The sequence below is a fragment of the Camellia sinensis genome, chromosome 4 (assembly GCF_055761805.1).
Source record: "Camellia sinensis isolate YWXY chromosome 4, ASM5576180v1, whole genome shotgun sequence".
NCBI classification, from domain to species: domain Eukaryota; kingdom Viridiplantae; phylum Streptophyta; class Magnoliopsida; order Ericales; family Theaceae; genus Camellia; species Camellia sinensis.
In genome coordinates, this window is record NC_138964.1 from 53,933,794 (window position 1) to 54,005,882 (window position 72,089).

At 35.7% G+C, this 72,089-nt stretch overlaps 1 protein-coding gene and 2 pseudogenes across 1 annotated transcript in view; 2 read left to right on the forward strand and 1 right to left on the reverse strand.

Annotated features, from left to right (window-relative positions):
* Positions 1-16,674: 16,674 nt before the first annotated feature.
* On the reverse strand, positions 16,675-19,731 carry LOC114295095 (BTB/POZ domain-containing protein At2g24240 pseudogene; annotated as a pseudogene).
* Positions 19,732-26,686: 6,955 nt separating this feature from the next.
* On the forward strand, positions 26,687-38,455 carry LOC114310723 (kinesin-like protein KIN-7G; annotated as a pseudogene).
* Positions 38,456-68,441: 29,986 nt separating this feature from the next.
* The window catches only part of LOC114314716 (uncharacterized), a 4,846-nt gene continuing 1,198 nt past the window's right edge, over positions 68,442-72,089 (forward strand). The window contains exons 1-3 of the mRNA XM_082923281.1: positions 68,442-68,585; positions 68,637-69,843; positions 70,142-71,252. Of these exons, the coding sequence (XP_082779407.1) occupies positions 68,442-68,585; positions 68,637-69,843; positions 70,142-71,252 (2,462 nt within the window). The remainder of the gene's footprint in view (positions 68,586-68,636; positions 69,844-70,141; positions 71,253-72,089) is intronic.

A 72,089-nucleotide genomic window follows, 5' to 3' on the forward strand; every position in this document is an offset into this window, starting at 1 on the left:
ATGTGAATATGAAACTTTCAAATGTGAATATTACAATATTAAACTAAAAATAAAAATAAGCAAAATTAAAGACAACAACAGGTCTTAATAAGGATAAGCCTTGTAGTTGTTGAATCGGCCCCGATTATGAAAATGATGTGAAAGAATGGAACGGTACTGTTGCCTTGTAGTTGTGGACCCAATACTTTGCTTATGAGTATTGTAATAATAGTTACGAGCCCAAGGAACACAATGGTGCCTTTTAAACAATGGTTCTTTGGATGTTATCCTTGGTAACATCCTTGGATAGCCTCCTCCTTGAATTTTGTTTTCAGAAAATTTAGAACAAGTACCCACAGAAAAATTCTGAGCAAAATTCTGGAAATTTTGGCTTTTGAACGACTTAAAACGGCCTTGAAATGAGCGAGAACGAGCCGAAAAACCCCTTGAACCAATCTGCCGGTTCAATGTTGTGGCTGAACCGGCTTGAACCGCTGGTCAACGCACCGGTCAACGCGCGGAGCAGGACGCGGGTCCGGGCGCGGTGCACGGGGCGCTGGGGCGGCACGCGAAGGTTGACGCGCGCTGGGCTGCAGCGTTGGGCTACTTGGCTGGGCTGCGCACTGGGCTGGCTAGGTCGCGGACCTGGGCTGGTCTGTGCACTGGGCTGGCTGTGATTCTGGGCCGCTGGGCTGCTGGGCTGTGGTTGGACTTTTGGGCTGAAGAAATTCTTCTTAATTTTTAGGCCCAATGGTACAGACATCCTAGCTGTTATCTTTATTTTTGGGCCCCTTCTAGTTGGTTTTATTTTTGGCCCAAAGTTTTGAATTTCCATAATAGAATTTGCAACGGAATTAATGCACAGGTTGTCTTCTCCGATAACGGGAGTCGGCGACCACACACTGAAACTCGAATTTTGGGGATCAAATTTTTTCCATTTTTCACAGCGAATTACACCGTTGTGATCAAAATTCTGTGAAGAACAAGATGGAGCAAATTTGGAGACCCAATTTGATCCGAAAAATATTTTATAAAATTTCTTCCAACGGTGCAATTCGGCTTCACTTTCGGCAAGGTTCGGAACAACAGCACCACCAACAGTTATTTTCTTCGGATAGTATTCTGGGAATACGACACGTTGGTGATAATTATATAAACAAACGGAATTCACCAATGCCGAAGATTGTTGATCAATAATTTTCTGAATTTTAGGCAAAAAAAAGTTCGGAAACTTGTCTTTTTTCCGGACTAAAATTCGACATCTGCGATAATGTATATCCTTGCTTTGATACCACTGAAAGATAAACTAACAATGGCAATTGATCGAAATACCCATGAGGGTGTTTATCACGCGAGAATGTCAATTTATCCGAAAGTTATTAAAATGGTAAACTTCTAATTCATAGATCACTATTTCATTCCAAACCTGCTGTCACTATTTATATACAAATAGGTGACTTTTGAGAATAGGTATAATACACCAACAGTCACCAAGCTTCACAGAGTTGTGTCTATTGATGTTTGAAATTCAAGCTACTAACTAACTAACAGATAGATTAAACATTCCTGCGGGAAGGTTCTTTACATTGCAAGAGAGAGAAGATTGAGTGAAGTGAGTCACACCAAATTTATGGTGTGGTCACTCTTTATTCCATCAGGTTAAGGATCTACTTGCACAGTTGCATTTATTGTCATGCATTTTTCTTCTTTATTTTGCTTCTTTTTTTTTTCTTTTTTTTTTTTTGTAGTACAAGGCACTCTCATTCTCTTTTGGACCTTATTTTCTTTTGACCCCTAGCTTTTACAAAGTTGATTCCTTTTCTTATTCCCCAGAGAGAGAGAGAGAGAGAGAGAGAGAGAGAGAGAGTGGTTCAACTGCTTGGGTGGTGAACAGATTTTGAGGTAGCTCACTTGGAAAAAAGTTGGTAGGGTTTGCTTTGCTTTCATTCCAGTTTGATGTGTCAGTTTGTGAACTATATGCAAGATCATATATACATTGAATCTTTCTCTTAAGCGTTTTGGGGGCACCAAATCTGCATATGATCACAACCATATCAACAAATCATGACTACTTTCTTTTTAATTTCTTTACCATTCAGGCGATCCTTTGTTCAAGGGTCCCTTTGCTTTTATCAATTTTTTATGACACAAAACTAAGAGGACTATCACTTAGGGTTGGCCTAGTCGAAAAAACGCTCCCTTATTAGCTGTGATGCTCATAGTGGAGATTGACCACATCACTAAGGGTTGACCTAATAGATGAAGTGCTCTCTTATCAAGTGTGCTCTCTTATCAAGTGTGATGTCCAAATTTGAGTCTTACTATTACGTAAATTACTTAGTGCACGAGACTTATACTATAATGAGATTTGAGAAATATAATATGTACACAATGGTACTTCTAATTTTGGAGAAACTGTGTTATTTCTGGGACTCAAACCCACGTTATGAGTGACGTTAACAACAAGTCTTATTGTTGGGTCAAGTTGTCCTTTTGTTATATTTAAAAATTAAAAATTAAAAATTAAAACTAATAGGGCTCCCTCTATCCTTGTGCAATTTTGAAATATTCATCAAACTGCAGAAGATTAAATTATGTTTGAACTCCTACAAAAGGAACAAATCCCAATTTAATTAGAGCCCCACGAAGAAATATAAAACTCATTTTGCATTGACTCTCTCAAAGGCCAGTAGTTTTTCAACTAAATAATAGAAAAACAAGCCAACTCTAGTGAATTTTTAAAAATTTCTATCATTAATGTTGATAATAAATTATGCTAAAATATGATTGGCTTAGTTCAAGTCAAAAGATTTGTTAGCATTGCACCTATATACAAGTCAACAGCATGAATATTTTAATCAAAAAAAATAACTCTGGAAGGAGAAATCATTGTCTCATAGCAAATGGTTCCAAACAATGTATCTTACATTTTGTATATATATATAAATTCATAAGCTGAGAGTTCTGACACCAGATCAATCTCTGCAGAAAACAATATTAAAATCCAACATTTACCGATAATGTCGAGAGAAAGTTTTGTTAATTCAACAAATAATCCACGCTCAACGTGCAAAATTCAGAAGTTGTGCCCGAATCACAACACAAAGCTTGCTACAATGCATCTTTTTTTTTTTTTTTTTGAAGCATGCAATTAATTTGAACCAGAAAGGAGAAGAACAGCAAATAAGAAAGAATTAATGGACAACATGAGACCCATCAACGAATCAAGCATAATCAGGCAATGTAATTTTGCTCGAAGGCAAGTTCGTTGTAAGGCGATGTAATTTGCTCCTTGTAAGCGTGGCATATCGTCAATATGGTCTTCATTAGACGCCAATTCCAAGTAGGCTCGTTCAGATGCCGTTGGTGACTAGATAAACCTAATAGATGAAAAGAACAAGTTTGTCAGCATCATTAGGGAACTTATGGACACCATTGTAATCATTTATTTTTTGTGCATGCGCGCATTTGTGTATGGAGAAGGGAGTGCTTCATGATTCATTCAAAGGATGGAATGTGCTTTTTAATGTTAACAGAAATAAAAAGGAGCAAGTTCAAACATGAAATAAAGAAATGGAAATGTAACATAATATTCAGGCATAGAGCTGTATTTTGAGAAAGAATTTCAAGAGATTCATTCGTGTCGAAATATCAAACAAATAAAAAATTTGACGAATTTAAAATTGACACAAATGCGTATAGAAGCATTCAAAATAGACAAGGAAGTAGATTTTTACCCACCCAAAAGTGAAAACCCAACCATGGCATTATCCAGAACTAGATTCATCATATGATCCCCATCTGATAGACAATCAATAGCGATCCAATGGTGATGAATGCAAAAACACAAGCCAAGATTATCTTCATCCTCTTAACTTCATTTGGCCTGAACTTTGTTTTTGTATTGAAGTGCCATGTCAGCTTATTAACATGCTTAGTAATGTTAATGTAAACATATCATGAAATTGGATTGCTTAAAAAAATCAATAATAATACACTAGGAGACAAGTTGCAATTCTAGTAATATCATAATGCTTCATTCATTTGCTTTGACAGTGAGCTATAGACATCCAAGGCCGAAATGGGACATAGCCACATATAATGGCCTTCTGTAAAACTGGAGATGAATCAAACTCCTCTGTCCATACAAGTTGCCAAGCTGTAACTTCAAACAACATAGAATGATAAGGGATACAAATGTGAATTTACAAAATGTAGAAGTGAAGATGAATAAAGGATACATGCATAAATGTGCACATGGACTGTATGGATTATACACATTGATGTGCAAGTAAATGTATGGTTCCAAACACAATCATTTCAGGGAAAGAGAATAACAACCAACGCCTTTGCTTAGCTACTATAACTTCTTGATTAAATCCTGCTTTCATCCACATTTTCAAGAATGATTTGTGTGCACAATCATGGCCTATAACAACGAACTTAACAATGGAGAGAAGAAAAAAAAAATTAGAGATTTGGCTGGATGTACAGAAGGACATATTACTCATGGAAAGCAATGCGGTGACAATTGCAGTTCCCGTCCATGCCCAAGCTAGAGGTAGTAGAAACCATGGGGCTTTGGAGATCATGGAAAGCCCCAAGACATTAAGAAGTGGCAGATATTAAAAAAGACTTCCATGCTTTGACATCATCAATCTCAAACACTTTAAACAAATTTTAAGCAGAAAAAAGACTTTAGAAAGCCACAAAAACTAAATACTGATCAACTTTGCGTTTGAAAACTAGCATGTACATGAGACAGGGGTATCTTTTGTAATTTATTTTGGACATGTTCCAAAACTTCTCTCCCAAAATGATGGAAAGAACAAAGAACTGAATGAAGGAAAAAACAAATGAGCAATTAAAAGTTTGTTATAGAAACCAACTCTCAGTTTCAACATTCAAGATTTGATTTGGTTTGCTAATAATTAAAGTGAACGAGTCTTTTTAATTTATATGAATTAGAAAACAAAATATTTTGCTAAGGAATGAAATTGACTTAGGGGAAGGATCAAGATTGAATTTTAGCCAAATCAATTTGTGGGAAAGGAAATATAAGCTTTATATTGACTTCATTTTTAAAAATCAATGAAGATTTTACAACGTGACATTATCAACGTGGTGCTCCCGATAAATAAGAAATCCTAAAACACGCTAAGGTGGGTCATTCTTTGTCTCCCAACTACCTAATCAAGGAGATGTAGATCTTTCATGGATATTTATAGAAATTTTATAATTTTATTTATTTATTTTAATTTATAGTTTGATAGGAATTTTAGTATATTTAGTTTCTTACTCTAGGGATTCTAATTACAAAATAATTTTATGATTTAGTTTCCCACTGTGAATTAGTGTTTCTAGCCTATAAATATTAGGTCTTTGCATTGTAATCGTTAACTTTGAATTATTGATATTGAGTATTAAGTTGTGGCTGTTTTTGTTTGGAAATATAGCGATCCCGGGTTTACCCTTGTTGTACAGTGATCCGGACATGTGTCCGTGGATGTTGGTAGTTGATTATTATCTTGTTTACATCCCTTTTTACTTCATAATTGAGTTATAGGATGTGTTGGGCAGGTTTGTTACAGGTTGGTTGAGTTTAGAAACCAAAACTAGTTGCCCAGATTTTTGGCCTGTCCGCTCGAGCGGGGGTTTTGGCGCTCGAGCGTAGATTACACCAATCCAGTATTTTCCTGTGCAGCGTTGTACGCTCGAGCGTGGGATTGGCCGCTCGAGCGGGGTTATGTGAGTTCCGCTCGAGCGGGGAGTTGGAAGCTCGAGCGGAGGCCTGGTTCTGTATAAGTGCTGGGAGAGTGCATCCGGCGCTCGAGCGGAAGTTTGGCCGCTCGAGCGAGAGTCTGTGAGTGACGCTCGAGCGGGGTGTTTTACGCTCGAGCGATGCGACTGGGTTTAGTCCCGAATTGTGACTTTTCAAATCACTTTTTCACTTTCTCTTCTCTCTCTTACTTTTCTAAAATCACCATTGTTGAGCCTCTCACTCTAGACTCTACCTTCTCTCTAGGTTTTGATCTAGTAGGAGTGATTTGCTCACCTTTGGCCTTTACAAAAAAGTTGTTGATCGTCGAGGGCTTCTTTTTAATCTGAAAATTTCGAGATTTGGAGCACGTTGGGTTTTGCCTTCTTCTCCCTTGGAGCTCCGAATTTGAGGTAGGGATATCCTACTCCTCTCTATGGATTTTGTCTTTAAATTTTGGTATTTTGAGATGTTGGGGTTGGTTTGGTAATTTTGTGAAAGTTTGGGGCTTTGTGTTATTTTACAAAAGTCGGGGTTTTATTTATAATAAACCTAGGTGTATGTTTGGTATAGAGAAATGGAATAAATGTTGAATCATTGATGAAAATGGGACCTAAGGATTGAAATGGTAATTATGAAAAATGACCTAATTACATTGTTGATTAATTGAGATAATTAATTGTGAGAAATGAGGAAATGAAATGGAATTGTTGAGATTGGGAATGTATGGGGTTAAAGGGTGTAGTTGAATTGTTTATCACACACCGAATTGAAATGTTGATTGAATATCCATTTGTGCATTTATTTTCTGTTTAGAAATAATTGTTTTGGGCTATCGGTGGAGGATAGTCGTGATTGTTGTGGACAATGCATGATGATTAGGCAAACGGAAACTAATCAATGGAATGTGTCATGGAATTTGACGGTTGATAGAATACATTAATTATATGTATTGAGTGATTGTATATAGAACCAATGTGTTTGTATACGTTATGTGTAGAGGAGGAGATGAGGGATGTACTCCGCGGTTTAGGGGAAGATAGGGGATGTACCTCTAAACCAGATAGTGTTGGGAGAAGATAGGGGATGAACTCCGTAGATACAGCTCATATGCTTGTCTAGAGAAGTGAAGATAGAGCTTATATGCTTATCTTTGTGAAGTGTGGATATAGTTTATATGCTTATCTGTGGATATTGTTGTTATACATATCTGTTGTAGAATGTGGATATAGCTTATATGCTTATCTGAGAATGTGGATATTGTTGTTATACATATCTGTTGAGAATGTGGGTAGTGCTTATATGCCTATCCGTTGAAAAAGGGAAAATGAAAGGTAACTTGGACTCATAAGTTGTATGACATAAATATGTGATTTATGTGAATGTATCAGTGTTGGCCATCTATCAATTGCTAATATTTTAGTCATTGTTCATGGTTGGTTTAGTGTATTTCTACTGGGCTGTGGCCCACCCTATATGGGAATATCATTTTCAGGTACAGGTAGCATGCCACCTCCAAGGACATAGCTTGGGAGGCAAGAGGCGGACATATTTTTTTGTCGTTTTCTTTTGATGTATTACATGTAATTCCAAGCCAAGGGCTTAATGTGTAAATGAGTTAGTACTCTTTTGTTGTAACCAAGTGTTAACTTGGAAAACTGTAAGCCCATAGGGCATTTGCTTTTGTTGTTAACATGTAATACTTTTGTAATGAAACTCTGATAAATAAAAGAATGTGGTTATTTCATATGTCAATGGATGTCTTATTTGATGGGTTCAATGTTGTTATTTTGAGGGCGTTACAGGAAAAGTCTGGGAACCCACACATATCCATCTAGAATTTTCTGATGAAGATTAAATTTGTGTAGTGTAGTGTCTATATGTAAAATAAATATGAACCACAAGATAATAATTATAGATAATTTTTGAATAGTTAAGTTTGGGTTTGTAATATGGTTTTGTTAAGGATGTAGCCTTGTTCTTCTTTTTCCTCTGCTTCTCTCTCTTCTCTTTCTTAAGGTGTTCTACATGACAAGGTAGGCCAACATTGTCCCATTCGTTAGGTTTTCTGTAATGTCATTGGTTAGGAGCACAATGTGGACAATACCACATGATTCTTTAGGTTTATTGAATAATTACACCTATTATTTTGGCACTATTTTAAGATTTGTTTAAAATGCAACAGTTTGCTCTCTTTAGTGTGATTCAATGAATTCTTCATCCGGATGTTGATAATTATCTTTCGTTTGTTTTGATCATGTTCAATATTTTAGTTCCAATGTGTTTCTATAACTATTATCAGTTTTGCTTAACCTACTTATTTAGCAGCCCAACATCATTCATTTGATTTTAATATCTTGCAAAATATTTAACTAGAAATCTTAGCCTCTATTTTTCCCTCGAAATCGACATCAACTGGAACAAAATTGTCCATTTACCCATCATGCCATTTTTATTTTAAAATTGTCCAACTCATTTGTAATTTTTCCACAAAAAAAAAAAAAAAAAAGGACACCACCAATTGATTTTTCTTGAATAAAAGCTTACTAAACTGTCCATTTTTACCCATCATGCCATTTTTGTCCAAAACCTTGTCCACCAAATACCATATCTCCCTTATCATCCTTTAATTGAAGTTGAAAATACACCTACAGTTGTCTTAATCAATAAGCTCTGGGAACCCACACATATCCATCAAGAATTTTTTGATGAAGATTAAATTTGTGTAGTGTAGTGTCTATATGTAAAATAAATTTGAACCACAAGATAATAATTATAGATAATTTTTGAATAGTTAAGTTTGGGTTTGTAATATGGTTTTGTTAAGGATGTAGCCTTGTTCTTCTTTTTCCTTTGCTTCTCTCTCTTCTCTTTTCTTAAGGTGTTCTACATGACAAGGTAGGCCAACATTGTCCCATTCGTTAGGTTTTCCGTAATGTCATTAGTTAGGAGCACAATGTGGACAATACCACATGATTCTTTAGGTTTATTGAATAATTACACCTATTATTTTGGCACTATTTTAAGATTTGTTTAAAATGCAACAGTTTGCTCTCTTTAGTGTGATTCAATGAATTCTTCATCCGGATGTTGATAATTATCTTTCGTTTGTTTTGATCATGTTCAATATTTTAGTTGCAATGTGTTTCTGTAACTATTATCAGTTTTGCTTAACCTACTTATTTAGCAGTCCAACATCATTCATTTGATTTTAATATCTTGCAAAATATTTAACTAGAAATCTTAGCCTCTATTTTTCCCTCGAAATTGACATCAACTGGAATAAAATTGTCCATTTACCCATCATGCCATTTTTATTTTAAAATTGTCCAACTCATTTGTAATTTTTCCACAAAAAAAAAAAAAAAAAAAAAAGGACACCACCAATTGATTTTTCTTGAATAACAGCTTACTAAACTGTCCATTTTTACCCATCATGCCATTTTTGTCCAAAACCTTGTCCACCAAATACCATATCTCCCTTATCATCCTTTAATTGAAATTGAAAATACATCTACAGTTGTCTTAATCAATAAGCTTGTAAGTTGCCAATTAATTTCAATACATCATAGGCCTCTGCAGTAAGCTGCAGCATGTCACCCCACATTCAATCCCATTGTGAACTATCTCAATAAAATTGCAGATCCACCTTTCCCAATGTAACAAAAAAGGTCACTGTAGTACAACCAATTTGAAACAACTGATACCATAACATAACTACTTTTTTTCTTCAAATTTAAAAACAATCTGATACATGCTAACTAATTGAATACAAAAGCAACTTGAGTAATTTGTTTGAGCAAAAATAGTTCAAATTTCTCCCACTTGCATATAGGTCTTATTCCATGTAAGGATGGCTATTTCCCCCCACCCCCACATCCCTTGCCTACCTTGCCCCAATGAAGAAGTAGGGCAGGGGACAAGTTTTGCTTCCCCACCTTGTTCTAACCCATCCTTGCCTTGTTTATATTTACTAAATAAATATATTTATATGTATCTAATATATATATATATAAATGGGCAAATTACAAATATATATATATATATATATATACATATTTAAACCCCACTGATGTTGTCACGTCCTCAAAATAAGCCCATTATATATTTATCATTGACATGCAACATTTAAAGAAAACAATTCATTATCTCATTTATCAGAGTATTACTAAATAAAAGCATTACATGTAACATGAAATTAAATGCCCTACGGGCTTACATCTTTCCAAGCCAACACTTGGACACAAAAATATGAGTTCTAACTCAAATACAAGTAAAGCCCTAGGCTTGAATGTTTACATGTACTATCAAATAAAAACAACTAACTGAAGATAGTCTTCAAAATCCAAAAGTCAAATCCTTCCAAGCTAAGTCCTTGGAGGTAGCTTATCACCTGAACCTGAAAATGATGTTCCCATATAGGGTGAGCCACAGCCCAGTAGAAATATACTAAACCAAATATAAGCATTGAATAAAGCAATAGCATTCAATAGATGGTTAACCAAGATAATCAATTTTATCATTATACAGTCTCATGACACTAATGTCTAAGACACATTTCACTTTCCATTATTATCAACATGGCTCAGAACCTGGCCAAACTTACAACAGTGAACTATATATCATATTCACATTACTTTCAATATCAACAAAATAAATGAGACCCAGGCTCATATCAAAACACTTCATACTTCTCGTTTGATACACATTTTAGTGCTGTATCAATAACATGTAAAAACACTTCAATATCAATAAGCACACATAATAGTGATGCTAATGGAGTCCATCCCCTATCTCCTCCCAAACAAAATCCGGTTTAGAGGTCCATCCCCTATCTTCCCCTAAACCGTGGAGTACATCCCCTATCTCCTCCCAAACAAAAATGCTTATACAATGTATTAAACACTTGTCATATACAACACACAATCAATACATGTATTTTCTGTATTAATTCAACAGTCTAAATCACTGACTTAACCAATGCGATTAGTTTCAGTTTTCCCTAATCCACATGCAATGTCTACAACAATCACGACTATCCTCCACCGATAGCCCAAAACAGTTATTTCTAAACAGGAAATAAATGTATCAACTAACATAATTCCAACATTTTCATAGGTGAGTGATTAAACTACCAACTACACCACTTAATCAATAAATTCATCAATTCCATGAATTCAACTAAATTCCCCAATTTTCCCTAAATTAATTATATAAATTAATTTATTACAACAACTAGGGTTTTTCCCAAAATTACCAAACAACCCCCAACATATCAAAATACCAAAACTTAGAACAAAACCTATAATATGGAGTAGGAAATCCCTACCTCGAAGTGAGGAACTCAAATGGAGATGATGACCAAAGACCAACGTGCTCCAAATCCCAAGTTTCTCAGATTAAAACGAAGCCCTCAACCCACTCTAACTTTTTAATAAAGGACCAAGTTTAGATACTCACCCTAGGTAGATCAATTCTTAGAGAGAAGACAAGTTTAGAGAGAGAGAGAGAAAAAAAAAACTCTCAAGGGGCGGTTTTTAAAAGTTAAGAAAGAAAAAGTAGGTTAAAAAGTGATCCAAAAAGTGAAATCTCGGACTGATGTAGTCGACTCCTCGCTCGAGCGTCCAAACTCCCGCTCGAGCGTCGAATACGCACTCCCAGTACTTTTGCAGAACCAGGTCCTCACTCGAGCGTCTAACTCCCCGTTCGAGCGGCACTCACACAATTCCGCTCGAGTGTCCAATCCCACGCTCGAGCGTCCAATACTGCACAGGAAATACTGGATGGGTGATAATCCCGCTCGAGCACCAAAACCCTCGCTCGAGCGGACAAGCAACAAAAGAATCCCCGCTCGAGCGTCAAACTCCCCGCTCGAGCGGACAGGTCAAAATCTGGGCAACTAGTTTTGGCATCTAAACTCAACCGACCTGTAACAGACCCGCCCAACACATCCTATAACTCAAAATACAAAGAGATTAAAGGACAACAACAACCAATATATAATGACAGGATCCACGAAACCTAAGTCCGGATACAATAATCTAAAGGGAAAAGACCGGGGTCGCTATAGATTTTACTTCTATGTCACAATTTAGCCTCTCGATCCATTTCCGTTTGATTGAACTAACAAAAATCTGGGCAAAATTTTTAAATTCAAACCCACATGTTCAAACCCTTGTATCTCTCTCGTCATAACTCCATTTCACTTCATTTTTGCGTCGTTAGATTTACCTCATGGCCTAGTTTTGATTCCACTTGTTCCATCTCTTTTTGCATGTCATCGGAGCTCCGAAAGTTGGCCAAAAATAAGATTTTTCTCTTCTTTTTTTTAATATTCACACCTTTGTATCTTCCTCGTCATAACTCCATTTCGTCTCATTTTTGCGTTGTCGGATTCACCTCATGGCCTAGTTTTCATTCCAATTGTTCCACCTCTTTTTGCAAGTCGTTGGAGCTCCAAAAGTTGGCCACAAATATGATTTTTCTAATTTTTTTTTTTTAGATTCAAACTCACATGTTCAAGCCCTTATATCCCCCTCGTCAAAACTCTGTTTTGCCTTATTGTCACTTCGTTAGATTCACCTTATGGTCTAGTTTTTATTCCACCCCTCATACGCCTTGTTCCATCTCTTTTTACGTGTCATTGAAGCTCCGAAAGTTAGCCAAAAATAAGATTTTTCTTTCTTTTTTCCGATTTCAAACTTACATGTTCATGCCCTTATATCTTCCTCGTTGTAACTCCGTTTTGCCTCATTTTCAAGTCATTGGATTTACCTCATGACCTAGTTTTCGTTTCACCCCTCATACGCCTTATCCTACCTCTTTTTACGTGTCGTCTTAGCTTTGAAAATTGGCCAAAAATAAGATTTTTCTCTTCTTTTTTTTTGTCGCCAAATTTCGGAGCTCCGATGGCATACAAAAAGAGATAGAACAAGGGTATGAATGATGGAATGAAAACTAGGCCAGGAGATAAGTCCAACGATGCAAAAATGAGACGAAACAGAGCTACAACAAGGGAGATACAAGAATTTGAACATGTGGGTTTGAATGGGAAAAAAAATGGAGAGAAAATCTTTTTTTTTGCCAACTTTTTGAGCTCTGACGACACGCAAAAAGAGGTGGAATAAGGCGTATGAGGGGTCCAATGATGCGAAAATGAGGTGAAACAAAGTTTTAATGAGGGAGATACAAAGGCTTGAACATGTGGGCTTGAATCTAAAATTTTGTTTAGATTTCCGTTAGTTCAATCAGACGGAGATGGACGGAGGAGGGGCTAAATTGTGACATAGAAATAACATCAGGGTTTTAATTGTTACAATTGAAATCCTCAAATTTAAATTGAAAAACATGTAAAATCTTGAGATTTTTTTTTTTTTTTTGTAATTTTCCCTATATATATATTACTTAATTTTTTATAATATGATAAAATCAAAACTTAAAATATTTTACCTAGTATTCAATTTTACTCATTTATTTTTCATCTTACATATTAAGTTTTATTATTTATAAATCACTATCCATAACATATTATATTATCTATCATTTTTATTAATATTTTAATTTTTAAATTATAAAATTAAGAGTTAATACCTAAAAGTCCTATTTACAAATGTTATGGTAATTCAAGTCCTATTTAAGATTTTTTGAACCAATAAGTCATTTTTAATAAAATTGAGAATAAAATTTTAAAACTAAAAACATTATCAATTTTGCATAGTAATGTTCTAGATAATTGTTTCACTAATTGATGAAAAAAACAGAGTATGATATTAAACGTTTTTGCCCTTCTATTTATTGGTTTGATTCAACAATCTAATAAAACTGACAACATTAATAGTTTTTTTTTCAGTTTTAAAACAGAGAACATTATCATTTTTTTTTAAAAGTTTTGCACATCAATGTTCCATCATCGTGCTCCTTTATAGACAACAAATTTCAAATTTTGCACAAAAATAAAATCTATTTTTTTTAATTTTTTTTTTTAAAAAACATTAGTTTTTTTTTTTTTTTTTTACACACAATATTTTTTTTTTTTTTTTAGTTTTTTTTGTTTGAAAGTTGATGTTTTAAAGTTTTGAAAATCAAAATAAATGTTAAATCTTCATATTCCTTTATAGATAATCATAAAAATTTAAAAATTGAATGGGATTTGATGATCCAAAAAATCTTAGTTAGGACTCAATAAAGTATAAGTCCATAAATTAGAACATGTAACACCCTCAAAATAATAACATTAATCCCAACAAAAAAGACATGCATTGATATGTAAAGGTTCCACATTCTTCCATTTAACAGAATTCCATTACATAAGTATTACATGTTAACAACAAAAGCAAATGCCCTAAGGGCTTACAGCTTTCCAAGTTAACACTTGGTTACAACAAAAGAGTACTAACTCATACACATTAAGCCATTGGCCTGAATTTACATGTAATACATCAAAAAGTAAAACGACAAATGTATGTCCGCCTCTAGCCTCCCAAGCTATGTCCTTGGAGGTGGCATGCTACCTGTACCTGAAAATGATATTCCCATAAAGGGTGAGCCACAGCCTAGTAGAAATATACTAAATCAACCATGAACAATGACTAAAAGATTAGCAATTGATAGATGGCCAACACTGATACATTCACATAAATCACATATTTATGTCATACGACTTATGAGTCCAAGTTACCTTTCATTTTCCCTTTTTCAACAGATAGGCATATAAACTCTATCCACATTCTCAACAGATATGTATAACAACAATATCCACATTCACAGATAAGCATATAAGCTATATCCACATTCTACAACAGATATGTATAACCACAATATCCACAGATAAGCATATAAGCTATATCCACACTTCACAAAGATAAGCATATGAGCTCTATCTTCACTTTACTAGACAAGAATATGAGCTGTATCTACGGAGTTCATCCCCTATCTTCTCCCAACACTATCCGGTTTAGAGGTACATCCCCCATCTTCCCCTAAACCGCGGAGTACATCCCCCATCTCCTCCTCTACACATAACGTATACAAACACATTGGTTCTATATACAATCTCAATACATACAATTAATGTATTCTATCAACCGTCAATTCCATGACACATTCCATTGATTAGTTTCCGTTTGCCTAATCATCATGTATTGTCTACAACAATCACGACTATCCTCCACCGATAGCCCAAAGCAGTTATTTCTAAACAGAAAATAAATGCACAATGGATATTCAATCACATTTCATTTCGGTGAGTGACAAATAGTTCACCTACACCCTTTAACCCCATATATTCCCAATCTCAACAATTCCATTACATGTTCTCATTTCTCGCAATTAATTATCTCAATTAATCAAACAATGTAATTAGGTCACTTCCCATAATTAACATTTCAACCCTTAGGTTCCATTTTCACCAATGATTCAACTTCTATTCCATTTCTCTATGTCAAACATGCATCTAGGTTTATTATGAATAAAACCTTCAACTTTTGTAAAATTGCACAAAAGCCCCAAACTTTCACAAAATTACCCAACCAACCCCAACATCTCAAAATGCCAAAATTTAAAGACAAAACCCATAAAGAGGAGTAGGATATCCCTACCTCGAAGTTTGAGCCAAAAAGGAGATGAAGACTCGAAGATCAACGTGCTCCAAATCCAAACTTTTTCAGATTAAATCAACGCTCTCAACGCCCTCTATCTTTTTAACAAAGGCTCTAGGCTAGATTCACACTCTAGGGAGATCAATTCTTAGAGAGAATGTAAGTTTAGAGAGAGAGTGTCTCGGATCAAGGGTTTGAAAGAAAAAAAAAGTGAAAAAGTGATGTTCAAAAACGCTACTGTCCGCTGATATAAAACACTCTCGCTCGAGCGAAGCCTTTGTCGCTCGAGCGACCAGACACAGAAAACTCTCGCTCGAGCAAAGAAGTTCTCGCTCGAGCCAAAAACTCAAAAGTGCGCTTGAGCGAAATAATGCTCGCTCGAGCCAACAATTCAAACCCTCAGGTCTGCAACCAGCACGCTCGAGCGACGGACTTCTCGCTCGAGCGAAGAACAAACCAGACCGCTCGAGCCAAGAAAAGCTCGCTCGAGCCAAGAAATGCAACTCTCAGGTCCAGAACCAGACGCAATCGCTCGCTCGAGCGAATCCACTCTGGCTCGATCCATCAGACACGAACTCAACGCTCGCTCGAGCGACCAACTCCTAGCTCGAGCGAAGGTCCAAAAATCTGGGCAGCAACACTAGGCTCCCAAACACAACCAACCTGTAACAAACCTGCCCAACACATCCTATAACTCAAATATGAAGCAAAGAGGATGCAAACAAGATAATAAACAACTACCAACATCCACGGACACATGTCCAGATCACTGTACAACAAGGGTAAACCCGGGATCGCTATAGAACATGTGTAAATATTCCTAAAATTAACTTGCCTCCGCCCTGCCCCCGCCATCAGCCAGATTTCCATTTCAACATGTTGAGCATGATCCATGTTTGTTGGGCTTCTTTTTTTGAGAATTTCTTTATATTAATTATGCACTGTTTTTAATATTCAAACACACAAATGAGTCAAAAAATAAATAAATAAATAATAATTCTACACAAAAACACCTTTTAACCTGTTGCACGCATCATATGCAACTTCAGCTTCTACAAATTTTAAAAAACAAACTGAAAACGAGTTAGATCAAAATGAAAGACACCCAGTTGCAAACTAGAACACCACTGAGGTATGTTTGAGAACCTACTTAAATTAGTCAAAATAAGTTACTAACAAAAGTTTACAAAAAAAAAAAAAAAAAAAACATAAAGGTTCCTTCCCATTCTCTTTTGGTAAAAAAAATCAAAAATCATTCCTAAACATTTCAATTTTTTTTCACCTCATATTATAGCGAGAAAACTAAAAGCATCACTTCCCAAACAAAGCCTAAGCAAACAACTAGCAGATTGACTTTTGTGGCTTTTCCCATATATCAAACATATTCTGCTCATAGTGAAGAGCAAAAAGCCTATCACCACCAACTGAAAAATCACAGATTGAACCTCCATTGTCACGCCTCAAGTTCCGTGACAACGCCGCACACTCATTTAAGTGAGCAAGCAGGGCTAAGAGTCCAATCACATAACCCACAATGTATAATACTCAAATTAAATCCTTAATTATCATAATACTAAAATCCATAAAAATAAATAATTCTTATCATATGAAATTGTCCACCAAGTCCACTAATATAATCCACTAACAAAATAATAATCCAAGTACTTAAATCATAGTCCTACTCTCAGCACCCCCACAAGTAAAAACCCCGCGTAGCTCTACTCGTCAAAATCTAAAAAAAAATAAAATAAAATAAGGGTAAGCTAGACAATACAGTAAATAACCAACCATCACTGCTAGCTGGATCAAGTATACAAAAAATAAATAAATAAATCGATAACCAATAAATATAATTTTTTCTACAGTTCAATAAATGAACAATTATTTGTAAGATGGTTTCATAGCAAAAAATAAACAATGTACAATACATTTTAAATGAAAAGCCAACAAGATAATTCAAAGTAATTCGTTGTTCAAATCGATGGTTCGATATTCAGATGGTTCAATGGTTTGATTCACAAAACCCAAGTCTTGGTGACTACGGTCACTTAGCCCGTGACAAGGCCCAGAACTACACATAGGCCGGTAGTAAAGCCCTAAAAGAAACTAGTTTCTGTGCCAATAAATAACCCCCATTGGCTAGGGTCCAAATCATAGTCAGACTAGAGTGATGTTCAGAATTCAAACAATACATAACTTTTAAATAAAAATTCGATATTTTCATAATAAACATTTGGTACAATTTTTAGAATAGTTTCACAAAAGATTCAAATAATTTTCATAATAATATTCGATGTTATTTTATACGTGACCCATATTTTATTTTAAGAGAACATGAAGGCTATAAATAAATACTTATAATTTTAAACGATTCAGAAGGAATAAAAATGAACCAACAGTGATAGAGGGTTACTTACCTCAAACGCTTGGAAATAATATTCCAACACAAACTCCAAACACCCAGCTCCACCACTTCAATCACACAAACCTAATAAATAAAACCTCAAATAAATTAATATTTTTACGTATTACATACACCCACAAAAACCCCTCCATATTAGATTAATGCATTGCTTTAATAACCAAGTGATCAAACCATTCAACCCAACTTAAAGCCAAACACACCCTTGCCCATGATACAAAACTCCATTGTTTTTATTTTCCACCCAAAGTTACACTTACACATTGCACCCAATTCTCAAAACCTAAGTAGGCACCTATAGATCTTCCAAATCCCCTTAATGCATTGATTGTTTAATTCTTCAGCATAAACGTAATAATCAATAGTAAAGACAGATTTTACCTCAACCAATGGGTGTCCCAAAATCACCCAAAGTGCTGCCTCCAATCCCTATTGCAGCCTCACTTGAACCTCTCTTCTCTTTTTCTTTTCTTCTTTTTTCTTTTACCTTCTCAAACCCTTGCCGCCTATGGAGCAATTCCCAACCTCTATTGTGTTTGTTTCCCAAGACCTAAAGCCACAACAAGTGGGCTTATTAACCTAATTTCTCAAAGTTACAAAATTACCCATCTAAGTAATAGAAAATATAATGCCATCTCATAACTAATTATTTGATATTAATAAATGACCCATATAAATTGATTTAATTACTAATCTATCCAAAAATAATTATGCACAAAACTTGGATTTTACATCCATTGCTTCTGCCAAGCCTGGATGTCAGCACCCAATCTCGACCACAATACACCCAAATACTATGATTCATAGACAAGAAGAGCTGCCCGTTATGAAATACCAATTTTGGGTAACATGGTTCCTTCATCTTGAACTTCACTGTGGAGTTGTTTAAGCACCACCTCACACTCATGTCAATACTCCTCAAATCCAAGAACCCAAAATCCCCACATTCATTCACTAGGCATATAGAATTAGTCTCCTCCATAGCTATGGCATCTCTAAACTGCCACTGGGTTGTCGGATAATCATCTTCATCGTCTTCATTTTTCGGCCAATGAGACCAGAGCTCGATCATGTTTTTAACTCTAAAATCCAACAAATTATTGAAAGAGGAGCTCTGCTTCCTAAGTGACAGAGTAGCAACCATCAAACAATTGGTACCATGTAACCATTGCAGCCTGTTTGCGTCACCAAGTGACCACCCATATTGGTCATAGTAAAACTCAATCTGCTTGCCAGTTAATTGATCCCAAACACCAATCCCATACTCATTGTTGTTCTTACCTTTACAACTAGAAAAAAACTTGTAGTCTTGAGTTAAAACTTAAAGCACCAGCAGTGTAGCTCTTCACTTGATGATCCTCATTAGTGACCTGGAACATGTGCCTGAGCTCCCCTGATGCTACACTGAATAGACCCATCCCACCACCGCCAGCGCTGACAACGATGTCCTCTAAATCGACCCAACCGACGTCGTAAACTCTCTGGTAATCGAGATTGATTGGTGGGTGTTCTTCAAGCATCCAATCATAGACGTGTACCATACTATCATGCACTACACAACAGCCACCGTCAGGGCTACCGCGAATGGCGGTGCCATCGCCGGGTGCTTGGTCCGTCACGGAGTGTGAAAATGGGAGTCTGTTGCCATCGAATTGGCCGCATTTGGCAGAGCGGACGTTGTCAAGGAGGCCGTAGAACAGGGCTTCTCTGTGAAGGATTTTTTCGGGAATGTTGGAGGGGATATAGAGCTCCCCTGTTCTGAGGAGGTCGAGGAGTACTGCGAAACAATCTGGGTTCCAATCGATGAAGTAATTACCATCACCATCAGCAGAATTATATGTTTGGAGGTTCCAATTCTTGTCGAACATTTTCCCGACGAAGGAATTATGGCCAGCGTTGGCGAGGGTGGAGGTGGTGGTTTCGAATATTTTGCCACCAACGTTGAATTTTACTAGTATGTTATTGTGAATTGCCATTGTTAAAACAAGAAAAAAATTGGGCAGACCCAGATGGGAATTTGAAAACAGGCTCGGCATTAAATATATATTTTAGTTTATCCTTGCGAATTCTTGTATCAAGCTTCAACACTTAGCTTCCCCATATGGGATTCTAAATTTTACTGTCTTTTTGAATACCTGTTTCAAATACTTCATCTGCGTTTCCTTATACAGTTTCCACCAAAAGCCTTTACAATTATTGAGGGATCATTACCCCATACTATACATTGACAAGTTATGGCACAAATTGAACTTCTTCTTGATTTCAGTAAAATAAAATAAAATAAAAATAAAAGGATAAATTAGAAAATACAATTAAGTGTGTTTGGTTTCAATTTTCTGAATTCAGTTTTCTGAAAATTGAGTTTTTTATTTTTTATTTTTCATTTTTTATTTTTTATTTTTTTAATGAATATTTTTAAAATTTTAAGTATTTTTTTTTTTACTTTTTTAGATACACCTTACTTAGATATATTTAAATAGTAAAATATTTGTAAAAAAATATTTTAAAAAATTAATAAATACACAAAAATATGAAAAATGTACTAATTTTCGTTTTTTTTTTTTCATGTTTAGTGAATTTTTTAAAGATTATTTTTTTCACAAATATTATACTTTTTTAAGTGTATTTATATTAAATGTGTCAAATTTTTTTTTTTTAAAAAAAATTGCTTAAAATATTTTAAAAAATTCATTGAAAACAAAAAAAAAATACGGAAAATAAAAAAAAAAATTGAATTTTCTGAAAAGTGTTTTCTAGAAACCAAAACCAAACAAATTGATTAGCGATGTGGATGAAAACATAGTGTTTTTTAGAAATGGCCTAGAAATCAAGTTGCTCGAAATTGAGTTTTATGCATACCAGGAGGAAGGTCTTGAAGAGAGGAGTCCAGACCCAGAAAAATGAGCCCAAACGAAGACTGGGGTGGAGCTTACGCGCCCTCTAAAATTAGCGAGTGAGGACCACTCTTGGACACGTACCACACGATCATCTAAAGAGTGAAGATGAGCAACTTTCATCAAAGCCGAAGTGTTTAAATATTATTTGAGGGATAATAAATACAAGGTATGTGTTTGGCTGAGTGGATAAGGTGCTGTAGTTTGTATTTGGTCAGGGGTTCAAAGCCCCCCTGTTGCGCCCTAAAAATTAATATTTTTGAGTGGAGGATGACGTAGTGGTGGCATTAGCGTTGACGTAGGTAGATGGTGGCTGACGGGTGAACGAAATATTCCTTTGTATAAATGGAATATTCCCTGAGTTTCTGGAAATTGCAGAGAGTTCCAAATTTTTAGAAATTTGTGGTGTGACCCAACTTTCGAGAAGTTTTTCAGTGAGGGCCCCGAAAGTCCAGCGAAGGTTGGTTCTAGCTGAACCAACCGTTCCAGACGCAACCGCTAGGTCAAAATTGTGAGATTCTGAAGGGTTTTTTGAAGATTTCCAAAACATGGGAGTTTGTCATTTGTAATAGCCGGAGGAAAGTTATCTGATGTTGTGGAACGTTGCAAATTCATTGAAGATGTTAGAATAGGTAGATTATGATCGGATTGGACAACCATATGCAGATCGAGAGATAGATCAAAGGAGATCAGGCTTGATCAAGTGGCGGATCAAGGGATATCATGATTGGTCGTGGGCGGTTAGAGGATTGTAGATGATTATCTCAGAATCGATCGGAAGATCTGGTTTAATTAGAGAGGAAGTCCACTTCATCGACGGACAGATGATTTGGCAACCAGTACAGGCTCAAGGGAATGTTGTGACAATTGGAGCTATTGTCAAACAGAATACGAGTACTACTAGTAGTATGTAGACGTGTAAAACAATAGTTGTAAAGAAGCTTACTAAATGCAAGAGCATAAATGCAGACGTGCAACGGTGTAATAGTACGTTAGAGTATCGTATAGAGCTGCGAGAAGAGTATGCAGCAACAAGTTGTTGAAAGTTCACTGGTAAAAACTCCGAGCAAAGAAGACAGAGGAAATTGACCGGGTAAAGTGCGTTGTTTGGAACACGAAGGGTGTTTTATTTTGCTCCAGTGTTGGCTATGCAAGGCGACGCATGGCAATGGACATCCCAAGCAGGGGGTGCAGGGCATCCAATTAGGGAGTGCCAGATATCTTGGTTACGCAAGTTCAAGCATTGCAGGTGAAAACATCCGAGACAAAGAAGCGTGGAAGAGATTTGTAGGAGATATGAGCAAAGGCTCTCTAAAAGAGAATCAATGAGTGGTGTGACTTGAGTTGAGGATGTAAGATTCCCTCATCCTCTTATATCTATGTATTTTCCCCAGTGTATTATTGCTACTTGTAGGGGTTGCAGGCGTCTCAGTGAGGAGACGCAAACTATGTTGGATTTTGGGCGTGACAGGATTAGCAGTAGTTTTTGCTGCGGCTCACCTCACATAGGTTGAGAGAGTGATTCGTTGGATATCACCCCATGTGAGGGGTGGTCTTCTTTCTTTTCTACTCATGTAAAACCAAGTTTGAGTTTGGATGAAGAAGTTAGGAATGACACAGACAGTTGTTAGAGGTGTTGGATTTGGTACAACAAATTTGGAGTGATTTACGGGATAATGTCGGCCAGCCTTCTTTTTCTTTGGTGTATAAATAGAGAAGTTGAGGAATGAACTCAGTTTGAGGATGGAAAACTGTTGAGAGAGTTCTGTGTGAGTGAGTTGAGTCTCCTTCTATGTGAGAGAGGGAGGCGTGTGACTATCATGAGAGAGTGAGGCAAAGAGAGTATGTGAGAGGGGAGCCTAGTGAGAGTAGAGTGAAGATGTGGATTCCCTCATCCTCCATTGTAATCTCTTTATAATCTCTATTTATAATGAATCTCCGGTTACTTTGCTGTGGACATAGGCGTTGAGTCGAATCATGTTAAATATTGTTTCTCCTTTGGGTGTGTGTGTTGTTTTTCTGCTTTGTATGATTTTTGGAACTTGGGTGGGATCTCGGATCCCCAACACAAATGTTGTCGAGGAGGCCGTAGAACAGGGCTTCTCTGTGAAAGAGATTTTCAAGGATGTTGGAAGGGATATAGAGCTCCCTTGTTCTGAGGAGGTCGAGGAGTACTACGAAACAATATGGGTTTCAATCAATGAAGTAATCACCATCATCATTAGCAACATAATTATGGGTTTGGATGTTCCAAATGTTGTCAAACATGGCTGCGAAGAAGGAATTACAGCCACCGTTGGTGAGGGTGGTGGTTGTGGTCTCGAATATTTTGCCACCAACATTGAATTTTAGTCTTTTTGTGAATTACCATTGTTGAAACAAGAAAAAAATTGGGTAGACCCAGATGGGAATGTGAATTGCCATTGTTGACATAAGAAAAAAATTGGGTAGACCCATATGGGATTGAAAATAGGCTAGGCATTGAATTGATATATTTTAGTTTGTCCTTTCGAATTCTTGTATCAAGCCTAAACACTTCATTTGATTAGGTTAGTTGGCTCCTCTTCAATCCGTTATTGGACTGAAGGATAGTGTTGGGCTATTTTGGGCTCTAATTCAGGCCAATCTCGATCATCCAAACCGTTGAATGTGTAGAGCCCATCGAGTACATCACCCATGCAAAAAATTATGGTGATCGGATATTGATAGCTACTTGATCAGATCACATTTCTATCACAATTTATTTTGAAAATTATGCCATTGCCGGAAATGTGATCTAATAAAATGTTTATCGATATCCAATCAACTTGATTTTTTTGCAAAGATGATATACTCGATGAGTTTTACAGATTGAATGGTTTAGATTATTAAGATGGGCCTGAATCAAAACCCACAACAATCAAACAATGTCCTCCAGTATGATAGAGAAGCTAATTCCTTCTAAATTTTACTATCTTTTTGAATTCCTGTTTCAAACACTTCATCTGTGTTTCCTTATACGGTTTCTCACCAAAAAGCGTTCACAATTATTGGGGGATCTTCTTAATTTCGGTAGAATTAAATAAAAATAAAAGGATAAATTAGAAAATACAATTAGCCCCGACTTTTAAAATTGGTTTTTGTTATCAAGCGTCGTAGGCACTTGTTAAGAATTCATTAAATATACTTATTTTATTAAAGGATTTTGGTAAAACATTTATTTTGGTAAAGCAAATGGTTAGAATGTTTGGTAAATATACTTATTTTAAACATTTATTCATTAAATATACTTATTTTAATAATCTATCAAATGTTTTACCAAATGTTTTATATGAATTCATTAAATGTTTTACCAAACATTCTAGCCATTTGGTTGCAATTTATTTAGGTTTCGTTTGGCATTAGTTAAAAAAGTTATATACGTATTTTAATTTTTTTTTCTTTTTAGTGATATTTTTAAATTTGTTTTAATTATTTATTTATTTTTATTTTTTTATAACTTTTCTAGTTGGTCTAGTGAAGAATAATTTTAAAAAGGTAAGAAAAAGTATGCCATGTTTGGTTTGATTTTTTAAATTTTATTAAAAAATTTTTTTTGCTAAAAAACAAAAAATGAATTTGTTGAAAGAAACAAAAAAATAAAAAATATGTAACTTTTTTATATAATTTTATCTTTTGAGAGGTCAAAAATAATTTAAAAAATTTGAAATTATATTTTTAATATTTTTTTATCAAATTAGTTTATACTTTTTCAAACAAATTTCGTAATTTTTTTTTTTTTTTTTTTGAAACACAAACCAGACATGGACTTAAATTTCTTTTAAAAAGTTTACCAAATACCAAAAAAAAAAAAAAAAACAACAACTACAACAACAACAAAAATCGAATGTGCCTTGGATTTTGTTTTTTTTTTTTTTATCTTTGAAGAATTTTCTTAAATTATTTATTTATTACTTTTTTAGTTCATCTAGTTGAGTACAATTTAAAAGTGTAAATTGTTTTTGAATTTTTTCATAAAAAGTTCAATAAAGAACCAAAAAAAAACCCAATGAAAAAACACTCCCTATTTAACAATGGATTTTTTTTTTTTTAAATTTTTTCTAACATGATTTACATACCATTTGACAAAGTTGTCTTTCAATGAATTTCAAATTTCTTTTTTTAAACTCCGTATAAAAGAATTTAACGAGTAATTTTTTTAAATTTTTTTTTGTTTTTAATTCACAGAGTGCTACATACTAGCAAGGAATAGGTCAGTACAAAAGGAATAAAACGCCTAACCACATAGAGGTGATCTTTGGGTTAGACCCTAAAGCTCGGTTTGTTTAGAATAAAATTGGTAAAAAATATTCACCCAAAGAAATTGGTAAAAAGTAAAAGAAAGAGAAAAAAATTAACTTTTACAAGTTTGTTTAGCTTGAAAATAGGGGAAAGTATAAGAAAATTAATTTTTTTGTACAACCCATATTAGCATTGCAACTAATTTTTATTTCTTAAAAAAAAAACACAACACAATAAAATTGAGGTTGTTTGGGATGATCTATATAAATGCACTTTTTGACTTTTTTACTAAAAAAATAGAGGAAAAAAAAATGTATGTTTGAGATAATTTTTTGACTTTTTACGAAAAATATATATTAAAATATTGTACCAAATAGCAAAATTGCATTGCTACCCTTCTTATTTGAGAGTTGCTTTCCATGCATGTCAGTCAACTTGTACTTATTTCTGAAGTCGTGGCTTACATTGTGCCACGTCATTGCACTGAGCTGCACTATTTTTTTTTTTTTTAATTTCTTTTTGCACCCCACTGAGCCACATTGCTGCTTTCCGTGCATCTAAGTCAACTTGTCTTATTTTTTTATTTTTTATTTTTTCCGCTCAAACAAGGTAAACCGTATGAACTTTTTTTCTTTTTTAGTGACTTTTTTACTTTTGTAAGTGATGCCAAATCAGCGAATGTGTGAGTTATCTATATCTAAACTTTTAAAATTTTCTATCTTTTTCTTACAAAATTTTCAATCTTAGTCAAATGTTTGCAAGAAAATATATTTTCTTTTCTATTTATTTTCTTTTACTTTCACTTTCTATCAAATTTTCTTTCTAATCAAACGAAGCCTCAAGAGCCGAGACCCCAGATGTCACCCTTAAGTGGTGCTATATAGTAGGACTATTCAATCATATAACGGTAAGTTGCATACTCGCACAAGTATTTAAATCTACATTTTTGACACTGGGTACAATTCACTTAAGTTTGAAAGATTCGTTCTATCAATCATATGTACTATTGGGTCAAAAGGAATAAGACAATGTATTTTGTCATCAAGTAATTTTAATATGGGGGAGTTACCAGCCAGTCCCATAAAAGTAAATTAATACCAGCCAAGTCCTGTCTTATTTCCGTTTTCAATTTTACCCATGTGGTGTGATTATGAGCTCTCCCCTGTATGTTGTCTTTCTTTTGTTTCTTATATATTGTTCTTTTTGTTCTCTCATACTCACATACATACACACTCACTCATTAATTCACAAAACCACATCCACACACTTACTAATTCACAATAATTTAGCAGTGATAAATTTATCACTGAAAAAATCTTATCAATGATAAATTTCATACACATATACATACACACTCACTAATTTACAAAAAAATCAATAGTGATAAATTTATCACTGGTTCAAACAGTGTTTTCTACTTTTACTCCTACACTCAACACTGTAACTCAAAAATTTTAGTGATAAATTCATAAAAACAAACTTATTGAAATAGTAATAAATTCACAAAAACAAACTTATTTAAACAGTGATAAATTCACAAAAACAAACTTATCACTGGTTTAAACACTGATAAATTCACAAAAATAAACTTATCACTGGTTTAAACAAATTTGTCACTGATTTATCACTAGTTTAAACAAATTTATCACTGGTTTAAATAGATTTATTACTAGGATCTTCCCCCAATATACACACAAAGAGAGAGAGAGAGAGAGAGAGAGAGAAGACCCGGCGGCAAAGAGCCTAGATCCTAGATCTAGAGGTGGAGGCGACGACTATGGAGGTGGAGGCGGCAGTGGTCGGCAACGACGGTGGAGGTGAAGGCAAAGACGTCGGTGGAGGTGGAAGCAACGGTGAAAGTGAAAGAAGATACCGGTTGAGGTCGCCGACAATGACGACAGTGGAGGCGGCGGTGGTCGGCAATGGTAAAGATGGTAACGGTCATTGATGGAGGAATGTGTAGAGACATAGCTTCTTTTTTTTTTCATCTTTCATTTCACAGATCTGGATATAAAACATGAGGGCAAAAATGAAGTAAACAAAAAATGTTCAGGACCTATAAGCAAAAGATTCTTCATTAAGGACCTGTTGGGTAATAACCCTTGAAAATAGGACTGGCCCGTAAAAATTCCTTCTAATATTTGGAGTGTAAGAGACCTATCAAAAGGAAATAGACTATACTCCCAAAGGTTAAAATGTACAACAATACAACCATTTAATATATTGTTCCAATTGAGAATGATTTTTTAATAATTATATATATAAAAATATGTAAAAAAAAAACAAAACAAATAAAATTGTTTTTATATTAATTTTTTTTACTAAAATTCTAAATTTCCAAACATAGTGTTAGTGGATTCAAATATTTGGACAACCATTTTATACACTATACCAAAAGTTAAATACTTACCTTATTTTTTTTCTTCCAATCACACATTAATATGTACTAAATGAATATTATTTTTTTAGTAGTGTTTGTATGTTATCATAAGTGACCTCTACCGGCCAATGTTACGACATATGTGTGGTGAGACTCTGGCCAGATTTATAATCTGTTATTTTCATCATCCCTTTTCGACTATTGTCTTCCAAGGGTAGAGGGGGTGTCAATTCAACCTCCCTCAATTTTTTTCCTCTCACCCCTGTTTTTGATCTTTCTTACATTTGTTGAGCAGGTATTTCTTTCTCTCACTTCCTCCTCTAGTTCGATCTAGACCTTTTGCACCTCATCTAGCAAGGCATTAGCAATAGTTTTATATTTTGATGAGGTTGATCGACGATCGAAACAGATTTGTTGCGAGAGAGGTTGAGTTCTGATCTGTTCTTTTTTATTATTGTTTGTGAGTGGGTTTCCTTTTAGATTGTTGTAGTGGTAGTGGCCGTGGGTGCTGTGTGTTTCTGCAATATTATTCGGTTGTTGTCGTGGTTGTTGGTTATGTGCTTCTTGTTGTTTGGGATTGTGAAAAGGCATTTTCTCCTCAACTTTACATCATTTTCGTTGAATCTATCAACATTTATTTGCCACTCGGGTGGTTGTTGTGCAGTTTGTACAATAGTCATTGTTGTGTAGTTGCTTGAGTTCAATTTGGGTTCTATTTTGATATATTTTAAGAAGTTTTTAAGGTATATTAAGTATAACATCCTTATAAAAATTCAAGTTGATCAAATATGAGTAGCCCTTTCATCAAATAACATTTATATTTAGTTTTATTTTTAAAATTATATTTACCATTCATTCTTTCAGATACAAATGTGATTTGATGGAAGAGTTATCGATATCTGATCAGTTTGATAATTTACAAATATACTACACTCGATGTATCGTAAAAAGTAAATTATTTGAATTATCAAAATAAGATCTGAATTGGGCTCAAATGGCCGCACAACATCCCATAGTATGATACCTAAAATCGTCACTTTTGTATCTGTACGTGGGGGTTAGGAAAAGTCGCTAGAAAACATGAAGGCTCGCCGGAAACTTTGAAGACTCACCGGAAAACTTGAAGGTCACCGGAAAACTCTACGGCTCTGTTTGGTTCCGTTCTGGAATCACGATTCCACTCTCATATTCCAACCCTTTGTTTGATTATAGTTTTCAAAATATAATTCCAAATCACATTTCAAAATATATTTGAAAACATGTTTGGTAACTAGAGAGTTTTTGAATTTTTGGGTCTACCTGGTCGTCCACTCGAACGTCCAGCCAGTTGACTGGAACGGTTTTTTTTTTTGGTGGCAATTGCCACCTGTTATTTGGAAAAAAAAAAAAATTATACTTGTTTTTGATATTTTTTAAATATAGAAATTATTTTTTTTAGACCAAAATGACAAATTATTTGGCCATTTATTTAAAATTAACAAAAAAAGTTTAAAATAAAAATTAATTTGTCACAGTAATTTTTAAAAAATAAAATAACATTTTTAAACAAATTAAAAAAAATATTCAATCAAATATACAATCAAAAGTAATTTTAAAACACTAGCTGAATATTTTTTTTAACAAAAAATAATATATATTTTAAATATTTTAAATAAAAAATATTTTTTCAATTTTTGGAATTTTTTAAATAAAAAATTTATTTTTTTCAATAATTATTTTTAAAAATTGAATTTTAAAAAGAGTTTGGTTATGAGTTTTGAATAGAATTTGAGTTGTGTTTTTGGTTATAAGTTATAAGCTTTTGAATTGAGTTTTGAAAACATAACCAAACAACTTTTCTAATTTCAAAACTTAATTCAAAACTCATAACTAAATAAATTTTCTCTTTTCAAATCATGATTCAACAACTCATAAACTCAAAATACAGCTCCATTCTCAAATCATGATTCTAAAACTAAACCAAACGCTACTTACAACTCTCTAGAAATAGAACGAGAGTCTTAGATTATTCAATGGTAGCCATATAAGAACTCAATAGAAGAAGATAACGGAGGATAAGAGGTTGGGTGAAGAAGAAGACAGAGATTAGAGAGAGAATAATGGCATAGCTCCCATATAATCTCCCACTTTCACTCTCTCAAGAACTAAGAATTATGAAGAGTTATCTAAGTGAATTCTCATTCTCTTTTGAAAGCTATGGGTGAGTGCTTTATATGGAAACTCAAAAGCTACCCCTCTGAGGGAGAGGTAATTGATCAAGATTGAGTCCAAGCTCTAGGTTTTCTTAGAACCCTTTTGAGAATAATGTTCCACATCGCCTGGAAGGGACTCGCACTTCCACCTTATAAGCACACTGGCTCCCTCTACCTTTTACGAGGCCTTTTCCCCAGAGGAAAAACAAAGTCGTGAGGGCCGACCCCCAGAGGGCTACCCAAGCAAACAATATCGTGGCACGATGCGAGAGGACAAACGTCGCGAATTTGGCACTAGAAGGAGGGCCGTCCTGCAAACTCTCCCGCTATTGTAGTCCAGTACGCTAGGGGGTTATGATGAGGACAATGTCCCACATCGCCTGGGAGGGACTCCCACTTCCACCTCATAAGCTCACTGGCCCCCTCCACCTATGACGAGGCCTTTTCTCCTGAGGAAAAACAAAGCCGTGAGGGCCGATCCCCAGAGGGCTGCCCAAAGTGGATAATATTGTGGCAGGGCATGAGAGGACAAACGTTGCGAATTTGGGGTTGAGGGACAGATCTTGTCGTCCCACCCCCCTTTATGGTTTTGTTCCTCCTTGGGGAGAAGACCGTCGCGATGTCTGTCCTCTTGCGTCCTGCCACGATATTGTTCGCTTTGGGCAGCCCTCTAGGGGTCAGCCCTCACGGCTTTGTTTTTCCTCTGGGGAAAAAGGCCTCGTAATAGGTGGAGAGGGCCAGTGTGCTTATAAGGTGGAAGTAGGAGTCCCTTCCAGGCGATGTGAGACATTGTCCTCATCAATTATTATTATTATGGTCTCAATTCGAAGATGAGTGAGTGAATGTGTGTAGCTTTTTGGGTAAAATCTTCCATTCTTTGATCTTTTTTAGTCCTACTTATTATGATTGCATTTGCATTTTGTTTGGAGATGGGTTTTTGGTGAGAACAGAGTCGATGTGTGGTGGTGGTGGAGGAATGGGGACTACTCATGGAGGCTGTGAGGAGAAGATATTTGTGTCGGTGAGGTTGAGGCCTTTGAATGAGAAGGAGATTGCAAGGAACGATGTGCGTGATTGGGAATGCATCAATGAAGATACCATCATTTTCAAGAACTGTAATCTTCCACTTCCAGATTGCTCCATGTATCCAACTGCCTAACTTTTGGTATGCTAATTTACTTTTCTCTTCATTTTTTGCGTGAATTTTTTATGTGTTTGTGTTGTTTTTGAGTGTTTAAATTTAAGACAGTGTTGGAATCTTTGGTTTGATTTGATTTGGGTAGTAATGTGTGGAGTGAGAAGGAAATGATGGTGAAATGTGAATGAATGAAGTATAAATTAATTTATTTTATTTTTTACATTTTCATTCTATTTTCTCTTTGCTTCATAATTCTCTATCCAAATTAAGATCCAAGACTAGAAGTTTGTGTTAAACTCTGTGCGTTTTTTTTTTTTTTTTTTTTTTTTGTGGGAGAGAATTTGAGCCATTATTTGAGCTAAAATCTGCAACATTTGCTGTGGTTGATGATTCAAACCTGAAATGTTTGAAAATAGGAAACCATTTTTGTTCTTTCTTCATTTAGCCGATTCTATTGGAGTTTTCCTTGTAAAATTGTTCCTTCCAGGAGGGTTCAAATTTAGGCTCTTTAATTCTTTTACATTAGTATTTATTTATTTAAAATTAAATTAATAGTGTAGAACAGACTTTATTCCCAAATTATGCTAGAACATGGTTAGCAACTTGCACCCAAAAACTAAATATTGCTTACCACATTTTTTATATAATGTCAAAAGGTAGTTCAGATAGTGGTATGTGTCAAGTAAAAAACGTAATCAACAATCACATTTTTAAAAAAGTATGATTTCTAATCATGTTTTACTGTAGTTTGAGAATATAGTTTGTCCATACACTATTTGTTTAATTTTGAATAAAAGAACTGTAAAAGTGCTGAAGGCCTTCAAATTCAGGTCTGTCTGGGTATCAATTTTACATAATCTATTGCCACAGTCAAGTTGTGAAGTTCCCTTTGCATGTGGTTCAGTATGTTAGATTTGAGAAAGAAGTTTGAATGCAACTTACGAAGAATTGTTGTTACAATTTCATATCAGCATTGTTGTCATGGCTTGGATACTCCACTTGATCTTCCTTTTTCTTTCTTTTTTGTTCCCCCCCGCCCCCCCCCCCCCCCCCCCCCTATTAGACAGAGTATTTAGGAGTGACTGCTCCACAACGGAGGTGTATGAGAAAGGAGCCAAGGGCGTTGCTCTTTCAGTTGTCAGTGGTATTAACTGTGAGTATAATCTCTCTTTGCTTCTCCATTTTCCTAATATTGAATTTCACTTGAATTCCAATGACAATTTTCTTTATGTCAAATAATGGGCATAAATTTCAGCTACTGTTTTGCATACGAACAAACATGCAGTGGGAAGACATTCACGATGACGGGAATTACTGAGTATGCCATAGCAGATATTTATGATTATATAGAGAAGGTAATTAAGAAACTACTAATATTCCCTGTTTCTCACTACTAGATGTTCTTGCATTCTATTATAGTACTATGTTCCTTGGGCTTTCACCTAAGAAGCACCAACACTTCTAAGAAGATGGCGTGTCTATGTCGGACACTGACACTCATTTGACACTTCCCAATGCGTGTTGGACCTGACATGCCTTGGATACTTGAAGGACACACATATCCACCTCTTAGACACACATGAAACACATTATAAGTTTAAAAGAAAAACAATATAGTTTTATGCCTATTAGTGAAACTTTAGGAATTAATATTATGCTTCATTTTCTTAATTATTATTTTTGATAAAATATTCATATATATAATAAATGACATATACAAACATATAAAACTATATATTTTGCATGTGTCACACAAGTGTTGTCTTGCTTTTTTGAAAATTTTCAGCGTCGGCGTGTATCTGTGTCATGTTGCATGTTTGTGCCTATGCTTCTTAGGCTTCAACTGTTCGTTGTTTACATGTTTGTTTTATTTGCAGCACAATGAAAGAGAATTTCTTTTGAAGTTCTCTGCTATGGAGATTTACAATGAATCTGTCAGGGACCTCCTCAACACAGATAGTTCTCCACTTAGACTCCTAGATGATCCCAAGGTCAATTACTTTCTTGGTCGACTAAATAATTAGTATTTGATATTTTTCCATTATGCTTAATTCTTAGCTATTTCACAGAGAGGGACAGTTACTGAGAAACTCACAGAGGAACCTCTCAGGGATTTGAATAATGTAATGGAACTCCTCTCCATCTGCGAAGGTAAGATATTCTCTAGTCATCTGACTTTTACTAGATGATCGTGACTGCATATTCTAAATGTCTTGGTGCATTCATGAAGCTCAAAGACAAATAGGGGAAACTGCCCTGAATGAAACAAGCTCCAAATCTCATCAAATAATCAGATTGGTAAGAATGTTGTTTTCTTGAATGATTGTTCTAAACATAACTTATTGTTCTTTCCATTCAATTGACGAATGGGTTTTTGCAGACAATTGAAAGTTCTGCTCGGCAATTTTTAGTCAAGGATTACTTAAGCACCCTTACAGCTGCTGTGGTATGGATCGTCAAGTTTTTGTTAGATTAATTTGAATGGTTATTAAGATGTTAATATATGCCATGTTGCGCTATATTAATATTTTTTTTGATACATTCTGTGTAGAATTTGGTTGATCTTCCAGGAAGTGAGCGTGCATCTCAGTCATTATTAGCTGGCACCATGCTAAAGGAGGGTTGCCACATAAATCGTAGTTTACTGACCCTGGGAACTGTTATCTGCAAGCTTTGTTTTTCAATTTTTTTAATCATTTTGATAATGAAACTAACTTGAAGTCATTGCTTGAAAAGTTACTAGTGCTATAGCCTATATATATGAGAACTAAATTCTACACAAATTTAGAAAGCTGTGAAGAGCTTTAGAGCTCCAGCGGTGAAGTTTTAAGGTGTGGCATTGTTGAACTAGCACAGTTCAGCAAAAACACTCACTTTGACCATAATGCTAAAATAGCATAATGCCATTTCCTGTCCAAAACACAGCACAAGAAATAACACAACGGTATTTTATTCTACACTTTGACCATATGGCTTTTTCGATAAAAATTACATCCATGCTATTCTATTATAAATTTGTGGGCAATTTGGGCTTAGCCAAGTTCAATTTATTAAGCTCGGGACAGGCTTGGGCAGACAAGATCGGGTTGGAGGTTGGGTTTGGGCAACTCTCAACACAATTTGGGTTTGGCCTAAATAACCTCTCAACCTGACTGAACCCACCCAAGTTGCACCCCTAAACAAAAGCAATATTATCAAAATCTGTAGAAGGCCTGCAAATAATAAAAACCAATAAAGTATTTGCAATCCAGTTCTGAGTTATTTATTTATTTCGTCCTTTTCAAATTTCCCCACCAAATGGGAAAAAGTTAGTGACACCTTGATGAGCTCAATGGGCTAATGATCAGATTCAGAGCATTTGGACGAGCAGAAACTAATTTGATGAATAATATCAATATGATGGGAAAAATTAAGACCAAGTAAGTTCACTGAGTGCATCACAATCTGTGAAACAAGATTGTCAATAGAATACCAATGCTTCATAAACTCCAATGTCCTGTCTAATCCACATTTACATGTAAAGGTTGACACTCCAACATTTGGCAACCACTAAGTTAAATGCAATGATGTAATGAAATAATTTCCACATGAATATATTTTAATAGGAATTTCCTTCTACAATTAGTTACAAATGTACTATGTGGTGGAACCTTGAGAATAAACACCCTCATGAGCAGAGTCAATTAAGAATGCCCATTATTTGGACCAACTCAAAATAATCAGATCCTCAGAAGATAGGAGATTTTCCACTAAATTTAAGTTCCATCATTCATGATCGTTTACTATGGTTCAGCACCTGGTAAATTATGTACTTTTGTTGTCAATACTAGCACCATCTCCGAGCCAACTACCCTGAAGAAGTATACACAACATATATTAAGAAGGTACGTGGTATTTCTTCTATGAAAGGTTTAGCTTCTAAAAAGCCTCCTCCAAATATGATAATGAAAATGAATGGAGAGCGCAAGAATGAGGATGAATTCCATGACAATATTTAGCTATTAAGAAATTTGCCCCCAGTCACATATTACATTGATGTTGTCTCCACAACTTGATGCTCAAAGCTAGCACATGGAAGGATTGTGAAAGTTCAAACCTCCCTCTATAACAATAAGGGGTAAAGAGACGATAATTCAATCCAATGATACTTAGGAAAAATCATTATCTAGTTGTCAAGGATTGCATTCATCTATGTCGTGAAAACTGTGAGTTGCCTTATTGCTTGGCTTGAACAACAAAGAGAACTGACGCAAAGCTAAACACTCCTTTCACTGAACCATGGACTTTTTGCTCTTTTTTTTCCTGTTGATGGTCTTAATAGGAGCAAGAGCCAAATCAATTGTTTTAAAGCAAAAAACCAAGGACTACTTGAATTATCTTCATCAGATTAACTCAAACTTGATTCTGACCATCATCATTTAGCCCATGATTTTCAAATTCGTTGATTGGTAATCACTTATATCAACCAGGTGCTGGTAATGGTTAGTTGTTTATTTTATTAAGACAATGCAGTTGTCAGGATCATACGACTAATCACTTGGTCGTGCTGCTTTACTCTACATTCTCTCAGATTACTATCATCACTTTTGGCTAGTACACTCCTTTGGGTAATAATGATGATCTTATTACGTCAAAGATTTGTTGTTGTGGTCTTTTTAAATCAACCAAAATGATTAAATTCTCAAGAATTTTGTGCCTTTAATCCTTTTACCTGCCTTTTCTTTTTCTTGTCTGTGTTTTGTTTGGTTTGATTGTATGATGTTTCATCCTAAACATTACCATTTGTTAATTGCAAGTTTTGTTATCCTTTGTGTTGTCCTATCATTGGGTGCAGCAAGGGAATAAATGAGCATGTTCCTTTCAGAGATTCTAAGCTAACTCGCATATTGCAATCCTCGTTGGGAGGCAATGCTAGAACTACCATCATCCGTACCATGAGCCCCGCAAGAAGTAATGTTGAGCAATCAAGAAATACGCTATTGTTTGCAAGTTGTGCGAAAGAAGTAACAACTAACACTCAAGTTAATGTAGTCATATAAGATAAAGCATTAGTAAAGCATCTGCAGAGACAATTAGCTAGGTTGGAGAGTGAAGTGAGAAGTCAAGGGCCCACCTTTGTTGCATCACATTATTTGGCATTACTGAGAGAGAAAGGCCTTCAGATTGAAAAGGTAATGATTGGGCTTTCATTATCAAATTGCAATACCTCTTCAATATCAAACAGTTCATAAATTTCTGTGTAATTGTTGCATGAGGAATATAAATTTCAAGATTCTTTAAAACCACAATGTGGTACTACTGAATCTTAAATTAAAAATTATAGGGAAAATTTCACTTCACCCCCTTGTGGTTTGGCCTATGTGCACATAACCCCTTGTCATTTGGAAATAAGCACATAACCCCCTCTAGTTTGTGGACTAAGAAACCCTTGTACATAAGTAACTTGATTATGCAAACCACAAACATTTTTTTCATTTTTTTGGGAGACAAAATTTACTTTAACCGTCTTTGTTTTACTCCATGTGCAATTTATCCCTCTGACATTTGAAAATGAGTGCATAACCCCTCTATGTCTTGGCATGTGTTTCGCACTTGTTAACTTGGACATAATGCTGATGGTGCACTTCAGTCCACAAACTACAAGGGGATTATGTGATTATTCCAAATGATAGGGAGTAATCCACACATAGATTAAACCACATTGGAGGGTAGAGTGAAATTTTCCCTAAATTATGTCACATGATCACATCCACTAGAGTGAGTTAGTTTGGCAAACGTAAGTGTAATCTTTGCTGTTAAACCCTTATTTCTGTGTGCATCCTTCGCCATCATTTATAATTAATCCCATTTTTTCTTTTAGGTTGCGTGACTTTCATTCCTTTTCACTGTCTGTTTTTCATATTAAGCCTTTTGTATATTTCTTGTTCTGCACGAAACATGCAAAAAGAATTTTCTTGGTCTATTTACTCATTTCTAATCTTTATTCCTTGTCTTGCTTCTAATCCTTTGACAATCTCATTTTAATTTTGGTTGGATTTTTAGGACTTTTGTGTTCTAAAAGCAGAATAATTTTGTAACTCTTAGATTATTACAAGAGAGGACCAGTTGAAATGTCAACAAAATCCCACCTCAAGAACAATACCAATTTGAAAATATGAGATCTGTTCATGAACCATTTAGTTTAATAACATTGCAAGGATGCGGTTTAGATACTTCATTTGACTTTTACTTCACCGTAAGGGATATCTTTAACAACTTAACCTAAAAGAAAATGGTAATTAATTTGGTGGACCATCATTGACCGGGTCAAGATTCTCTACAACGAATTCTAGACTTCTTGTAGTAATCCAATGGCCTATGTTTAAAGTTAAGCAAAACTATGTCATTTTAGGATCTATGGTTTTAATGTCATTTTACTTCAGTTTTAACGCAATTGTTAAATTATGTACTTTGCTAATGTGCCTTGATTTGATAAAAAAAACACAAGATCATTGCAGAAGGAAGAAGTAGGCTTAAAAATCTGAAGAACCATGGCATCATATATGGAAATCCTTCTAATGTCTGCTTATTTGACTTTTTGATAGCTGTAGGCTTAAAAAGTTCAATTTCAAATGACATATTTGGGGAAAGTTAAGAGTGCACCTTGAGCTACTAACAGTTGAAGTATGATTCACAAACATGCTGCAAATTTTTCCATCTATGCAAGAAGCAGCATTTGTCTTATGGGCTCATGCGTTGAATGTCGTTATCTGTTTATTTATTTACTTTTTCTACTTGTGCAGCCGGAGAAGGAGATGATAGATTTGACTATTCAACGAGACTTAACTCAATTTCAGGTTCAGGATTTGCTACAACTGGTTGGGGATGAGGGACATTCAATGACACGGGTAACTGTAGTTAAATTGTTGTACCGAAGCATCCATATCATCTAGGTGTGCCTTGTTTAGTTGAGTTTATTTATTTTTTCCTTTTGTACTTCTCCAGATAGGTTTCAATAACTACCCACGCTTGCTAGTTCGGAAGTCACCGGAATTTGAAAATCCAGTACCAGAGACATCCTCTTTGGCAAGTCCTCACTCCTTGGACATTGGTGTTAGATCAGTCAAGAGATCTCTTTACTTATGGACATAGTGGGAGAAGCTCTGATGATCACTGCATACAAATTCTTCCTGAATTTGAAGAGAACTTTGTGCCGAATGATACTTCTCCACAGCTGTTGGTTGGTCTTTCTATGTTCATCTGAAGCAATTCTAGACGGAGTTGGGACATTGGACTTCGGAGGATTTATGCAAGGAAGTTTAATGCATAGAGGCAGAAGAATCGAATAGATCATCATCTCCTGAACAAAGCACTGAAATCTCTAAATCGATGGTGGCTGGGAACGGAGACACAATAGATCAGGAGTTCGTGTCACCGCCACTAAAGGAAGATAGTATGTTAAGTTATATCCCCCATTTCATTGCTCATTCTCATGAAAAACCATCTCCATGGCCATTAACAGAGTACATGTCTGGCTCTCAAAGCTTGAAGTTAACTAAAAGTAGAAGCTGCAAAGCAAGCCTGATGACTAGCCCATATTCACCATGGTTTGAGAAGGTGGAAAATAATGATAATGAGCACACACCACCAACTGGGTTCTAGAAAGAATTCACTGGAAGACTTGAGGATATCCGAAGAATGGTTTATGAATTGAACTATGCTGCCAACATTGAAAGGCTATCAAGAAAAGGTTCTCAATCTTCTATCAGGAGTGTTACTGCTATTGATCTTGAAGCACACAGAGACAAAACTTCAACTGATGATAATATTACTAGTGTTAATACATGCAATGTATGAATGGAGGAAAAGGCTGAGCTTCAGCAAGAGAAGCAAGTTGCTAATAATCCAGTGAGTTTTATTTCTATTTCCGGCTTTTATTTTAAATATTTCTGTGAAAAACTATGGCTCAATAAAGTTTATGCTGATGCCAAAGCAAGAATTTGTTAACAAGTGCTAGAGAAACTTTTATGTGTTCTTTTCATTTATCAGTTATATATGACATCATTATTAATTAAGCATAGTGAGAATAGTCAACACCTATTATGCTATGGGGATTCATAATAAATGCACTTTATGATTTACGACAGTCATTTAGCTAAGCCCGAGTGGCTGAGATTCATGGCTTTGTTCTTCTTCTTGTATCAACAACTTGAGTAAGAGACAAAATGAAAATGCCAACATGGCAAAGTGTAGGGCATGGACACAACGGTACATGGAAAGGTAATTTTGAATATTTTCATATAAAAAATGTACTCTTTTTATTGGTTTGTGCATACAATGCTCATCAAAAAGTTCATAGCTCACAGTCCAGCCCGAGCTGGTCCTTGGCCTAGTCCTAAAATATGAGCTGGGCTTGGACAAAAGGGTAAGGCCCATGGATTGGCCCATAAGTCCAGCCCGATGGACTACCTAAAACCTAGACCATAGGCCTGACCCAAAGGCCCATGGACAAGGTAACATTTTGACAATTGCCATGCGTGGCATACCCTGGTTAAAATTGACAATTGTCATTTAGGACCCAACTTTGTAACAATCACACTCATTTACACTTCCAAACACACACCCATGACTCTCTCTATGGGTGTGTTTGAAAGTGTAAATGGGTGTGTTCCTATCTTTTCCCCCTTTAGGACCTGCATATATATGGGTGTGTATATATATACTAGCAGCGGATGCAAATGCAATGTGTTTACAATTTTATATTTAAATTTTTGGATACTTCAAAGAGTCTTTCGAATTGGCCCTCCGAATTCAAGAGTCTCCAAAAGGAAATTATTGAACTTTGGGATGTTTGCGGTGTGTCATTGGTCCACAGAACCTATTTCATCATGCTATTTAAAGGCGACCGAACCGACTCCATTTATGAGGAAGTGGAGCTCAGGAGGCTATCCTTCATCAAGGATATGTTTTCTCAAGGTAGCAGGAGGGTTAGACTCTCTTGCCTGCTTCGAGATAAAAATTATATTCATCTAGTAGTGTATGGGCACGAAAATAATCTTCTCGTGTAATCCTGTTGATCAAGTTTGCACTCCTCTAAATGTCGTCACTTTGCTACCTAAAAACACAAACGTGAGCTAGCCGGCGGGTGTGTGCCAGATAACTCTCCGATGCCTAAGTCAGCAAATAGACAATAAACAAAAAGCTCTGTGTTTTTGAGAGCAGAAATTATGATACCTGTACGTAGGTCCTACTATGAGCTTTTATAGATTCTGTTTGGCACAATCCTAGTAGGATTCCAACTCTCCTTATAAGAGTCCTCATAGGAATCACACTCCCAGTGAAAAGTGTCTATCCTGATAACACTCTACTCACTACCAGCCAAGTGAGATGGTTTGCACAATCCTAGTAAGATTCTAACTCTCCTTAGCAAAGTCCTCCTAGGAGTCTCATGCCCAAGAATAATGCTTATCCTTAAAACACCCTCATCACTGCAAGCCAAGTGAGATGGCCACTCCTTTATGCTCGGATATACATTCCTGACCGAGCTACCTTATCTCGGTCCCCTGTTGTTCGGGCCATGTGACCGGAAGCCGATTTATCGAATTGCACCATGCCGAGCTACACATACTTGGCCCTCTCCATTGACAACATCTCGATCCGATAAAGGACTACCTTCAGATAGCTAGGTCCAGCCATTAGCAACCCATCTCTGACCGACTTAGTGTCTTCTTAGCCCAAGACCGAGCTATATCAGCTTTTATCTCGGCCCATTGCGCAGCTTAACTTCCAAAGAAGACTTTTCCTAGCTTGGCCCAATTTGTTCAGAAATTACCTTCTCAATTGCCCATTAATTCCATCTGCGTAGCATGTTTGGGATTATTTTCCTCCAGCCGAGCTAAGAACACCCAACTCTGCTGAGCTAGAAAATTTGTTCAGTTTCAATAAGTCTTGTCAGTTGCTCAACACGTCCATCCACTAATCTAGCATGTGGCGTGCCCCCATTAGCCCCGTTCTCCAGTTACAACCGTCATGCCAAAAATTTGAATAGTCTCGCCTTTTTGTCTTCAACGTATATATCCTTTTGTAATCATCTTCCAATTAATGAAAATTTTCGATCTCTTGGCGCGGTTACTGTGTTTCTTTTTTAATGTTTTGCATCATTTCGGCTGCATGTCTAGCCAAACTAATTAGTTTGGCCTTACCTGATCCTGCCAACTTTTTTTGGCCGAGATACACATCTTGGCTGAAGAATCCAAAAAACTTGTTAGTCAAACCTGCCAACCGGCTTTGGCCAAGGTAACTATCATCCCGGTCAAAGAGTGCAAAAATTTTGTGTTGGTCAAACCTGCAAACCGCCTTTAGCCTAGATCTTGATCTCGGGTGAAGGGTGAAAAAAAGTTTTGTTGGTCAAACCTGCCAACCGCCTTTGCCCCCCAGTTGGGCAAGAAGTCTAAAAATTTTTTGTTGGCCAAACCTGCCAACCGCCTTTAGCCTAGATCCTGATCTCTACTGAAGGGTACAAAAAAGTTTTGTTGGTCAAACTTGCCAACTGCCTTTGCCCCCTAGTTGGGCAAGGAGTCTAAAAATTTTTTGTTGGTCAAACCTGCCAACCGCCTTTAGCCTAGATCCTGATCTCGGCTGAAGGGTGCAAAAAAGTTTTGTTGGTCAAACCTGCCAGCCACCTTTGCCCCCCCAGTTGCGTAAGGAGTCTAAAATTTTTTTGTTAGTCAAACCTGCCAACTGCCTTTAGCCTAAATTATGATCTCGGCTGAAGGGTGCAAAAAAGTTTTGTTGGTCAAACCTGTCAATCGCCTTTGCCCCCCCCCCTCCCGTTGGGCAAGAAGTCTAAAATTTTTTTGTTGGTCAAACGTGCCAACCGCCTTTGCTCCCCAGTTGGGCAAGGAGTCTAAAAATTTTTTGTTGGTCAAACCTGCCAACCGCCTTTAGCCTAGATCCTGATCTCGGTTGAAGGGTGCAAAAACGTTTTGTTGGCCAAACTTGCCAACCGCCTTTGCCTCTCCAGTTGGGCAAGGAGTCTAAAATTTTTTTGTTGGTCAAACCTGCCAACCGCCTTTAGCCTAAATTTTGATCTCGACTGAAGGGTGCAAAAAAGTCTTGTTGGTCAAACCTGCCAACCACCTTTGCCCCCCCAATTAGGCAAGGAGTCTAAAAGTTTTTTGTTGGTCAAACCTGCCAACCGTCTTTAGCCTAAATTCTGATCTCGGCTAATGGGTGCAAAAAAGTTTTGTTGGTCAAACCTGCCAACTGCCTTTGCCCCCCAGTTGGGTAAGGAGTCTAAATTTTTTTTAGAAAGAGTTGGTCAAACCTGCCAACCCGCTTTGCCCCCTGTTGGGCACTGATTTGTTAGAAAGAATTGGTTAAACCTGCCAACCCACTTTGCCCCCAATTGGGCAAAGATTTTTGCGCGGTTGGTCCTTCTTGTCGACTGTGTTAACTTTTGTCGAGGGTGTTTTGTCCAACATCGTTGTTTGTATCGGATTCTACCTTGGTGCGCATCGCATCTTCCTCTACCAAGATGTGTTGGTACACTCTCTCCATCAGGGCTTCCATAGTAAGAGGTGACATCATTGTCATTGAATCCCTTAATTTATTATCAGCCGGCAAACTTTGTTTGTATTGTGCGATAGCTAGGTTTGTGGGGCAATCTTCAATCTAATTAAAAGTCTCCCAATACTAATTATTGTAGGACCTCAATGTTTCCTTCTCGCCAATGTCTATGGAGAGAAGCTAGTCAATCTTCACTGGCATCTTGGTGTTTGTTCTGAATCTAGCCACAAATGTCTCCGCTAGTTGCGCCCATGAAGCTATGCTACCTTCTGGAAACCTTTCAAATCATGTTAAACCCAGGTCGCCAAGGCTAGAAGGAAACATGATACACATTAGAGTCTCGTTTCGCCGATACACGGCCATAACTTGGCGAAAGTGGCTTAAGTGTATGTAGGGGTCTAACTTCCCCTCATAAGTAGTGAATTTGGGTTGGTGGAAGTTTGAGGGTAAATCGCTGGAACGAATGGCGAGCTCTGTAACCTTGTTAACGCTTTGTCTGTCGGTTCGTAGGCAAAGTGTGGTATTGACATTCCAACCTCGACACTCCCATGTGTCCTAGAAGCCAATTGTTATAGCGCAGAGACTCTGTGGGGGTTGCAAGCCTAAGTGTCTTCTTTCCTTCGAGTCCTTTCCTCTAGCACTGTATGCAGGTCCGCCGACCTGGGCAACTCCTTGTGCCTAGATGTCGTTTGGTGCGAGTGCAAAGGCCGATAACTGTTTGCCTCCATACATGACCTTTCAATCCTCGTTCTCTCAGACCTGGAGTAACGAGTCTTAAAGGTTCTTGACCGTGTGTCACCTATCCTGAGGCTTCTGCTTTCCGTATGAGACGGTGCGACTTGCCTGTCACGATCTTCTGAGTAGCAAGAGTGCGCTCTGTCTTTGCCCACCTCTTCTTCTGTCACCCATTTGCCCTTTATTTGGCGCTTCATAGTCTCCATGTTAGCCGTCCTTCTTCTTATTACTTCATCTTGCTCCCTTATGCGATCTTCCAGAACCTGGGGATCCATCATCTGCCTCTATCTATCAGGGCTTTGAGAGCTGCATAAACTTGAGCCCTGTCTTTCTCGCGCGTCTCTCTGTGGGTTCCGTCGCTAGGGATCCAATTTTGCCATGGGCGGAACATAAGGCAAGCCCTCGTACCTCCCTCCTCCTTCTAGGGTGTGCCCATCAATAGCAGAATGTGGCAAGTCTTCGTTATGCGCCATTGACATTGATTAAAGGAACACTTAAATCAAAAGGTTTGTTCTCTATTGTATTCCCACAGACGGCGCCAATTATACGAGCACAAAAATAATCTTCTCGTATAATCCTGTTGATCAAGTTTGCACTCCTCCAAACGTCGTCACTTTGCTACCTAAAAACACAAACGTGAGCTAGCCGACGGGTGTGTGCCGGATATCTCTTCGATGCCTAAGTCAGCAAATAGACAATAGACAAAAAGCTCTGTGTTTTTTAGAGCAGAAATTATGATACCTGTACATAGGTCCTGCTATAAGCTTTTATAGATTCTGCTTGGCACAATTCTAGTAGGATTCCAACTCTCCTTATAAGAGTCCTCCTAGGAATCACACTCCCAATGAAGAGTGTCTATCCCGATAACACTCTACTCACTACCAACCAAGTGAGATGGTTTGCACAATCCTAGTAGGACTCTACATAGAGTCCTACTAGGAGTCTCATGCCCAAGGATAATACTTATCCTTAAAACACCCTCATCACTACAAGCCAACTAAGATGGCCACTCCCATATGCTCGGATATACATTCCTGACAGAGCTGCCTTATCTCAGTCCCTTGTCATTCGGGCCGTGTGATCGAAAGCCAATTTACCGAATTGCACCCTGCCAAGCTACACATAGCTCGGCCCTCTCCATTGACAACATCTCGATTCGATAAAAGACTACCTTCAAATAGCTAGGTCCAGACCCTAGCAACCCATCTCTGGCCGACCTAGTGTGTCTTCTTAACCCAAGACCGAGCTACATCAGCTCTTATCTCGACCCATTGCATGGCCTAACTTCCAAAGAAGACTTTTCCTAGTTCGGCCCAATTTGTTCACAAATTACCCTCTCAAGTAGGTTGCGGGACCCAAAAAAAAAAACAATGATCTGCTACTAATGTGGGATTCATTTTCTTGCAACTCTCTTTTTGTCATTGTTTGGCCAAACAAAAGTAAAAAGGAAACAGAAGGTTAATTATTCAATAGACCTAGACCACCATGTGGCATTATTTACGTGGTGCTCCAAACCAATCATATAGCAAAAAAAATTATGGGCAAGACATGCTGACTTACCTTTGTTAAGTAGTTAGGAGACAAAGGATGACCTACTTAAATGTGTGCTGGCAATGTCATATAATACTTTGGGAGTATCTAATAAGTTTCCAAAGAAAAGAGCCCCAATCTTGTATTTGTTGCAATCATCAAATTGCTTCTTCACCATGTGGGCATTGCCGAATGTCCCCCATTTTTCCTGTGAACATACATTGTTTCATTTCAATATTGTGATGTGATTTTCTGCAAGGGATAGGAGACTGATACATGGAGGTGTGAGTGGGTTTGTGTCCGATGCAAGTGAAAGTTGTGGCATGAGATATAGCTCTTCACTTGCAGCCATTTACAGTTGTCCTTACTTCTCTTCTATTTGTATTTAGTTATACTGTTATGTTCAACTAGTTAATGCAACATGGAGACCTCCCATTTAGTTTGATAGGGCAAACATGTAGGGCCCATGTTGGAGTTAAATAATTTCAAATATTTTTTTGATATCCCTTTGGCTAGTGGTTGGTTTGGCAAAGGGATTGGGACATGATATTTTTAAGAATTTGTTTGAAAAGTGATTTTTTTAATGAAATAGTTATTATTTTTATTATCACACTTGAGTCTTTTTATATAGATGTATTATTTTTTAAATAATTTTACATCACCGACTCATAATGAAGTGGGTCCCACATTATCAGGTCTACTTTCATTGTAAATCCGTAGTATAAAATAATGTGAAAAAATGGTGCATTTATAATTTAATTTTGTAATATTCATTAAATTTATACTGATTATCAAACATAATATTAATAATAAAGGTTTTTGTTGCTCTTACAACACAACAAAAAGAGTTTCAAATTTTTTTCACCAATTATAAAATCTTTTTTTAACACTTTTGACTTATTTATAAAACATTTTTCACCAACCCATAATCAGAATAATTGTTAGCATTTGCATAACAACTAGAATAGTTAAATCTAAAAGCAAGTGGATTAGTAGTAGTTAACTACTTCTATTAAATAGCCATCCCTCTTTGAAAATTATTTAATTACTACTCAAAATTTTGAAAGCCCCCTTTGTGTGTTTTCAAAATTTTGGACCTTCTTTAAAGACTTTTCTTATTAGTTTGAAAATCCAAACATAGCCCCCACTAATCTGACTCCAAGTCAGCTTTCTGGAGTTCTACATATTCACTCCACACCAACCTTATATATGAAAAATGTTATGAATTCCAAATAATTTACTAAATGTTTTACCAAATTTCTCACATAGGTGTGAGACCACACAAATGGGTACCACACCCATGTGAGAGATTTGGTAAAAAACTTGGTAGATTATTTAGAGTCCCTAGTATTACTCACCTTATATATTATTATTGCGTCATTAGTATTTATGATTAGACAAATTGACATTCAAACATGCCATGGAAATTATAAATATTACATGAAAATATTGTGAAATACTTAAAATAATTTTATTCTTTCTCTTTTCCTCTTCATTTTTTTTTTTTTTTTTTGGGGTCTCATTAGCAATCATACGGGGTGTTTGGGAACCCGCTTTTAAGGCTAAAATAGCCTCAAACACTAAAAAAGCCAAATAACCTCAAATATCCTAAACCAATGATTTACATATATATATATATATATATTTTATAAAAAAAAGTAGCTTGGCATGGGGCAGCCTACACTGTCACGCTGACAGTGTAGGCACATGGTAGGTTCAGCCTAGTCCCACAGTGTAGGCACATATAGTAAATGACAATTTTGCTCCCTTAGGCAAATTTTAAAAAAAGTGAGGTTAGGGACAAATTTATCATTTCAGCCTCAAACATCATTTTAAACACATTTTTCAATATAACAACTCAAATAAAAATCCATCCTATCTTTCCAAATACAAAAACTAAAATAGCTTACTAAAATTGTCAAAAAGCATAAAAAATAGCCACTTCCCAAACACCCACATAGTTGCTTACCCTAGGAGTATTATGACTGCCATCATGAATAGAAGAAAATAAAGTTATTTCAGACATTTTGTAATATTTGAGATATCATGTATAAGTCACATAAATTCTTGACAAAAAATTTATATTATTTAGTTATGGAATAAAGTAAGTGATAGCTCAAAAGATAAAATGTAATTTGCCTTATCTTCATGCCATCTTATTTGGTAATTATTCCAAACTTCCACAATTTTGTGGAGGATCAAATTTCAAACATTGTACCATTCATTCATGTTCTAGTTTTAATAGAAGTCATGAGCCATTTAATAAGTGAGTTTGGTGAGCAATTATTCACTATTACATATGATCGTAACATAGTCATGCCATAAATAAATTCAAATTGTTTATTTATGTGAGATTTACTTGAAATTCATATAAATAAACGATTAAGATTTATTTATGATAGGATAAAATACATTTTTCATTCTTATAATTTGATTTAAATTTCACTTTGGCCCTATTATTTTAATTTGAATAATTTAGTTCTTATGCTTTAAGTCCAGTTTCAGATGGTCCTTTGATCTAAATTTTTGTTAATTTTTTGTACATGTACGCCTTAGAAGATAGTGTTATAAAATCGTTAATTTTAACCTCTAATTTAAACCAAAAAAAAAATCAAAGTGAAACTAAAGTTAAAATGTAGGGAGTAAAATAAAATTTGAATCAAATTATATAAATTAAAAATGTACTTTAGAGGCACACACGATAGATTTACCACAAAGTGGCATAACACACCACAAACCTTTGTAACTTTCACCACAAAACTTTCTTATTGTGAGGCATTTTTTAGGGGTGCACGCTATAGATTTCTCCAACATATGTAAAGGTTACAGGTGTTTTTATTTATTTATTTATTCATATATGATATTACAATGAAACTCAATGAATTACAATCACAATCAATGAATTACAATCACAATAATATATATCAAATACAACACAATCAATACAAAGAAACTCCCAAAGTGGGACAGAGAACAAGACCCACCTGTAGGCGGGGAGATTCAAATCATTGACCTTCTAGTGAGTTCAACATCACAACCAAAGCTAACAATATTAGATGTATATATATAATGTGGCAATATCAAACTAGCAAAGATACTAAAAACCCAAAAATATATGGTGGAATCTAAAATGTGAGAAATTAGAGATTTGTTTGAAGAAGCAGTATGATATTTCGAAGTGACACTAATAATATGTGGAGTACAATTGATGAAATGCATTAAAAATAGATCGAACCAATTATGTATTCCAGAGATTGGATTCACAGCCTTGCATTGTAGAAATTATTCCCAGTTAAATTAGACAACCCCACACAGAAATAGCTTCTCATAACCAAGACATGCATCTAATGCTTTGATTGCTAAAAGACTCAGGCATAAATATAAAAAATATATTTGTAGATATTGAAACTTGGAATCTCAAATTTTCTGCCATTTGGAAAACAAGAAAAGACAATATCCAGCAGTGGAGATCATTTTAATTCTCGATATAAGAAACAACAAAACACAAATTTTTTTTATTTCATTTTTGTTTCTCCTTTTATCAGCGATCAACCCCCACAATAAATGAGGTGTGAGGATGCATTGGAAAAACTAAGAACATAAATTGGAGCTCTCTTATGCATATATCATTAAACACTAATAAATATATTGATGTCAATAAAACTAACAACCTAGGCATAAGAAAGGAACTTACAGTCTAGATTATTCGTCTATGCTGCTACAAGTAAAATTTGGATGGAAACAACCAGCAGATAGACATGAATTCTTGAACCCATTATTCAAGCAAGAACCATGTAGATTCTTGAACTCACTGAATGACCATGAAAAACTTCAAAATCACCTAATTCTTTCCTTCAGTTCCAGTTGTTCAGTATAACTCCTCAAGATAAGAAAGTTTCTTCATGACTGTAGTCAACATATGGATAGCTGCAATTCGAACCATATGAAAGCACATGGGCATCAAAATTATTTGTTCAAGTAATTACAATACAGCAACTGCACACCATGATCTAATTTCCTTCACAACAGAACAGAAAGAAAAAGAAATCCATTGTAGCACCAGAGTCAATATGAACTAATAGTAAATATGAGGTGTTTGTAAGAGGAAACCTGCTAATCTTGTAGATTCCTCAAGAAGAAGAGAGATTCAAGGCATTTACAAAATTAAAGGCCCATGCAAGTTTGATTTTTGAGTTAGATTAGTCATTAGGGACAAGAGTACTAGCACCTTTTCTGGGGAACAAATTTCCACTCGGGTCATTTTCCAGTGAAGCTGTAAAATAAGTTGCCAATTGTGCATCATGATAATCACAAGATGCTAGAGACTTTTTTTACTATGGGGTCGTAAATGTAACATGAGAAGAAGGTAAATGAAAGCCTAAGTATACACATCAACACATTACTTCTACACTTAAATCTCTGTTTTTCTTATCTCAATGCACTCCCATCTGCACAGTTTTGTATGAGTCCCAAGACACCAAGGTGGTATTTTGTGTAATGGGTATACACAGTGCGTAGCTTCTCTCTCACCTGTGGGTCAACATTTCAAATTTTGCCTGCCACATGATTTGGGCATTTAGGGAGGAGAAATTATGTGGATGATGTTGGGGATCGAGGGCACACCAAGAAACACAAACAAGCAATAACACAAGAGTTTTAACGTGGTTCGGCAAGTCGCCTACGTCCACGGGCAGCGGATTTCACTATATGGAGAGAAATGGAATAATTACAACGGAAACAATACACGGATAGTTTTTCTCTCTATCTCACTCTCCCCTTAACCTCTCTATTTATACACATTACAGATGAAGGAGAGAGTCTTCCATGTGAGTTGGCTGCCAGCCTTTTCTCCTTTCGGTGGCCGTCCACCTCTGCGGCTTGTCGGTTGGAAGCCGCATTCCTTGACATGTTGTGTTGTGCTTTCACATTGGAGAGAATCACCCCTCACATGGGGTGATATCAACAAATCACCCCCTCAACCCATGTGAGGTGATCTAGTACACACATTGCTGCTAATCTTGTTATGTCCAAATTTCAGTATAGTCTGCATCTCCTCACTGAGACGTTTGCATCCCCTGAAGCTAGAGATTACACACCAGAGATACAAGAGGAGGAGGGAATCCTACATCCTCAACTCAACTCAACTCACACCACTCTCTGATTTGGAGAGAGCCTCTGCTCCTATCTCCCATAGATCTCTTCCACGCTTCCTGTCTCGGATGTCTTCACCTGCTATGCTTGAACTTGTGTAACCAAGATATCATACACCCTCTGATTAGATGTCCTGTACCCCCTGCTGGGATGCCCTTGACTATCATGCCTTTGCCCTCTGCAGTTCTGAATATTCTGCAAAATATTCCGTCCATAGTGATCGATCAACACTGCCTTGCACCTGAAGGTGCTCAGTTCCGAGAGATGTTGACCAAGTCCGAACAATGTTGGAACTTGATCCCAGGAACCACTTTTGTGAGCATATCGGCCGGATTATCTACAGTACTAATCTTTTGAAGCAGAATATCCCTTCATTCACAATTTCTCGGATGAAATGGAAACGGACATCAATATGCTTAGTGCGGGAATGATCAACCTGGTTCTTTGCCAAACAAATGGCACTCTGATTGTCACAGTACACCTCAACATGCTTATGAACAATACCCAAGTCCTCAATCAACCCGTGTAGCCAAATAGCTTCCTTAAAGGCTTCTGTCACTGCCATGTACTCTGCCTCTGTAGTAGACAAAGCCACCGTTGACTGAAGTGTTGACCTCCAACTCACCGGCCCTTTAGCAAGCGTAAATAAATACCCTGTTGTTGATCGGCACTTGTCCAAGTCACCAGCATAATCTGAGTCCACATATCCAACCAAATTCTGTCTGAGTCGGTTATCTTTCTCGAACTTCAATCCCAGATTAACCGTGCCATGTATGTACCTTAGGATCCATTTCACTGCCTGCCAGTGATCTTTTCCTGGATAATGCATATACCTGCTTACCATAGTCACAGCATGTGAGATGTCAGACCTTGTACAAACCATAGCATACATTAATGCACCAACTGCATTTGCATATGGAACTTGTGCCATATGCTTCCATTCTTCTTCTGTGCGTGGAGACATCGAAGCACTAAGCTTGAAATGAGGGGCCAATGGTGTACTCACAGCTTTTGTTTTCTCATTTATGCCAAATATGTCTAACACCTTTTTCAAATATTGAGTTTGTGTCAGATGAACCGTGCCCTTCTTCCTGTCTCTCTTGATCTTCGTGTCAAGAATTTTCTTTGCTTCTCCCAAATCCTTCATTTCAAACTCTCTTGCTAACTGTGTTTTGAGTTTGTCAATCTCCTCATTGCTCTTTGATGCAATTAACATATCATCTACATATAAGAGCAAATAGATGAAGGACCTATCTGGAAGCTTACGAAAATATACACAATGATCAAATTGACTTCTTGTGTATTTTTTCTCTATCATGAACCGATCAAATCTTTTGTACCACTGTCTCGGGGATTGCTTCAATCCGTACAACGATTTGTTCAGCTTACAAGCCCAATTCTCTTTTCCAGTAACTTTGAAACGATCTGGTTGGGACATATATATCTCCTCTTCAAGATCTCCATGTAAAAAGGCAGTTTTGACATCGAGTTGAGCGAGCTCGAGATCAAACTGTGCAACCAAAGCTAGCAAGATACGAATAGACGTGTGCTTCACAACAGGTGAGAATACCTCATTGTAGTCTATTCCTTCCTTTTGGGCATACCCTTTAGCTACCAATCTAGCTTCGAATCTGATGTTGTCTTTGCCTGGGATGCCTTCTTTCTTGGTGTAAACCCACTTGCATCCAATTGCTTTCTTGCCTTTTGGAAGTTGCACCAACTCCCAAGTCTGGTTCTTGTGAAGTGACCCGATCTCTTCATCCATAGCCTCCTTCCAATTGACACTTTCTGCATGCTGCACGGCTTCTTTAAAAGTGCAAGGAACATTGTCTTCAATGATTGGAAGTGCATAGGCTACCATATCGGTCATCCAAACGGGTTGTTTAGTAACCCTTTTTCCTTTCCTGATTGCAATGGGTTCTGATTGTTGTGGGGCCTCTGGATCTTCATTTTCATCTGAACTCTCTTCAGAGCTATCCATTGAGACTTCTTCAGGATGGTTGATTGGCTGACTAGTCTTTGCTGGAGTCTCAAACTCCACCTGCACTGACTTCTTCAATGTTTCATCATTTTCTTGAGGATTTGGTTGCTTCAGCATTGTAGACTCATCAAAGGTAACGTCTCTTCTAGTGACAACTTTCTTTAATTCAGGGCACCAAAGTCTGTATCCCTAAACACCGTCACTGAAGCCCAAGAAGATGGCTTTCTTGGCTCTTGGATCCAACTTAGATTCTGTAACATGAAAGTAAGCTGGACATCCAAAGATACGTAGCTGATCATAATCAGTAGCTGGCACTCCTGACCATACCTCCATGGGAGTCTTGCCATCTAGTGCTGCAATAGGTAGTCGGTTAACAAGATGACGAGCATAGTTCAATGCCTCGCCCCAAAATGCCTTGCTCAATCCAGAATGTGACAACATACACTAGACTTTCTCTACCAAAGTGCGGTTCATGCGTTTTGCAACTCCATTTTGCTGCGATGTTCCAGGAACTGTGAAATGTCTCACTATCCCTTCATTCTGGCAAACCTCAAAGAAGGGATCGGATGTGTATTCCCCGCCATTGTCAGATCTGAGCTTCTTGATCTTTCTGCCTGTCTGGGTCTCAATCATTTTCTTCCACATAAGAAAGATTTCTAATACTTCATCTTTATGCTTCATTGTGTAAACCCAAACTCTTCTTGAGAAATCATCAATGAACGACACAAAGTAGTGTTTACCTCCCAATGAAGCATTCTTGGAAGGACCCCATACATTGGTGTGAACGTAGTCTAGAATCCCTTTGGTACGATGAATAGCAATACCAAACTTGATTCTTGTTTGCTTGCCCAGTACACAATGCTCGCAGAACTCAAGCTTCCCTATTTTGGCGCCTTTCAATAGGCCTTGCTTTACCAACCCTTGTAAAGTCTTCTCACCGACATGCCCTAGGCGCATGTGCCAAAGTCTGGAAATGTCTGATACATCATCTTCTGAGCTAGTGGAGACAGCCACTCTCCCTATGACTGTAGAGCCGTCTAGGAAATATAAATTTCCCTTTCAAGTACCCTTCATTGCAACAAATGCTCCTCGAACAACTTTGAGGACTCCACCTTCCATAGTTACTCTGTAACCTTTGGAGTCTAAAACTCCCACTGAGATGAGATTCTTTGTCAAATATGGTACATACCAAACATCTTCAAGAATTCTGATTGTTCCATCTTGTATCTTCAGTCGAACAGTTCCAATCCCCTTTGTCTGGCAAGCTTGGTCGTTGCCTATTAGCACAACTCTTCCATCGAACTCTCGTAAGCTCGAGAACCACTGCTTGTTAGGACACATGTGGTAGGAACATCCGGAATCTAGAATCCATTCATCAGACTGGCCATATGATGAAACTGTGAAGGCTGATCCTTCACCATTATCTCCATCTCGTGCAACGTTCACCTTTTCCTCTTTTTGGTCTTTATTAGGGCAATCTTTTACCCAATGCCCCTTCTGGCGACAAGCAGCACACTCGTCTTTTGCAAGACGTCTTCTATCTGATGATTTCCCTCTAGATTTTGAGCGAGACTTTCCTCGCCCTGTATATCTTCTGTTATTTGTCCTGCCTCTGACTGTTAATGCCTCGGATGTTGAGTCCCTGTTTGCAGATTTATCTTTCCTTCTGAACTCATTATTTACCAAGGCGTTTGCAACATCAACATACTTGATCTTTTCTTTACCGTACAGTAAAGTGGTGGTGAGATGATCATATGAGTCAGGCAAGGAATTCAACAGTAACAGTGCTTTATCTTCATCACCAATGTGATCATCCAAGTTTTTTAAGTCGGTAAGAATTTTGTTGAAATTGTTTAGGTGTTCGTTCATCGAAATACCTTTCTTGTAGTCAAAACAAAACAACCTCTTCTTCAAGTAGAGCCGGTTCTCAATACTCTTTGTCATGAACTTATCTTCCAGCGCCTTCCAAAGCTCCTTCGCAATATCATATTCTGTGAAGGCATATTTCTCCTCTTTTGCAAGGCAAAGTCGGATGGAACTGCAGGCCAAGAGATTCACTTTCTCCTATTCTATCCTGTCCAGGTCATCTGGTTTGTCTCCCAAAGTGAACTGCAAGTTCATCTGGACAAGCATATCTTTAACTTCGCATCTTTACATGCCAAAGTTGCTGCTTCCATCAAACTTTTCTACCTTGAACTTAGCATGGGACATCGGGGTCCAATGCCTAGAGTTGCTTGTAGTTGCTGGATTACTTATGGACTCGGTTGATCTCGTCTCTGTAGATTCTGCCATTAAGACTTTTTTTTTTTTAGAAACTCCGATTCAAGAAACTAACCGTACGGATGTGTCCGGAATACTCCAAATAGTTGGAAAGTACTATTAGATCGTCAGAAACGGACTCCGAATGACTCAGATCAAGCCAAAATAGTTTGAACGCCTCAGATCTGTGGCTACTCCTTAGCCACGTAGCACTGGATCCTTCCTCCACGTGCTGACGTGGCGCTGACGGGACGGCTGACGTGTCAGACACGTGGCAATCCGGCTGACGTAGCAGATGACGTGGCAATCCGACTGACGTGGCGCTGACCTGGCAACCACGTATGCGCTGAGTTGGCGCTGAATTGGTACGTGACGTAGAGATGACGTCACTCCCACGCGCATGTCACTTGCCGTCTTCCTCTCGCCGCGCGTGAGGGTGTGTGGATGCGCGTATACTGACTCTCCGATTGCTGTAATGGTGCGTGAAGCGTGTGGTGAGACTGGAATTCACACGCGATGTTCAGGCAGCGCGTGGAGGCGCGTTCTAGCTCATCTTGGCCTATGCTTTGCAGTTCTGGACTCCTTTTCTCAAGGGCTTCCTCCTAGTATGCTCAAAAGTGGATTTCAGTCACTTCGAAATCTGGGCACTTTCGGAAAAAATTCGATTTTTCACTACCCGAGCTCTGATGCCAATTGTTGGGGATCGAGGGCACACCAAGAAACACAAACAAGCAATAAAACAAGAGTTTTAACGTGGTTTGGCAAGTCGCCTACGTCCACAGGCAGCGGATTTCACTATATGGAGAGAAATGGAAGAATTACAACGGAAACAATACACGGATAGTTTTTCTCTCTATCTCACTCTCCCCTTAACCTCTCTATTTGTACACATTACAGATGAAGGAGAGAGTCTTCCATGTAAGCTGGCTGCCAGCCCTTTCTCCTTTCGGTGGCCGTCCACCTTTGCGGCTTGTCGGTTGGCAGCCGCATTCCTTGACATGCTGTGTTATCCTTTCACATTGGAGAGAATCACCCCTCACATTGGGTGATATCAACAGATGAATCCTTTTTTTTATATATAAATAAATGCTCATTTAAAGATTGGAGATGTAGGCCATAAGTCCAATTTCAAAACATCTAGGCTAATAGTCTCAGACTCTATTCTTTTGGGGTTGAAAAGACAAAATAATTTAAAAGACCATATTGCCTCTACCTATCTGTCCACGTCACATATATGTCCATTTGTCATCTCCTTATTTATTCACAAGTTATCTATTAGTCTACCTAATCTATCTATCTGTTCCTATCACCACTATCACCAATCACCACCGCCATTGCCATCACCGGTGCCGACAGTGGTCTAGCTGTGATCTAGTGGCAATGGAGTAAAAATAGAAAAAAAAAATCTTTAAAACAATAATTTGTTCTTCTTGTTGAATAATTTTATTGATCACGTCATTATGTCCATAAAAGATCAATTCTTAAACCTAATGTCATATCTCATAGAAAATAGATTTATCACCAATAAAACCTTAAAGATTAAAATTTTTTGTAGTAAAAAATTATTACTGAGAATCTTTTTCCAATAATTAAGTTCTTTGACATCCACATTAACATATTAATTTCCATCAATTTATTGGTTGGTTATACTAAACCCCATCAACTATTAGCAAATATCATTTTGACTCCCTCATTTATGAAAAATATCTAAAACGTGAGCTCCAATCCTTTCATCAAACTTATATCTAATAGAGGGAGAGTTACTTTGTTCATCAAATCAAGGGAACTTTATCCTTTCATCAAATTTGTAGGTAACTGTTGGATCGGACATCCTCCCAGACATCATCTCGGACAACCTTTTCCTTGCAAAATTGCCCATAAAGGTGTTGGTAAATTTACACAAACCGGTTGATCGGCCAGACATTCGCCCGGTTGTTCTCTCGGTCAACCAGTGCTTTGATGAAAAATGCAAATTATCTGTTGGAACGCTCGATATCAGATAAAACTTTTACTCAAATTTAATAGGGAAAAAAAATGTTGAAAATACTCTACGCATCTTGAAAAATCTTCCACCTAAAACCCAAGTTGGTGTCTTGATTTAAATGAAAATACCAATAACAGGTAGTATGGTAAAGGAATCAAATCGAGTTGGGCAAAATTATTTAAATATATTTTAAATTTTTAAAAAAATTAAAATGTATTTAAATTTAATTTATTTATGTTTTGAAACGAATTCATATGAGCTTTAATCTTATCACTATTGGAGAGCAACTTGTTTTTTTAAATGCATATAATCGAATCAAATCAAATCGAATCGAGTAATACCATGTTAAAATTTGAACTAAAAACTTAATGAATTTCAAAATATGTTTAAATTTTACTTATACAATGAACTGGTCTCCAACAAATTTTTAATGAGCTTAGTCCCAATAGCTTTTTTTTTTTTACAACCTACAGCTAATTAAGATAACCTAATTTTTAGGTCGTTTATCTTAAAAAAAAATTCTTATTGTTACGTGCCTAAATCATCCAAAGTCATAATAAAATAAATCTCATTTTGATGTTAAGTCCTCATCCTTAAAAAATTTTGGCCCCTTAGCAAACAAACATATAATTTTGTACGAAAATTTTACAAAAAAAATTATTTGTAGATTATTATTACTGTTATCCATGGCCCCAAATTTTGAAAAATCTCATCATTCCATACACTTTTTAAGAATTTACAAGATAAAATTAGCATTTTGATCCCTAAAATTTAGGACAAATTATACTAACGGTCTCTGTAGTTTGTGATTTGTGTCATTTTAGTTCCTAATCTTTCAATTGTAATACATTTGACTCTAAAGTTTGAATCTCATGCTAAATAAGGACAATTGAAGACAAAAACTCCATTCCAAACAAAAAATGCTCCATTTCAAAGGCAAAATCGTCAACTTGATAAAATATATACTAGTTTGACAAAAATAAATGTCAAAAAGTTATTTTTGAATTTTTAAAAATCATTTTTAACCACCAAAGATAAAATTATATAAAAATGATTAATCTTTTACATTTTTACATTTTTATTTTTTTTACTAGATTAATTTTTAGTATGTATTTGGATAATGATCATGTAATAGGTGGCTGTTTTGTTGATGTTTTTGGATGGTTATCATGTCATAGATGGTTGTTTTGTTGTTATTTTTGGATAGTTATCATGTAATGGATGATTATTAGACTTTTAATATGTAATCGATATGTTTAATATATAAAATGTTTTTAGTTTTGAATTTTTTGATTTAATAGATTACTTTAATAATAATATCAAAGTTGTCACCATATTTGACTTTTGAAAAAATCAAAACTAATTTAACAAAAATGAATATAAAAAATGAATTTAAAAAAAAAAATTATTTCTACCCTCCAACAGATAAAATTATATAAATGTGGTGTGTTTTTAATTTTTTTTCACCAATTTAATTTTTAGTTTCTTAGAAAAAAAAATTTAAATAGATTTTGAAAACCAAACAAAATAGAATTTTATAACCAAGAAAGTGTCATTATTATTTATTAAAAAAACGCCATTACATTTCAAACAACATATAAGTTAACCAATACAAAATAAGTTGTATGACGACTTACCTTTGAAATGGACCGTTGGCAAAGGAAACATCTTTGATTGTTCTTGTTTTGAATAAGATTTAAAATTTAGGGTAAAATGTATTACAATTAAAAAGTCAAGGACCAAAGTAACACAAGTCCCAAATTATAGGAACTGTTAATATAATTCGGCCTAAAAATTATATAAATTTATTTGGGTTATTTACATGAAGACTTTCTAAACTATTGAAAAGTATCACTTTTACCCCCCCTAAACTATAAAAGGGTAGAGATAGGCCCCCTAAACTACTGAAAAGTATCACTTTACCCTCTAAATTATAGAAGCGCACAAATGTCCCTAAATTATAAAACGTACAAATTGGACTGTTAAAGAAATGGGTCAAAGTGAAACGCGTCAATAGTGTAAGTGGTTTATTTGCATGTTTTTATAGTTTAGGGGATCCATTTATATGTTTTTATAGTCTAAAGGGCCAAAATCATACTTCTTAATAGTTTAGAGGATCACTAGGTAAATAACTCAATTTTATAATAAACAAAATAATTTTATTTTGCGGTCCCCCACCAGCTGTCAAATATAGGCATGGGTTGCCCCGATTAGGATGTACCCGTGTTTAATTTCCAACAGAGTAATGTTAGTGACCTCAAAATTTTATCAAATTTTCTACTAAATATTTCATATAAGTCTCTAACATTTTTTGTAAAAAATTTGATAAAATATATGTAGTGTCTCTAACATTTTTTCTTTCAAGCCAACCCAACTGTGGGGAAGCCCGAAAAGGGTCCTCCCCACTTCAATATGCTTGAGGTTTGTTTGGTAATTTGCTTTTATATTTTTTTTAATAAAACTAGGGGATAAGATCACTTGATGGGAGTGCTATTAAATTTATAAAATATAATTTTTGATTTTAAATTAGAAATATATGTAGTATTCGTTGATCAAGTGGTAAGGGTGCTGTTTTCCAAACCCAAGATAACTAGCAGGTTGTCTTGTGCACTTCAATTTAAAAAAAAAAAAAAATTCTTTCCTTTTTTGATATAAAAAAATCCACTTGACAAAGAGAGAGTAGGCTTCAAGAGACTAAAATGAGTTGTTCACATATGCAATTTAGATAACTAATAATAAAAATAAATAATAAAGAATTTAATATCATAATATTTGTGTTGGTTAAGTGATAAGTATGTTCTTAATAAAACCCAAAGTCTTGGGTTCAAAGTTCAAAACATGCTTACTCTGTGTATAATAATTTTTTTATTTTAGTATATATAAAATTGCCACATGACATGAAGAGAAAAAGGTTTCACTAAACCAATTTAGGTCTTCACTTAAAAATAGTATAGATAATAATAATAATAATAATAATAATAATAATTAGTGCATATACGATGCGTGTGCAATTAAAATAAGTAAAAATAAAATCAAACTTTTACTATATATGGTATGTCATGCAAGTGGTAAGAGTCTTGTTTATTAATTTAAAGGTTTAAGGTTTGAGTCCTACGGTTGTTAACTATCTAATTTTTATTTTATTTCACACTAGTGGGTGGCACACGCATTGCGTATGCAATTCAGATAAGTAAGCATAAAAACAAATAATAAAGAAATTAGTATCATAATATGTATGTTGTCTAAATGATAAAAGTATTTTTAATGAAATTAAAAGTCTTTGGGTCAAATCTTGCTCATGCCTTTAAATAATGTTTTTTTTTTTTTTTTATATTTTAGGATAGAAAAATTTGCCACTTAGTAGAAGAAGAAGCCACCACGCTATTAGACACCAAGTCATGTGCTCACATATATAATAGTATAGATAGATTTCAAATAGGAAAATGAGGACATGTGGCATAAGGAGAAGTCACCAAAGTTTGGACTCTAAGTGAATTGTTCACTTTTAATAATAGATATAGATATAGATAGATAGATATGAGCTAAAAAATTTAATATATTTGAAAATAATTCTTTTGATTTTTTTTTTTATTTATAGAAAAACGTCAAAAGGTAGTATGAATGGGAATTAATTTTGAATAGGTCCAATCTATAAATTATTGAAAAATAAATTTTTTTTTAATAAATAAAACAAGCTTTGATGTGATTTACAAAAGAATTGGAACACCAAATAGACCTCTAACCTTTGTTTTTTGTTTTGTTTTTTGTTTTTTGTTTTTTGTTTTTTGTTTTTTCTTAAAGTTAAATTTAACAATATTATTACATTAGTCATATTTTTTAATCACATTTTATTCGCCATGATAAGAACTCCCAAATATTCGACCTAAGAGTTTCTCTAGTAGAGTGGTGTCTTTTACAAGACTCCAGTTTCTTATACTAATTGGATATTAATGAGATTCATGCAAAATCCATTAAAGACTTTGTTTCACTTTAATAGATAACTGAGTTGATAGGTACCCAAAAATAAATAAATAAATAAATAAATAAAAAGCAATTAATTTATGATTTCTCTTTTATTTATATGTTAAAGTTGAATGGATGTGACATTTCATCTGTTCATGTTAAAACTAAATAAATAAATATATATATATATATATATTGTATTAGTTTAGTATTAAATATTGGTTAATTTCTCATTTTAAAATTAAAATTTGACAATTTATAACAATTGATAAATAAAAAATTATACATACCTTGACCCCCAAAATTGAAATCTTGGTTCCGTCCCTAATCAAATCCTTTCTTTTCCCAAGACGATGGCAATGAAGATCATTGAGGAAGAATTAGGTTCCCCTATAGAAACATATTTTAGCCACCTTAGAGGAACCTGCCGCTGCAGCTTCATTTGGTCAGGTAGCTTTTATTTGTGGATTGGTAAACTTATATTTTCTTTGAAAAATAATTGATGGGGTGCTAATAGCAGCACTCCCAAAGAATTGGTTATAACTAGGGTTTTGCCACTTTTCATCATTTAAAATGGTGTTAAAAATAAGGCATCAAACAATTATTTTGCGATGCATTTAGATGCTCCTTCAATTCGCTTGTCATTCAGATTCTAAGAAAACTAATATGAGTGGTGTGATACATTGAAGGATTAATTATACTTTTGGGATTCGACTGTCTCTAGTCCGTAATAGGATTGGACCATTCAGTTCGATCCAGTGGGTCTACTTTTAGGTCGCATTTCAATAATCCAAACCGTTCACATTTTAGGATTCGTTGAGTATATCATCCCTGTAAAAACTCAAGTCGATCGGATAGTGAAAATCACGTGTTCGGATCAATTTTATATGAATCGTTTATTTTTTCACTGTTTGTTTTTTCCATACAAAATTGATCTCAACACATGATTGCCAATATCCGATCCACTTGATTTTTTAATACAGATGATGTGTTCGATGAATCCTAAAATGTGAACGGTGTTGGTGAGGATAACATTTCCACTACCCAATGTTGAGGATAACAATAATACGTATATTGTACATAATTTGTCATGCCCCGTATTTTATTACTCGGATAACATTACCAAAATTCATTAATTAAGTTCATTTACAATAGACAATTCATCCTTGGATGAAATGATGAATAATTAAATATACAAGTTCCCTCTCGTGATACAATAATGACATTTGCATATGAATAAAAGAAATGTCCTGAGGCTTACAATAAAAGAGAAGATACTACTCTTTACAAAAAGATAGTACTCAGCCAAACAAACAAATGAAATAGTACGATCCATCACTACTTTACACTTATGAAATGGTAAAATCCATTGTTTGATCTTCAAATCCAAAAAGCATCCCTGTACACATGTACAAGCAGGAGGTGAGCAACCTCTAGCTCACCAAACAATCTCATATTATAACATTAGAAGATATGCGGGTACAAAAATACTCATACATATACGTAAAATTATGTTATGTCAAAACCATATGATTCTATTACATAATCTCTTAAATCCAATTTATTTAATTAACCACAACTAGTTAACTTAAATATATAAGCATGCCTCAAATGCAACATGACATCCTTTTCCATTCATTCAATTACCCATTTGTCAATTGAATCAAATAATTAAACAATTGATAATGACATATAATAAAGCATCAAATACATTTTATACAGTCTTATGAGATGAATGCATATGTCATGTCGCGCTCAAAATAATTTTCTCATCTTTTGAAAATCTTGTGCACAATGCCAATTTGAAAACACATTAATCCAACAATTTCAATATAATTCCAAGATGGTAAATACAACTCAGGTAATCCTTAGGCTGGTGTCTGCAAGTAGGCATATCAAGTACTACCAAATCCCCACTTTACCGGTCTCTCACAAGAAGGCACGTGGTACCTTCTCCGCGCATGCTTCGGTCTTTCACCATAGACACTTAGGCCAACTCAACCAATTTCAAACTACACCCTCTATCCGGTATAGCAATCCCGGTTTTGCCCCGACCTTTATTGTGTTCCGGACTTGGGTTCTGTGATTGTATGTTGTTGTCTATGTCTTGTTTCCTTCCTTTAATTCTTTGAATTTGAGTTTTAGGACTTGTTGGGCGAGTTTGGAACAAGTTCGTTGTTAGTTGGTATAAATTGTTGTTGCCCAGATTTTGGCCTCTTTGCTCGAGCGAGGCTTCTTGCACTCAAGCGAGCCTTGTGTAATTTTCTTTTTCGCTTAAGCGAGGTTTTTTGCGCTCGAGCGAGAATTGAGGGTCCTCAGGTTTCTTTCCTAGATGCAGCTTTTCTGGAAAGGTGTAGTTTTTCGCTCGAGCGAGGCTTCTTGCGCTCGAACGAGTCTTGTGAAATTTCTTCTTCGCTCGAGCGAGCGTGTGCGTCTGTGGCAAACCTGAAGCTTTGCATTCTGTGCTCGAGCGACGCTTCTTGCGCTCGAGCGAGGTCGCTTGTTGTGTCTGGTCGCTCAAGCGACAACTCCTTCGCTCGAGTGAGGACTGTGTATATCAGTTCACAACTGGGTCTTTCTATATCACTTTTTGATTTCATTTCTTCCCAAAGCCCTAATCCGGCACACACACACACTCTCTCTCTCTCTCTCTCTCTCTCTCTCTCTCTACAAATACTTCAAGATCCAAGCACCTCTCAACCCTAGTCCCTTTGTTAAAGAGTTAGAGCATCTTGTGGGCTTCCTCTTGATCCGAACAAAACCGAGTTTGGAGCATCTTGAAGTTATTCATCATCTTCTTTGAGCTCCTACATTTGAGGTAGGGATGTTCTACACATTAATATGGTTTTTAACCTAGGTATTTGTTATTAGGAATAAATGGTGGGATTTGAGGAGGCTTTGGTGAAGTTAGGGTTTGGTCTTAATATATAAAAGAGGGGTTTTCATGTTGATCTACAAAATAACTATGGGGCTTGTGTATGAGGTTCTTTAGTGTTGAAACGGTGAACTTTAGACATATGGGTTGATATTTTGGAATAGGGGGAAGTTTGCCCTAGGTTGGGTTGAATTATTGTTTTGAACAAATAATGGAATTGATATGGGAAATATGAAATTGGGAGGTTATGTAAATGAATGGTGTAGTTGGATTTAATAAATCACTCACTTATGGAAAATTTGATAAATTATCTGTTGAGGAATTTTATATCTGTTTAGAAATATCTGTTTTGGGCTATTAGTGGAGAATAGCCATGATTGTTGTAGAAACTGCATGAGGATTAGGTGAATTGAAACTAATCATGTGAATTATGTCATTGAACATGACGGTTTGATTAAACCATTGAATATGTGATTTGGTTAGTCATTGTATATGACAACGCTTTTAAATACACTATATATGTATCTTTGTTTGGGAGAAGATAAGAGATGTACTCCACTGATTTGGGGAAAGATAAGGGATGGACTCCATGTAAAATTAAGTTGGCCGGAGTGTCCAGGGTGAAAGTCCCGAAATCTTGTGTATATGGGTGCTGATTCCCTCGGATGAGAATTCTGTAAAATGGCAAAGATAGAAGTCTTGGAGTGATGTATATATATTAAATGGTGAATCATTGAGTTGTAGTCTCAATTTGGGTTGATTTGATAATAATGATCTATACTCATGAATTGATTGGAAATAAATGAATGGAAATAGATTGAAATGTTAATGTCAATATCGGAAGATCATGGATAGTGTGTAAATTAGTCATGAATGTTGAACATTTAATTGATACATATATCTTAGTTAAATTTCATATATTGTGTTCGTATATCTTTGCTGGGCTTTGGCTCACCCTACTTGGGAAACCATATGCAGGTACAAGTGACATGCCACCTCCAAGGACATAGCTTGGGAGGATTAGGGGCTGAAGGCTCTATTTTGTTATTTTGCCTTGTGCTAAATGTTTATTTCAAGTTGAGGGCATTATATGTATAGAGTTTAGGACTCTTTTGTTGTAACCAAGTAATATCTTGGAAAGATGTAAGCCTGTAGAACGTATATTTTGTTGTAATTAATTAGTGTTACATGCTGTAGTTTCATAATGAATATTCATGAAAGTGTAATGCATGTAATATCTCCTTCGTAATATGAACTCTGATGAATGAAAGTAATACATTTCATATTATGTTTATGAATCTCTTGGGTTGATTTATAACATATTTTGAGGGCGTTATAACTTGGTATCAGAGCGTGTTGGGTTTGAATACTTTGGGTACGTGGAAGTGGTCAGTACCACAATGGGTTCGTCTCGCTTGTTAGAGACTTGGGTATGGATAATAGGTGTTTATATGATAACATGTGTATGTGACTATATGGGTATGGGATTTAGTTTCTAGGATGTTAATCGGGTCTATGGATTTCTAGGAGTCCTGTTAGAAAGGCACTTGATCACTGTCTTTTCTAACTAGAACTCTAGCAACACCACGGGACGGTTATTATCCGAAAATGAAATTCGTATGTGTTTATGTGATTATGTGCTTACATGGAGTGAATTACAGTTGTCCATCGTATTAGGACGCGAGTGACATAGTTTCGATGCATTTGTAAATGTGCTAATCTTTTTGTTACCTTTATTAGGATGTCGGGACAAGGTCGTGGTGGTAGGCGTGGTAGGCCTAGAAAGCATGAGATGCCTATACCGGATGAGATTCTGGCGCAGGAAGTGGGAGTGGATCAGGCCAATGTGGCTGAGCCAGTAGGTCAACAGGCCATAGACGCCTTAGCCTGTGAAATGGTAGGAGCATTGAGGGAATCCATGGACATTCTCCGTGCTGAGAATCAAGTCCAGGCCCAAGTAGCTGAAGCAGGGTCGTCTTTTCTGAAGAGGGAGTTCTTCCAGTCCAATCCGGATGAGTTTTTGGGAGATCCTAAGGAGCCATTGAAGGCTGATGAGTGGTTGGAACAGATGGTGAAGACGTTTGAGATGCTCGGCATTGAAGATGGAGGTTTGAGGGTGACCTTGGCATCCTTCCAGTTGAAGGGAGACGAGGGTCAGTGGTGGAAGTATGCGCGTGGGCACATTGGAAGGACTTGGGAGGATTTTGTTTATGCTTTCCAGGACAAGTATTTACCTGTTACGGTAAGGGAGAAGTTAAGGGATCAGTTTTCTCAGCTCAAACAGTTGAACACGCCGGTGGCTGAGTTTGAAGCCACTTTCACTAGCTTATCGAGGTTTGCACCAGAGTTAGTGGCAACCGAGGAGCATTGATGTCTGGAGTTCGAGAAAAAATTGAGGACCGGACTCATGTTTCGAGTGGCCGGGTCTATGATTAGGGAGTATGGGCGCCTTGTGGAGGCTGCAGTCCATCTTGAGACTATCATGCATGGGGAGGAAGAGAGAATGAGGGGCTCCAGGAGGAGTCAAGATGGCCAGGGGGCAGTAAGAGGCAGAGGGGTTCAAATCCCCAACAATCCTAGGGAGCGCACTCGAGGTCTAGTTTTCCAATGCCAAGTTCAGGTTCTGGGAGAGGTGGTTAGGGAGACATCACTTGCTTCAAACATGGCCAGTTAGGCCACAAGTCTCTAGTTTGCCCGCAGACGGGAGGAGGGCAGCAAGCAGCATATGTAAAAAGTGGGCTAGAGAGTATTTTTGTGCTCGAGCTTGTCTTTTACCAATCATCGCTCACTTAATGCATGCTTTATACAGTACACGTATTATTGTTACATATTTTTGTTATGTATGTTATATATTTTTATGGTCATGTTACGTAATTTTTCAGTAGAGTTACTACAATTTGTAGTTCATAAATAATATTACGAATTTCGTGATAATGTTACATATTTGTTTGTTAAAAAATGCTTAGATTAAAAAAATGTGTAGCATTACCAGTAACATTAACATAAAATACATAACATCATTTTTGAATAACAGATTATTGTAACTCTACTAAAAAATTACATTATATTTACCACAAAAATTACATAACATACATCACAAAAATTCGTAACAAGATACATATGAGTGTGTACTATAGAATTTCCCTTGGGGTTATTCTACGTCACAAATGTAATAACAAAATCATTTTAAGTCATAATTAAAAATAATAATAAGTCATAACCAAACACTACTTGAGGTATAGGAAAACACATCTTTGATTGTAACCAAAATAATAACCATAATAAGTCATAATTAACATCACAACGAGTTATAACCAAAGATTATAATCAAAATCACTTGAGGCATAACCCAAAAAAAAAAAAAAAAAAAACTCTTTAAAAATAAAAATAAAAATAAAAATAAAAAAACACAAGAGACTAACACCACAATATGTTATAACTACGTTATAACCAACACTACAACTGATCAAAATAAAAAATCACAAAAGGTATAACTAGACATGAGTTACATACCAAAAAATGAGTGTGTATTATAAAATTTTTTAGGTCTTGGTGTATGTTTTTTTAAGGATGTGGTTGTCATAAAAAAGCCTCAAATTGTTTTCCATTTTTTTTTTGTCTTTAATAACTTTTTGGGCAAATTACACTAACAATCTTTATAATTTGGGGCTTGTGTTATTTTGGCCTCTGACTTTTCAATTGTGATACATTTGATCATGAATTTTAAATCTCATTCCAAATAAGGACAATTGAAGACATTGTTGCTCAATTTGAAGGATAAAGTCGTCATACAACTTATTTTGTATTGGTTAACTTATATATTGTTTGAAATATAATGTCAATTTTTTAATAAATAATGTTGGAACTTTTTTGGTTATAAAGTTCTGTTTAGTTTGGTTTTCAAAATCTATTTTTAGAAAAAATTTCTAAGAAACTAAAAATTAAATTGTTGAAAAAAAAATTAAAAACACATCATTTTCATATAATTTTATCTTTTGGGAGAGTAGAAATAATTTTTTAAAATAAATTTTTTTTGATATTTATTTTCATTAAATTAGTTTTATTTTTTAAAAAATCAAATATAGCGACAACTTTGACGTCATTATTAAACCAATGCATTGAATAAAAAAATCTAAAATCAAAAACATTTCATATATTAAACATATCGATTATACATCAAAAATCTAATAACCATCCATTACATGATAACCATCCAAAAATATCTATTAACAACAAATACAACTATCTATTACATGATAACCATAAAAAAATATCAATAAAATAAACCACGCATTACATGATCATCATCCAAACACATATTAAAAAATAATTTGATAAATAAAATAAAATAAATAAAATGTTAAAGATTTATTATTTTTATATAATTTTATCTTTGGTGGGTAGAAATAATTTTTGAAAATTTAAAAATAATTTTTGACATTTATTTTTGTTAAACTAGTTTATATTTTATCAAATTGACGATTTTTTCTTGAAATGGTGTAAAAATGTCTTCAATTGTCCTTATTTGGAACGAGATTCAAAATTCAAGATCAAATGTATCACAATTAAAAGATCAATGATCAAAGTGACACAAGCCCTAACTACAAGGACCGTTAGTGTAATTCATCTTTTTTTTTTTTTTTTTTGAAAATTATGTCAAAAGTTTTTTTTATTTTTCAAGCCATCTTGCATAGACGATTCTAAAAAATAATTTTTAAAAAAAAATCAAAATAATGAAAAAACTAAGCCAAAAAGTCTTTTTTTTTTTAAAGCTTTTTTTTGTCTTTTCTAGACTTTTTAAAATTATTTTTAAATTTTGTGGTTTGTCTTATCAAGTTAAATTTAGAAACTTAAAATTTTTTAAATTTTCAATAAAAATGAAAATAAACCAAAAACATAGTCACCAAATAAACAAACCTCAAACACCCACTATTGCATTTAAGAAATCGACTATGATCAACATTTATGGAGTCAAAGTCCTCCTTGACGTGGGAAACACGCTATAGGGGCTCTATTCACATGAGTGAAGACTAGCTTAGTTTTGTAGGCTTCGCATTGCAAATATGAGAGAAGTTATTTGGTGGAACTGGCATGGCGATGTGGTGTTTTTTAAATTTTGTGTAGAGAAAAAGGGTGGAATTTATGATTTTGTATTGAGTAATTGAGAAATAGCAAGAGATATGATGTATGATGATTAATGGGGAGTATAGACATGCGACACCCATGAAGTACCAAATAACTTTTCCAAATATGGGATCTAATCAACTATGCTGTCTCATAATCAACTCCTAAATGTTCCTTTAGTGGGGGGCGGGGGAATTGATGTAGCTTCAATTATCACATCAATTTTAAAAAATTTTGACTAATTAAAGCATCCAAGATGAACAAAATTACGATTTTCTACGGTAAAAGTCACATAATTTGTGGTGAGTGTCTTATGTCATTTTGTCTAAAAATTATAAATGAACAAATTTATGGTGTACATCTGAAAGTCAAAATTACATATTATTATGATTATGTTATGAACGGTATAGTGTAAATGTTACAAATTATTTGTGGTAAGAAATGTTATGGTGATAAAAATTACAACATGTTGCAGTGTTGATTACAAAACATTATAATTATGTTATGTATACTATGTTGTGATGTATTGTCTTTTTAAGTACATACACCGTAGATGTGTCAAACTTTATTTCGTATAGCATTTTAAGCGGTTGATTATGATCAACATTTATGAAGTCAAGTCTTCCTTGATGAGTGAAAAACACGTCATGGGGTCCAGCTTCTGTAGACATCAATGAAGACTGACTTAGTCAAAGTCACTTTACTTGTTTGTAGGCTTTGCATTGCACCTACATTTGCCTATAAAGCATTTGGCGTCTCCCCTGTTAATAGTCAGCAAGCATTACAACCTTTGTTTTTGAATCTAGGAGCAAAGATGGTCTCTAACAATCAACTCTTTCCCCTCTTTTTGTTTCTTTGTTTTTTCCAGATTACTTGTTTGCATGCCCAACTCTGCACTCAACAACAGACCTCTGCATTGCTCCAATTTAAGCAACAATTTTCCTTCAATAATGATGCTTCCTACGGTTACTGTGATTCTGTCGGAATCCTTTCTTACCCGAAGATGGAGTCGTGGAAGGAGGGTTCTGATTGTTGCTCATGGGATGGGGTCGAGTGTGACAACAACACAAGTCAAGTAACTGGCCTCGACCTCAGTTGCAGCTGGCTCCTAGGCACCATCCACCCCAATAGCACCATCTTCTACTACTTTCCTCACCTCCAAAGCCTCAACCTTGCTTTCAATGACTTTGGCATGTCTCGAATCTCATCTGAATTTAGTCGATTCACCAGATTGACACACCTCAACCTCTCTGACTCTAGTTTTTCTGGCAAAGTCCCTATAGAAGTCTCCTTTCTGAGCAAATTGGTCTCGCTTGATCTCTCTTACAATCTTGGTTTGAGGTTGGAAGAACCTGGATTTGAATTACTTGTTCAAAACTTAACCAAGGTAAGAGAACTTAATCTTGCAATTGTAAACATATCTTCAGTGGTTTCGAATTCCTTGCTCAATCTGACTTCTTTAACACTTCTCCATCTTTCTTCTTGTGGATTGCGTGGAAGATTTCCTGACGGAATATTCCATTTACCACATCTGAATGAGCTGAGTATATGGGATAATTCTGCTGTCACTGGTTATTTTCCCGAGTTTATAAACTCAAGCAATCCTCTCCAGTACTTGGACCTTTCATCCACTAATTTCTCTGGAGAACTACCCGACTCAATTGGGAATTTGAAGTCCTTGAAAGTGTTGTATGCCTCTGATTGTAAATTTTATGGATCCATCCCTACGTCCCTCGGAAACCTTACGGAAATGACTGATTTGGACATCGGATATAACAATTTCACTGGCATGCTCCCATCTTCACTTTCAGACCTTGGAAATCTCGTCTCCTTGGGAGTTGAGTGTAATAATTTTGAAGGTAAAATTGCAGATTTTTTACCTAATGTAAAAAGTCTTCTTTATTTATATGTTGATTCAAATAGCTTCAGCGGTCCATTTCCATCATTGGGTGCAAACCTAACAAAACTTGTTGCCTTAGGTTTGTCGAATATTCAGCTAAGAGGACCTCTTCCATCACAAATAATTGGACTTCCAAATCTAGCGTTGTTACGTTTAGATGATAACTTAATCAACGGTACAATTCCATCTTGAGTCTTCAGCTTACCAGCATTGGATTACTTCAACCTCAGTAATAACAAATTGACTGGCCATGTAAAAGAGTTCAAATCCACTCATTTAACTACTGTTGATTTGAGCAATAACAACCTATATGGTAGGTTTCCAAGTTCAACCTTCAAACTCGTGAACCTTTCTAATCTCATTCTTTCATCAAATAACTTCAGTGGAGAGCTAGACATGCTGTCATGCAATTTCCCTTCAAATTCTTGTCCTATCTAGTAATAGCTTTAATGGTTCTATTCCACAATGTTTAGGAAATTTCAGCATATATTTCTCTATACTCGATCTGCAGAAGAATAATTTTTCTGGCATTATTCCTGATACATTTGCGAAGGAAAATTCCTTCGAAACTATCAACCTAGATAGCAATGGATTTGAGGGGCCAGTACCAAAATCTTTAGAGAATTGCAAAATGCTACGAGTGCTAGACCTTGGACATAACAAGTTCTCCGATAAATTTCCATATTGGTTGGAAAATTTAACTTCGCTACAAGTTCTAATTTTGAGATCTAACAAATTCCATGGACCTATACTAAATTCCAAGTTCAAATTTCCCTTCCCCAACTTGCGAGTTATGGATTTATCAAACAATTATTTTACTGGTCCATTGCCAAGAAAATATTTCAAGAATCTCAATGCTATGATGAATGTCGACGAAGCTAGTTTTGAATTGCAATACTTAGGGACGCCCAGTCATTCAATTGCAACATATTACTATAATGATTGTTTGACTATAATAATCAAAGGATCAATCATAGAAATGGTAAAAGTCCTAACCATTTTCACTGCAATTGATTTATCGAAAAACAATTTCAAAGGTGAAATTCCACAGATCATTGGAAAGCTAAATTCAATCCGAGGGCTCAACTTGTCTCACAATAGCCGTACAGGTCATATACCAGCATCTCTTGCTAATTTGACAATGCTCGAATGGTTAGACCTCTCTTCCAACAAACTCACTGGGGAGATCCCTCAACAACTAAGGAATTTGAAATCCCTTGAAGTCTTAAACCTTTCGCAGAATCAACTAATAGGACCGATACCACAAGGCAACCAATTTGATACATTTTCAATTGATTCCTACATTGACAACTTGGCATTATGTGGACCTCCATTGTTAAATGCATGCAATCCAAGGACACCACAACCACCACCCTTGATGTTTCAACAAGAAGACAATACTTCAAGTGGATTCCATTGGGAAGTCATATTACCAGGTTACATATGTGGGCTGATGTGGGGACTTGTTATGGGATATTTTATGTTCTCTAGAGGAAAACCTCAATGGCTTGTGAGGATCATTGAAGGTGAACGAAACAAAAGCGGAAAGAGATTTAAAAAGCACTCTCACAGGAACAGAGCAAGGTGAAATTAGCCAATGCAAGTGGTGTCCTTTGGTAAGTATTTACAATCAATTTCTGCATTCTTTTGCTTGATCATGAAAAACTATAGCTTGGTTATGGTTGCTATCTAGTCTGTTTTCAGTATCTTAGCACTTTATTTGTATCATACAAAATAAAACTATTTTATTTCCTTTGATGTTTATACAAAGCACTTGATTGGAAATCATCTTGCAAAAAATAAAAAAAATAAAATCATGGAAGTAATAAATGAGTAGTGAAAATAAAGGTTTGCTATTGACTCTAATGGCTGCAATTGAAAGTGGTACAAGACTTGGACACTATTTTAGTAGTCTTTTTTTAAATTTACTTTTATACTCTGAAATATAGTCACTTTTTCTACTTCATTCTTAAATTATTAATTGCATATGTCTAGTCTTTACTGTTTATGATTTTAGTTCATATTGGAGACAATCTGTCCAAATCATTAATGAGAAAAATCTAATCTAATGGTTAAATTTTTTTTTCACAATTTAGACAAATTAAATTGTATAACTAAACATCTATTTTCTTACTAACCCAATTTTAGACAACTTACCCTCTACAACCAAACACCCATATTTCTCTGTACTTCAAATAATGAATAAAAGAATGAGTGCTTGGCTAGGGAAATTTACACCAACCTCTCCTAATTACCGTGGGTGTTATACTTAGCTTATTTGCATCAATATTCGATAGTTATATGGATGAAAAAATTATATTTACCTTGTTTGGTTTAATTTATTTTTTAGAAATTTGAGTTTTTTTTTTTCTTCTATTTTAGTGATTTTTTTAATATTTTACGAAATTTTTTTATTTTTTA